This window comes from Phoxinus phoxinus (genome assembly GCF_949152265.1).
Source record: "Phoxinus phoxinus genome assembly, chromosome: 15".
Taxonomy (NCBI): Eukaryota; Metazoa; Chordata; class Actinopteri; order Cypriniformes; family Leuciscidae; genus Phoxinus; species Phoxinus phoxinus.
Window position 1 is genome coordinate 25,923,768 of NC_136890.1, and position 71,603 is coordinate 25,995,370.

The 71,603-nt window shown below is 37.0% G+C and overlaps 5 protein-coding genes across 8 annotated transcripts; 2 read left to right on the top strand and 3 right to left on the bottom strand.

Annotated features, from left to right (window-relative positions):
• Positions 1-22,298: 22,298 nt before the first annotated feature.
• dimt1l (DIM1 dimethyladenosine transferase 1-like) lies at positions 22,299-26,935 on the bottom strand. Its single transcript, XM_079638887.1, has 12 exons — positions 26,641-26,935; positions 26,094-26,167; positions 25,855-25,941; positions 25,669-25,730; positions 25,488-25,581; positions 24,718-24,767; positions 24,294-24,417; positions 24,005-24,097; positions 23,860-23,924; positions 23,696-23,759; positions 23,348-23,454; positions 22,299-23,244 (listed from the first exon to the last, which is right to left on the bottom strand). Exons 1-12 carry the CDS (start codon positions 26,696-26,698, stop codon positions 23,202-23,204), a joined length of 921 nt encoding a protein of 306 aa, XP_079495013.1. The 5' UTR covers positions 26,699-26,935; the 3' UTR covers positions 22,299-23,201.
• Positions 26,799-34,582, top strand: pola2 (polymerase (DNA directed), alpha 2). Of its 2 annotated transcripts, none has more exons than XM_079638883.1 (19): positions 26,799-26,991; positions 27,217-27,346; positions 28,391-28,515; positions 28,652-28,737; positions 28,834-28,891; positions 29,138-29,247; positions 29,471-29,664; positions 30,726-30,814; positions 30,943-31,095; positions 31,221-31,283; positions 31,375-31,429; positions 31,511-31,635; positions 31,783-31,821; positions 31,913-31,986; positions 32,080-32,188; positions 32,943-33,049; positions 33,895-33,951; positions 34,083-34,209; positions 34,309-34,582. In XM_079638883.1, the coding sequence occupies exons 2-19, from the start codon at positions 27,265-27,267 to the stop codon at positions 34,459-34,461; spliced, it is 1,806 nt and encodes a 601-aa protein (XP_079495009.1). In that variant the 5' UTR covers positions 26,799-26,991; positions 27,217-27,264; the 3' UTR covers positions 34,462-34,582. The 2 variants fall into 2 exon arrangements, with proteins under 2 accessions (XP_079495009.1, XP_079495010.1); XM_079638884.1 differs by having other exon boundaries at positions 26,859-26,991; positions 27,251-27,346; positions 34,309-34,581.
• A 203-nt stretch (positions 34,583-34,785) lies between these two features.
• Positions 34,786-37,149, bottom strand: cenph (centromere protein H). Its single transcript, XM_079638888.1, has 10 exons — positions 36,921-37,149; positions 36,715-36,837; positions 36,485-36,540; positions 36,356-36,392; positions 36,198-36,266; positions 36,058-36,114; positions 35,908-35,971; positions 35,729-35,780; positions 35,355-35,512; positions 34,786-35,232 (listed from the first exon to the last, which is right to left on the bottom strand). The coding sequence occupies exons 2-10, from the start codon at positions 36,825-36,827 to the stop codon at positions 35,146-35,148; spliced, it is 693 nt and encodes a 230-aa protein (XP_079495014.1). The 5' UTR covers positions 36,828-36,837; positions 36,921-37,149; the 3' UTR covers positions 34,786-35,145.
• kgd4 (alpha-ketoglutarate dehydrogenase subunit 4) lies at positions 37,029-42,063 on the top strand. Of its 2 annotated transcripts, none has more exons than XM_079638889.1 (5): positions 37,029-37,202; positions 38,055-38,123; positions 40,218-40,281; positions 41,216-41,424; positions 41,657-42,063. In XM_079638889.1, the coding sequence occupies exons 2-5, from the start codon at positions 38,073-38,075 to the stop codon at positions 41,672-41,674; spliced, it is 342 nt and encodes a 113-aa protein (XP_079495015.1). In that variant the 5' UTR covers positions 37,029-37,202; positions 38,055-38,072; the 3' UTR covers positions 41,675-42,063. The 2 variants fall into 2 exon arrangements, with proteins under 2 accessions (XP_079495015.1, XP_079495016.1); XM_079638890.1 differs by having other exon boundaries at positions 37,061-37,202; positions 38,058-38,123.
• A 2,531-nt stretch (positions 42,064-44,594) lies between these two features.
• mier3b (mesoderm induction early response 1, family member 3 b) lies at positions 44,595-59,393 on the bottom strand. Of its 2 annotated transcripts, none has more exons than XM_079638886.1 (13): positions 59,339-59,393; positions 58,602-58,626; positions 58,109-58,254; positions 57,845-57,979; positions 57,641-57,764; positions 57,303-57,376; positions 52,809-52,881; positions 50,291-50,436; positions 50,090-50,171; positions 49,910-50,001; positions 47,869-47,996; positions 47,636-47,787; positions 44,595-45,196 (listed from the first exon to the last, which is right to left on the bottom strand). In XM_079638886.1, exons 1-13 carry the CDS (start codon positions 59,345-59,347, stop codon positions 44,745-44,747), a joined length of 1,638 nt encoding a protein of 545 aa, XP_079495012.1. In that variant the 5' UTR covers positions 59,348-59,393; the 3' UTR covers positions 44,595-44,744. The 2 variants fall into 2 exon arrangements, with proteins under 2 accessions (XP_079495012.1, XP_079495011.1); XM_079638885.1 differs by having other exon boundaries at positions 49,910-50,004.
• Between the last annotated feature and the right edge of the window lie 12,210 nt (positions 59,394-71,603).

The following is a 71,603-nucleotide window of genomic DNA, read 5'->3' on the forward strand; positions in this document are numbered from 1 at the left end:
GCCTAACATCACCTTTTGTGTTATACAAAGAAAAAAGGTCATCCTTGTTTTAAAAGACATGCGGTGAGTAATGATGAAGAAAATGTACACTTTTGGTGAACCATACCTGTAACTGAGTTCTTAGTTCGGCTACATTCCTTCGAGGAACAACTTTACCATAATTTTCCTTAGGATAAATAAAAATAGACATAAATTAGAAAAATGTTGATATACAGTGATTTAATAGATCTATTAAATGAATGTGGATAGCATAGGCAAAATAATTCGGTCTTGGTAGAATGTGAAATGTTGAAAATATATGATTTTTGATTGCAAACTTTGTGGTTAAAGTTGGTATGGTTTATGGTTTAAGGCACTGTTGAAATGTTTTCTGAAACTATGTGACATACAGTACAAGAATACTAGAGTCTTACCAGCATGCTTAAAGCGATAGTTCATCCAAAACTGAAACCTGTCATCATTTAATAACTCTAATCCTGTTACCTATGGCTTTCTTTCTTCTGTGTAACACAAAATATATTTTGACTCTCATTGTATGGACAGAAAAACACAAACATTTTTCAAAACCTCTTCCACAGTGTTCCACAGAGGAAAGAACGTTTTTGAGTGAACTATCACTTTAAGTAAAAGCCAACCGCATTGCTGTCTTGAAATCTCAGAAACAAAAGTAATCTCATTTATGATTTTTCTGTCCTATGGGTATGGTGAGAGAGTGGACAAAAACTCTTCTATTTGGTGTATAAGAACAGTACCAGTTGAATGTCTATGACACCTGATGTGATGCCCCAGAATCAGTCACGCTGTCAAAGCCCATCTACTCCAAGAGGAGCTCTGCCGAAACCTGATATTTATAACGTTTATGGACTGAGGAAAGAAACTTTTCCTCCACACATCTTTACTGCTCTCCAGGCCCTACACCTGCCATCCACACATTGCATAGTTCCTGCTACTTGTCAGCGGTGCAGAGAATCCCTAGAGATAAATTCATAGCTGTCTCGCATAATGTCATACACACGCACACACACAAGCTCTTGCAAATGAAGCCTCTGGAAAGTGTTAAGCCCTGGTAGAATCCCATATGTTATAATGTTTGACTTTAGATAGTACTTTAACCATTACATCATATTTGAAATATGTGAGCTGAGACTCTACATCTCTCCCCTTTCCACCTTCCTGGTCTCCTCATCTCCGTCATTCCTTCTCAGCACACCTGTGGGCACGTATTTCCCTAGCAGTCGATGGGAGAAAGCTTTTCCTTTCAGACTTTTTTAAGGAGGCCTTTTCTCCTGTGTCATTGTGAAAGTGCTCTCCCCCAGAGACGCCGACAGGCAGGGGGTTTTGGGGCCAGATTTACACTGAAGCTATTGTATGTTTACCTATTAAGCTAGTTTATGGGGGGTATATTGTTCTCTCTGATGGATTCCAGAAATGGGCATCGCCAGGAAAAACAAGGCCCGACATAAAAACAGATTTATTAATGAGGACCATGCATATTTCCCCCCTTAAGGAAACAATTTTATATCCCAAGAAAACATTGTGCACCTTTCAAGGTAATTAATGCTGCCTCAACGGTTACAACAGACGGGATATACAAACCTGACTTGTTGAACTTTTTCGTTGTGGAAACCACCCGAAGCAGTTCTGGATATTTACAAATCTTGTCATTGACACTGTGGAACATTAGAAACAGTGTAATTGGAAAAGTGAATCATTGTATTGGAAATAAACATAGTCATCGCCACATGATCTAAATGTTGCTCTGAGACATTTATTCGCTTTCTGGGCTTAGTTTTGTTCATCCCTTGAGCGTATCTGTTTAAAAATAGCACTTATTCATAGGATAGATGATTTGAGAGTGCTCATCCAATATGTTGAATGACGTTTAGTATTTATACAATGAAACTGTTTTAAAAAAAAAGTTGTTCTCATTTTAGCTGTTATATAAAACTAAATTTGTACATGATGTGGGTGTTTGCCAGTGCTTTGCTATACAGTAACCATCAAGCCTGTGCAGGATTCAGAATTGAATTAGGAATGCTTTTTATACTCCAAGGAAGCAGAAATAGTAAAATTTTTATAAAATATAAGCTGTAAAAGTGTAATTTTTAACTAGGAAGATTTGTTAAGACAAAACATCATGGTTTGACAAAAGTAGTTTAAACATTCTTAGAATTTACATATAATTTCTATTTTATATTTATAAAATAAATATTTATAAAAACAACTATGTGTGTATATATGTATATATAGATTATACAGTGCAAAAAGAGAACTGTGGACCAGCTGTAAAAAATCTATCGGATGTGATTCAAAACCAGTAAGAGAATACTCAGCATGTCAATTGCAATGGGTACAAAAAATAAATAAATGTAGTCAAAGCCTACTTTAAAAGGTTCTTAGTAGAACTGCAATGTTTTAACGAAGCAATGAGTCCTTCTCAAAACTGTCTCTCTAACCAGACACACCACTAAGCTGAATACAATCAATAATGTTGTCTTATAATCTCAGCAATTCCATACGTATAGATTGAGCTCCAGTGGGTTGCTTTCAGTAAATCATTACATAAATGTTTAGCAATATTTGTCCCATATTGAGCTGCCTTCTGTTTATGGTCTACTCATAAATCATTAAGTACTTGAGTGCTTTCTGTAATCCATTACATTTAAAATCGTCACTGACAATTAACGTAGCATGATCTCCGTTAGCTAATGCTCTTTTGGGTTGAATTCCCCAGTGTTGCTGCCGAAGAGCAGTGAATTCTAGGTAAATATTCCAGACTCAGACATATACAGGTGGGCATCCGCTGAAAGGCCATTGAGCAGGTTTGCGGGGCGGGTGTAGCGAGGTCGCAAAGCAACGCTAATGAGGTATTTAAACTTCAGCTCTCCCACTGCGGCCAATCTTAATGAACACAGCCTCTAAAGTCCATAAATTTGAACCCTTCAAAAGAGCTACAGCACGTTTAGCTCAAACGTCAATCACCGTACGTACTCAGTATGAAGTCATCGCAATTGTGTGAGCCTTTTCTCTCAATGACCCTTTTGTTTAGCGGAGAGGTTCCCTAAATTAATTGGATCAATGATTAAGAGGTAGGCCTTGCACTCCATTGAGCAGAGACAAAAGTTGCATGCAGACGCCTATGCAAGGATCAGTCACAATCTGACACTTGAATCAGGCAGACAAGAATGGAGGGCATGGACATAGCGGACTGTGTGCGGTCCGTATTGAGCCCTCCGCTCTGTCCGACACAAGTGTTGAGTGTAAGATTCACAGCTCTTAAAAACAATCTGATATTGATTTGTAAAAGTAACAGTATGTGAGGGCTTTTCCAGCACAATGGACTGTTTCTCTTTTCAACCAGGGGAATTCATCAAGAACAGAAAGGTGACTAAAGACTCGACCGCCATCCACTGTGCCTGTGTGTTGAAATAGTTCAGCTGCGCTTTGTGGAAAGATGAATTTGAAGACACAATTCTATTTATTGCATACTGTCTGACATTTTCTGTCTGTCTCTCTTTTCACTTTCACCTGACATTCTACTTTGAATTCCAGTCCTCCTTGTTACCCGTTCTTTGCTAATAAAACTGTTGTCTGTGGGATTCTTTGAAATCAAAACGAAGCTCTTGATATTATAGGTTCTTCAGGTCAACATTAGTTTCTGGGTTCTTTAAAGCTTTAAAATGTTTTAATGCCAAAGAACACCAATGACCATGTGAGGGAGATATCTTAAAATATCCTTGAAAGTAAATAGCTGCCTTTATAAAGACCCATTTATACTAAAAAAACAAATATAGAATATCTCAAAAAATATTATCTGGAAAATATGTATTTATTTATGCTATATTTTTAGGGAGATTTTTTCTTTTGAATGAAATTAATATTTTTATTCAACAACGGACGATTAAATTGATCAAAGGCATCAGTAAAGACATTTATACTGTCACGAAAGATTCCTATTTCAAATAAATGCTGTTCTTTTGAACTTTCTAAAGAAATATTGGTTACACTTTATTTTAAGGTGTCTGTGTTCCAGTGTAATTATACATTTAAGTATTGTGTAACAATAAATATCTGCATGCACTTACTATAGGGTAAGGATTAGGGTGTGGATAAAGTTAGTTGCACAGAGGTGGAAAGAGTTCTGAAAATCTGTACTCAAGTACAAGTACCGTTACATTGCTGAAATAATACTCCATTACAAGTAAAAGTACTGGTGTCAAAAAAGTACTTAAGTAAAAGTACAAATTACTCTTCTCAAAAACTACTCAGAGTACTAGTTACTAGTTACTTTTTAGCCGGCGATAGTTGATGTATTACCAATAAATATTCAATAAAATCATAGATTTATGTAGAAAATAGCTACTTTTAATAGGACATTAATTAGTGGTCATGATACTGGAATTTCTAAGTTCAATAAGTACAATGTAGTAATGCAGTTAGACAGACTAGGTTATTTGTACAAATCATACAAATGCCCCATTCCGAAACATTTCTAACATAGCCTACATTTACATTGTAAAAAAATTAAAGATCCACCTTTGATTGTTGAAAGTTTTCCTGGTGCATTTCAGTTACAGGCAATATGATTTCCTGTAGCATTTTCACAACTTTTGACAACGTTTAATTCAAGAGCATGTAGCTAGAGATTGGAGCTGGGCGTCATTTGAGTCTGCAGTGAGAACTATTTGGCATTTGGCAAGATTCGCGATTACACATGACATGACACAGTCCGAGAGTGCACACTCAATATCTGAGTCCAGTTTATTCGTAGGCCTATATTTGAGAGCTCGCGTCCAGTTTTCTGAGATTACATGAATGTGCCCTCTCGTTGCAATATTGCGCTCGCGACATTTGCCATTAAAATATGCCATAGAAACCTGCAGGTATGAACAAAATAATGCGCAATACCTGCAATCCCGCGCTGAGGGGAGGGTGTCAAACTCGCTGTCGGAGAGATGAGAGAATGAGAACGCGCAGCTGGTATCGGTGTAGCCTATATACTTCAGAAAATGAGTAGCCTATTGGAGTATTGTCAGATATTTCAGTATCGAAATGTATCAAAATATAGATATTTTGACAACACTACTATGTAGTTTGTTGTTTCTCCAAACTTTCAGTCCAGCCATTAATCAATCTGAGCTACTTGCCTCCTTCACTTCTCAGCTCTTAAAAACCTCCGACTGCGGCGGCTTTTTTCAGACCAAATATCAGGGTTTTTATTGGTCCGTTTACGATCAGATATTTTTATTGGCTACCGAAATGCCGGTCAAAGATCTGAATATCAATTCAAATTGTACTCAGTAACGAAATATGATTTTACAAGTAGCGAAGTAGATTACTTAGCTTATCTACTTGAGTAGGCTACAAGTAAAAGTAGCTACAGATTTAAAAATATACTCAAAAAAGTACAAGTAGCTACCTGAAAAAACTACTTAATTACAGTAACGTGAGTAGTTGTAATTCGTTACTTCCACCTCATTATACATCATTTATAGTTACAGTAGCCTATTTCTACAGTAACTACATGTACGTGTAACACGGACACTATAAAATAAAGTGTTACCGAATTGTTTTGCAGCACAGTCGTTTTCCACATTGATAATAATAATAAATATTTATTGAGCACCACATCAGCGTATTAGAATGATTTCTAAAGGATCACAATATTACTGTGTTACGTTTACTGTATTTCTATAGAATAAATGCAGCCTTGGTGAGTATAAGTAACCTGAAAAAACCATACGATTATTAGAAAAAAGTAAGCATCAAGGTCCTACCTTAAACATGCCCGTCACTAGGGCGTAAGCCGATCTTTCGAAAATGTACAAATGAGATTGTATGAATTCAAATGAATTAGCCAAAAATCTTACCATCCCCAAACTAGTGTATTTCTTGGTAACACTTTATTTCAATGGTCCACTTCAGACATTCTTCTATAACTTTGCAACTACCAGTCACTAGAGAGTAATAATAGATTGTCTGCTTAATATCTGCTAACACTTTATTTTAATGGTCATGAACAGACATTCTACTGACTATAACTTTGCAACTACACGTCAACTACTTCTCATTAAACTAGAGTATTAGACTGTTAGGTTAGGGTTAGTTGTTAGGGTTCGGGTTGGTACAATAAGTTGGCATGTAGTTGCAAAGTTACTTATAGTTAGTAGAATGTATAAAGAGGACCATTTGAAAACCTCAGCTTTAAGGTCCCTGTCCATATAGGCGGTTATCTAAGTTTCCAGCACCAATTTCCCTTGCTCCCTCAAAACTGCGCTGATCTACACTACAAACACATAGATACAGAATTATAAAAGTCTAGTGGGTTAAGTTTCAACACTCATGTAATGTCTCAAGTTTGAAGGTTGTAACTAACGGCATAAATAAGGATAACTTTACTTAGATGAATACACTTGTTTAGTTGTTCTTGGTTAACACAATTCAAACCTGAGCTGGCAGCGCATGCTGTGTGAGTGTTGAAGGAGGAAAGATGTAGGAACACGTCGGTGCCTCTGTGTGCCCTAAGGCTGATAAGTCTCTCAGTGATTAATTTGCTCTCCTTTTCCCATGAGCACTCTTAATTATGCACTGCTTTTCCAGTCTGGATGACACGCACTCCAATAGCATCCTTTGATGTGAAACTCCAAAGTGTTTCATGACACAACCCAACTATGGAAAATGACAGTTAAAGATAAAGAATATACAAAACAAAACAACAAACACATAAGCCAAAACACTCAATACTGAAAGCAAAAAGGAAATGCCAAAACCAATCCTGCAAGACAAAAACCATAAACACAATATTCATAATCTAAAACAAAATGAAGAATGTTTTCCAATTTAGTATGGAATGTGATTAAAACATTTCTAGCCATATCATTCATAGCTTAAAATATTGCGTTTGATTTGATTCACTTCATGAGATAAAATACATATAAAAATATTATGTAATTAAATTACAAGCAGTTACTTAGGAATTTAATAAAACCATTATGAATTAGTCATGTTAATGACCGAAGGGTAGAGTCAGTGATTACTGCAATTTGCTGTATTATGTTATGCTATTATGTTAGATTATATATAACAACATTTCATTTATATAATATCAGTGACAAATGGGGAAAGATGATGAGCCTTCGGTTAACTTCAATTTTTCTACCTCCACTTTGACCCATGTTTAAAAAAAAAAGGTGGCTATGGTTAGATGCGAGTTATTTTTAGTCGCTGTGCTGACTCTAGTTTGCGCATTATTCAGGGTGTAGATAGGAGGAGGTGATAATGGTGTCATTTGTGTCAGCGGCTTTATTAGGAGCCATAAAGGGAATCCAGGGGCAGGGTGACTCGGTAGCGTGTTTTTCAGAGAGGTGAGAGTAAAAGCGCAGCAAAATACATTTCCCCAGCTGCCATTTTCTTCACCTGGGCAAAGGACTGAATTGAGTTTGATTGCAGGTGGCTTATTAGGGGGTAAGGGAGCATCAAACCAAAGCAAGGCACACAGGGATGCAGAGAAAAAGATCTATTACAGATACAATCAAATTGCACAAAGTAGTTTTTCAAAAACTAAAAAAAAATATGAAACCCATTATAAAAATCTATAATTAAAGTGGTGAAGATACAGATGAACGGTTTAGTTATTGATTCATGCATTCATTACAAAATCAAAAGTTTATCATCCTACCTTGGACCCCTAAGTGAGTGCAAGTTTGTGTTGTAATTAGAGTGATTATTGGTTGAACTGCCTCTGTGTAATTGGTTAGACTGGACTGGTCTCTGACCTGCGTGCAAACAAGGACAAGAAAAACAGAGAACGAGATAGAGTCCAGGGATTGTGTGCTATTCAATTCCAATTTAAATTCAATAAAAAGACATGTAAGAATGGTATGGAATCTTCTGATACATGTTTGTTTTTAGAACATGTGTGGTTGTAGCTCATTGAATATATTATATAATTAAACATTTAAATAATAAAATAATTATTTTCATAAAATCCTCTCAATGTTAGGGGTGCAACGGATCACAAAATGCATGGTTCTGATCATATTACTGGTTTTAAGTTACGGATCAAGTTATTTTTTTGGATTGGCAAAGAAAAAAAAATGGGGGGGGGGGGGGGGTGAGACAAATTTAACTTTGCTTTCCATTTACTACCTACAGTACTTAAAGAACACATTTCTTCGATACCCCATCAAAAACTACTAGCCTAACTAATTAAGTTAAATTTTATTGACAAGACAAATGAACAGTCAGTAATAAAATAATGCAAGCATAGATAAATACAATATCTAACAGTACTATTCAGGTACAGAAATGTAATAATTAAGTGTAAAATAACACTGCTGTTCACTGTATAAATGAAATATAGATTATTCTTTGCTAAAGCTGGGTTTTGTTGTTTGATTAACATTAATGACAGACGGCAGCAGGTATTTATGGGCTGCTGTCACTTCAAAGTGTTAGTTCACCCAAAAATGTAAATTCTGTCATTAAGTAGTTCACTTTAAAATGAAAATTACCCCATGATTTACTCACCCTCAAGCCGTCCTCCTAGGTGTATATGACATTCTTCTTTCAGATGAATACAATCATATAAGAGAGTCATATTAATACATGTCTTGGCTCTTCCAAGCTTGATAATGGCAGTGGATTGCAACCAACAGATTGACTCAAAAAAGTGCATCCATCCGTCATAAACAAACTCCAAACGGCTCCGGTAGGCTAATAAAGGCCGTCTGAATCAAAACGAGGAGTTTGTGTAAGAAAAATATTCATATTTAACACGTTACAGAGTAAAATCATAGCTTCCGGCCAAACACAGTTTATTTACGCCTAATGCACAATTTATGACGTCGGAAATGGCGTATCGTAAATATCAGCAGTGCGTCGCATTACTCGCATAAACTAAGAGCTTTTTTTGTTCCTTCACGGACAGCTACACTACTACCACTTTCAAGCCACAGAAAGGTAGTAAAGACATAAGTAATCCATGTGACTTCAGTGGTTTAACCTCAATTTTATGAAGTGATGCGAGATGCTTTGTTTGCGAAAAAACAGTTTACCACTTTAGCTTATTTACTAAATATTAATCTCTGATGCAATGTTCACGAGAGCACCACGATGCGTATTTTGAAACGTTTTGTAAATAAAGTGGTAATTTCATTTTTTTTTGCAGAAAAATGTATTCATTTTTAATTAGTTTTTAATTGAATTACTTTTTAAAAAATCCAACTCAAGAATGAAAAGAGAGTTGGTATTTCAGATGTATTATGTCATTGTGTGCCTGTGTGTTTTTCATTTATATTTCTTTTGAGGTTGTGCAACATGAGCACCAAAGGACAGACAATGAGAACAACATGACCAAATCATTACTGATCTTAAGACTAACCAGGAGTCTGTGGTCTTAGTAAGACCACCATAGTGGATGGCTAAATAGTGGCGACATAAACTGTAAATGCTTTCTCTCTCTCCACACACACACACACACACACACACACACACACACACACACACACACACACACACACACACACACACACACACACACACGCTTGAGCATAGTAGTTGAGCAAGAGCTGAAGGCCCAGTGGTTACCTTCATATCTCATTTAAAAGCTATACATCGGCAAACTCTTTAGATTTGACCATATTTTGCTCTGGATCAGTCCCTGCTTAAGGACCATAAATTCACAGCAGGGGCTGAATTTGAGAAGTTTAGCTATGTCTGCCGAAAGCTGACAGTACGAGTCCACTGGTATGGGAGAAATCTGCTCAATTGTGCAAAACATGTCAGAGGTCGGCGGTTTCAGTAAAAATGTAATATAGTGGGAGTGTTGTAAGTTCAGTAAATAAACTGAGAAACTACGAACTATATGCACAATTAGAGTTGAAAAAATGCAAATCTGAATGCCCAAAGTAAACATAATAAGTATTCAATTAAATACATATTTTTTAACCCAACCACTGTAACCATACAAACTGCTTTTGAAATCTGAATTAAATATAATAATATGTAACACTGTAATTTAAGCACTAAATACACTACACATTTTGCTGCCCAAACAAATCTTTCTTCATTGACTTCAATTAATAATTTAATAATAAATCATAAAAAAAAAAAAAAGTGCAAGCCAAAATATATACAGCTAATTTTTCATTGCATTATAGCAGATTTTTACCAGTGCCCACATGTGCGGCTCTTAAAAGCATGAAATAGATTCATATTTTTCACTGCTCTGATTTGGGATTGTACATGTACGATGTCATCAGCCAATCAGCAGTGTCATGCCGTCAGGGGTGAGCAACACTTCAAATTAAATTGGGATTGCTTTTTTAAATTCTGAATCAATGATTAAATTTGAATTGAGGTAGTAAACAGGATGCAGAATTAAAATTCAAAATTAAATGTTAGGACGTAGAAAAAAAATGAATTTCAAAATTAAAATATATTCATAACTTGTTTTATAGTTGTAAAAAAAATTGACAGACAGACAGAAATAATGACTGACAAACACACAGATAGACAGACAGAAAGAATGACAGAAAAAAGGACAGACAGACAGACAGAAAATGACAGATAGACAGATTTCCTAGCAGAGTTCTGAGGGCAATGACCGCGACCATCTGGCAGTACTATTTTATCAACCCGCAAATGAAACATTTTATAAGCTTTAAATTTATGTTATGCTGATGCACGTCGCACCTCATTTACAACAAGGGCATTTCAGCGATGAATCAAACCTGAGCGCTGGCTGCATTACTCCAGCTAAAGCCAGGTAAGGAACAAGCTCGGGCAGGTCAGTGTGATGGGCACAGAGTGTCTTAACTGGCAAGCGGAAAAAACATGGCCCATTAATTTTCATTTTACATATCAGCTTTACTGGAACTGCTTTTGTCCTTAGCGATAAAAGACTTGATGTCAAAGTCATGGCTTCTGTGTGGTCTCAGTTTCTCAAACACACACTCTCTCATTCTTTTTTCACGTTCTGTCTCCCTCTCTCTCCCAACAGATTAAATGCCATTAACACACAGCCAATTATGCTTGGAAAGTTGTGAACGAGACTTCACGCACAGACCGGTATCTGCCTCAACCTGCCTGCCCATCCCCACCAGTTTATCTGAGCAAGGCCAGATGTGTTTGTGCTGAGTCTAAGACTCTTAACAACATCAACCATCCCTCTTTCCATTCACTCAAAAAACACTCAGAACAAATTATCTTGACAATGTAAAGACACATATTTTAACACAGCTGGACAAGAAATCATGCAAGACAGCGATTCAAAACTTTTGCCTATATCAAAAAACCAACCAAGGTTTCCACAAAAAGATGTTTACAGGATCAATTCAGTTTCAAATCCGGGATTTGAGGTTGACAGCAGGTGAGTATCGGAGGAAGGGAAAGGTGGAGTAGAAGATGAGAGAAGAAAGATCTCTACAGATGAGGCGGTGTGACCTTGGCTTGATGTTCTTGGAGGGGATCCTGTCCACACCCACCTCATAAATTCAAGGCTGGGGCCTCCAGATAGTTTTGATGATCAATAAAACATAATTGAATTTCTTCATAGATTTTACTAAATGTGTTATAAAACCCAATGGAAACAGTAAATTCCTGGTTTAAATGCCAGTCACTGCTACATATACTAAATAAATCTTCCAAAGTAGCTGAAAATTCTCACTCTTGATATTTTTGATCATTAAAAGTTGCTGAACCTGGATATTGATTTTTCCTTCAAGATACTATAATCAATTTCACATAAAGTTCTGTAATACCACTAAAACAGGTGATCTGAGAAATCACACAAAGTCTCATGTGACAGCCCTTTAAACAGTAACAATTAGTCTTAGCCAATCAGCAAACTAGGCAATCATACACGTTCTGCCTGTCAATAATTTTGTGCATTAGGGATTGCTGACATGTATTTGGTGTGTAGGATTCCTGTAGCTCAAACGACTCTAGCAACACCGAGGTCATTGGTTCGATTCCCTGGAAACGCTTGAATTGATAAAATGTAGCCTATAGGTCTACCTTGAATGCAATGTATGTGAATGCACTTTGGATGAAAGCTTCTGTAGAATGCATTAATGTTTTTAGGAATGTTTTTAACTGATTTTAGGAAATGTAACTGATTTTTTTGGCTAAGCCCCACATTAAAAACACCTTACTGACTACTTTACCAAATATAGTGCTCAGGGGGCTGATGTCACGCAATCTGTAGCAGCAGTATTGGTAGCATGATCGATAGATCAAATGATAATTTAAAACCAGACTGTTTAAACCTTACTATTTCAACAATCAGACATCCACAATTTATATGTATAATAATGATTCAAGGTAAGTAGGCAGGATCCAGGTGGTACTTTTTCATTCTGCTTGTTATCAGTTGCGATCACTTTAACATTAGGCTTTTCTTGGTTTGTGACAAGTGTTCTTTTTTTCTCAATTCTAATTTGCAGTGTTTGCGATTTTTAATCATGTTACTGCATAATTCCACAATTTCTCTAATGAAAATGCCAGATAAAAATGCTTCACAGTTCATTCCAGCCCACAAAAGAATGTCAAATCCAATTTTACTACTTCATGAACACTAAAATCACTCTGTTCACAGAACTCTCATAAAGCTTGTTTGAGTTACCAACAGTAGCCAAGGTGGGCGGAGCTTAGATAAAGGTCAATCAACTTTTTTCGGGGGGGGAAACGAACTGTCAGTTGCTTTTCCTTTCACTACAATCTGCTGATCCCACGTATTAGGCCTCAATGTTTTTTTTATTTATAAAAATGGTGCTATAAAAACGATCAGACATCCCCCACCCCACCACCGACAGCGAGAAAGAGAAAAAGCAGCTCTGGAAATCACATCTGACAGAGTTTGCTGACGGAACACAGTGATCAGAGACAGTAACGACGTCTGCGTGTGGCGGCATGCTTTGTTTTTGCTTGCATGCTTGAGCGTGGGTTGAGACGCGCCTTAATGAAGCACCCCTGTGGGACAGACATCCTTCAGAAATGGCAGCTGTCTGCGTGTCATTAAAAAAAAAAAAAAGAGTCAGTGGAGGCAAGAGGAAATTAGCCTGAGGTCAACATCCCCCCCCACGCACACACACTCACAGACCAATGACGCGCAGTGATGGCGAGTTAACGAGGCGGCTTAGCATGAGTTTGACCTTCAGTCTTTGAACCTCCAGAGAGAAACTCTGATACGAGGCTTAGCAACCAAACACCTCTGCTTGACGAACGCCTGCCTTTGAACTTCACAGCCTCCCAGACGGCAGGCCTGACTGTAACAGAGTCACCTTGGAGTGATGTTTCTGTAGTTTCTGTATAATTTTACATATTTTATACCTTGCATTAAAACTATGATCGAAAACCACACTTTAAAAGGCACCATGTGGGCATACATTTATGCAACTTGAATGTTAAAACACTTATTTAATTTGAATAAATGCTGTGAAATTATTCTTGATTGTTAGTTACAATACATAATGCATTAACTAATATTACCCATTTGAAGCTTTATGTAAAGTGTTACCCAGGAAGTTTGGGCAGGACATATCGAATGGATTGTATATCTATTTGACATTAATTGCACGACAGCTATGCACTATGATTTTCTACTTATAGGGGGATGGACATTCTCAAAAAGCATTTGATTGGACAACAAACTGTGTAGTGCAGCATGAGTCATAAATATTTTTGGTCCATTTTCCTGGTAGAGAAAGAATTTACATTTGAAATGCATGCACTACGGTTCAAACGTTTGGGGTCAGTAATATTTATAAAAAAATTATTCGAAAATTATATTTGTAAAGAAATTATTTCAACTAAATGCTGTTGAACTTTCTAGTCATCAAAGAATTCTGGAAAAAAAGAATCAAGCTTTACACACAATTTTTTTTATTTTAATTTCACAATATTACAGTTATTACTATATTTTTGATAAAGTAAATGCAGTGGTCATAAGATACTTAATAAATCTCATTCAAAACATAAAAATGTTTACTGACCCCAAACATTTGAACGGTAAGGTTCATCTGTTAAAAGTTAATTGAGTCAACTTTTAGTAATGTGCAAGCATAAATGGCTTCAATGCTAATATAAAACACATGGAGTAATCTGTGCAATTTACCTCGAACTGGCCCGCTCACGATTTTTGGGACGCGGAACATGTCAGATTACAGTAAGCACACACGCCGGAGCTATAGCAGCCTGACAGTCAATTAAATGAGCGAGATTCCCTTCCACTCGCTCTCCTGGAGACATTATTGCTAACTAACAGCCTATAGGCCTTGGCACTCAGCTCTCCCGGAGTGGATTTAATGGTGTTATTCAAGAAGAGAGCTGACATTCCTTCACACCTGGATTTTAAATTATCAAGAAGATATGCCTCTCATAGACAGGGAAAAATGACTGCATTTGTGTTTGCTCAAGTACACTTAAGTCAAGACAGAAGATTAATATCATAATGAGATGCATAGCATGAACCTTTTACAAGTAAAGTACTATTCTGAGAGAGCTTTATATGCAGAGAATGTTGTAACAGGCCTACAATATCTCTTTCTTTATCTAATATGTTTGTGCTTCTTGTTAAAAGAACGTCTGCTAGGGTCAAAGACAAGATTCACAGTGAATAACAACTTAAACATTAGCCTTTTCTTCACACAAAGCTACAGTATCAAATCACTATTATGTGACCACCTACTTTTATATTGCTTAATTGTGATTTTTTGAGCTCAATATCCCCTGGTAGGCATTCACTTTTATTGCAAGGAAAAGAGCAGCGTGAACACATACTGCATAATTGTCTTTATGTTCAATGGGAAAAAAAAAAAAAAAAAAGTCATACAACAACATAAGGGTGAGTAAATGATGACAATTTTCAATCTCATAATCTCAATTCTAGATCTCTCAAATCCAAAGATGTGTCCCAGTTTAGGCCGAGCTGGGAGCATGAATTTCAGAAATCTTAATACAAAATATAAAATCATCTAGTCTTTGCCACAGGGGAGAGTTTATCCCCCTTAGTCAGGCATGAAATGCATAGAATTCTCAAACGAATTCCTCCCCGGTGGCATTCTGCAGCATTCTAGAACATTCAGTTCATTTCAGAAAATTCAGAACATTCTAGACGACAGTTCTAGAACTTGTATCCGGGGCGAGTGGGGTTGTTCCGGCTGGCAGAGCGCGCGGGCTGCTCACCCGCTCCCCAGACGCCTGTCCCATCCCCTCTGGAGGTTCAGAGGCAGCCTGCATTAACCACAGCCGGGGGCAGCTGGGCGTCTAGAGGACAAGCTTTCAAAGCTTCTCGCCATCAAAGAGGGAGCTAATTCATTCAGAACCACAGTGTGAAGAAGAGAAGAGAGAGAGGAATTGAGTTTACATGGCAGGTTAAATTTTATTGCCAATTTTAAAAGCTGAATCCTGATTGACTGGAGGTGGAGATTGTGTAAGTAAAATGAATAGTGAACGGGAAAAAGTGCTATGTTGGAGAAAAGTTGATAGCTGCTATACTGTAAAATCTTAGTAAATTAAAATGGAATCTCCTTTAAACTTCTAAAGAAGCTTTCAGAATGTTTCTTTCCTTTTAGTTGCAGCTTATACCATAGTTTAAGCAATAACTGTAGCATTTATGGTATTTTGACAGAAACTACAAATACTAACAAAAGTCACCATTTTGAGTAAACAGTGGTAAATGTAAATTCGCATTTCCGAAAGCAAAAAAACAAACATGATAGCATGTCTATGACTTCCCAAAAGAGGGGGGAAAAATATTGCGAGTTTGATTACGGTGGTCAGAAGAGAGAAATTTGACAAATTTGGCGTCACTCCCTCAGACGTTCTACAAGAAACACTGACGCTAGTTTTCTGAAATGTAATGCAAAGGTAATGTAACACAAAGTACTGTGTTAGAAATTAACATAAATATAAAAAAAACTTCAAGATAGATTTAAAATGTTAATAACTCTGGAAACACGTCATCAGTCTTTGAAAAGGGTCGATATCCATAACTATTATTTTGATATGCTGGCCAGCAAGACTGACAAGAAGTATGTTGGGAATGGAATCCTAGCAGTAATTTTAGGCTGAACAACTAAACAATAAGCATTATTCGACATTTCAAATGTCACATGGCCTCATCATGTTTGCCATCCAGTTATCATCTTCAAAATAAAAATAAACTATTTTCCATTTTGAATTTCAAACTGATCAAACAATCAAACTCGATACAGAGATTGCAGTTGTAATGAGTTCTGGAAAAGTGAGGTCAAGTTGAGCACAATATACTGTGCAGTGTTAAACATAACACATTGCAATGGTATTCTAAGCATGAGAAATATTTGCACACTCTGCACAATATGCACTGCAGAAGTAGTAGGAGAAGTTTGATAGTATGCTATTCCGAACAAAGCCTGAGTTTCTTCTTGTGCCTAAAGGGTACTGATGTTTAAATCATGAAAATTAAAGTTGCAGGGTTGAGAACGAAAACACTATTTCCATGGAGTGTGTGCTCTAACTGATTGAGCTTCACGGTCTCATAAAAAGCGTGCCTGTTATAGTCGGTGAGGCGAGCGCAGGAAATACGGCTCTCCATTCAATCTATCTCTCTCTCTCTCTCTCCCTCTCCCTCTGAGAGACCGCCATGCCACAGCCTCATGACATCCCTCAAACCTGCTTGAAAGGGGCTGCCCTGACAGGTTGCTGTGGAGAGGCCTGTCACAGCAAGGCTGGCTCTCAAAAACTCCAGATCATCGTCTCCCATGGGGAAAATCTTTCTCTCTCTCGCTCTCTCTCTCTCTCTCACACACACACACACACACACCTGTCAGGATCTCTTAACTGGTGTCTGGCTAACCTTGGGCAGCTGAAAAGGCTGAACAGCATTTTCTCTCTCTCTCTCTCTCATCTCTCCCTGCGGACCATCAATAATGCAGCGTGAATCCCTCCCTTATATGATTTATCAGAAGCAGGAGGGAATGAGGCTGGCCTTTTTTGTACGTGAACATCTGCAGACATCAATATCCGACGGGGGGCCTAGGTCAGCCCCCCAGCCGCGCTCCTGTGCCACGTCCCACTGAGCACGCAGGGAATACCTCAACGTACTGTACATGCGTTAGACTGAGAGAGCGGGAGAGGAAATATATGAAGAGAAGACAGACAGTTGCAGGCTTAATCATCAGTGTGAAAAAGCTCTTAAGAAATGAACTTGTCACAGGGGTATCATTAATTCAAATGTCTAGTGTGGAATCGCATTAAATTAACAAGGGAGTAATGTCAACAGCATTTAATATTAAAAAAGTGAAATATTTAGAAAGAGAAGAAATTCTCACAGTAGTTCAATACATTGCAAAAAGACTTATTGATGAGTTTTTAATTAGTCTTGAGTGAGTGACTTGAGTAAAAATTGTAAAAGTTCTTAAAACAGGATAAATTTACTTGAGAAGATGAGCTGCACAAGATATTGCAAACTTGTTCTCATAGAGTCTCTTTATTATTGGTGTATTTTGTCTTGCTGCGCTGGCAGACTTTAACTTGTTTTTAACTAGATTACAATTAAGCATGAAGACAACATTTAATCATATTAAAGATGCATTCACTGGGAAAAAAAATCTAATTTTAACTTTAAAAAGTGGACAAAAACTTTACTAAATTTAGTACAATGATTTGCAGTGTACAGTTATTTATCTAGAATAATTTGTTATGCACAGGAGGACATTTTTTTTTACTGTTTTCCAGTAAAAATACATAAAACCAAATAAATGTACTTGATAAGCAAAAATGCACCAGATATTAAAGACCCCCTGTGGTGAAAACCAAGTTTTTATTAGGCCTACACTATATAACTTTTTTTGTACAAAATCTACAAAATGTATATAATGAGCAAGTAATCCTTCTTCCAAACCGTGTTTGCATAGTTACATAGTGTACCTTTAATGTTTTTTATGTCTATGTTGTGTTTTTAATATGCTTTAAAACAAACTAAGTGAAAATTAATTAATTGCTGAGTATTTTCTCCTTAAAACTGCAGTGTCCCAAAATACGGTAGGCCTACCAAATACGCAGTTTGCAACCGCTCTAATTCCTACATCACAATCAAGTAACCATTTCCATTAATGTGAGGGTCAATAATTCTGTCACGTTACGTACTCATTTCGTTCCTAACCTGAATTGGCTTTCTCCTGTGGAACACAAAATAACATATTTTGAAAAATGTCTGAGAGTTTTTTTTTTTTTTTTTTTTTGTCCATACAATGAAAGTCAATTTGCTCCAATGTTTTTTGGACCCCCAACATTCTTCAAAGTATCTTCTTTAGTTTTTACTTCACAAGTTTGGAATGACATGATGGCGATCAAAGGAAAAAAGCAACAACAACTAAAAACGCACAATACAGCTTTAGCTTTAATATGTTAACAATTTTGAGAGAAATATGAAGAAACATACTTTTGCCCCCATTTCAACGTATGTGAGCAAAGCGAGTTTTAATCTGATGCATGTCTTCATCATTCTATGCTCTTCTCCATATCATTTCCTTTTCTCTCCTAAAAATAATTAAAAGGCCAAATATGAAAAAAAGAAATTTCTCTCCAGCAGTACTTAAAGGAACACTCCACTTGTTTTGGAAATAGGCTCATTTTCCAACTCCCCTAGAGTTAAACAGTTGAGTTTTATCATTTTCAAATCCATTCAGCCGATCTCCGGGTCTGGCGGTAGCACTTTTAGCATAGCTTAGCATAGATCATTGAATCTGATTAGACCGTTAGCATCTCTCTCAAAAAAATGACCAAAGAGATGCGATTTTCCTATTTAAAACTTGACTCTTCTGTAGTTACATCGTGTACTAAGACCGACGGAAAATGAAAAGTTGTGATTTTCTAGGGCAATATGACTAGGAACTATACTCTCATTCCTGCATATTAATCAAAGAACTGCTGCCGTACCAGCAGCGCAATGATATTACAAACTTAGTGCCAGTCACGTTGGAAGTTACCTAGCTGGGGACTATTTTCAGGTGCTGCGTAATATCATTGCGCCTTCTGCACCCATGTTTTTTTATTTTTATAGTTCCAAGTCATATTGTCCAAGAAAATAGCAACTTTTCATTTTCTGTCGGTCTAAGTCAAGTTTTAAATATGAAAAATATCGAAACTCTTTGGTCATTTTTGTGAGAGAGATGCTAACGGTCTAATCAGATTCAATGATCTATGCTAAGCTATGCTAAAAGTGCTACCGCCAGACCCAGAGATCGGCTGAATGGATTCGAAACCGGTAAAACGGACCTGTTTAACTCTAGGGGAGTTGAAAAATGAGCCTATTTCCCAAAAAAAAGTGGAGTATTTCTTTAAGAGACTATGTCTACCTAAAATGCTGCCTTTACAGAATAATATCAATAGTGGCACAAATTTACAAAGGCACATTTTGACACATCTAAAGCGCAAGATCCATGACGGATCCCAATATGATAGAATAAAATCATCACTGCCAGCCAGAAAACAAATTCAATACTGTGATGGACGTTTCTTAGTGAACCCTATGATGGAGACCCCTGTAAGACAAGCTTATTATGGCATCAGTGTCTGGGGGGTCGTAAGACCGGCCCCGCACCATTGACCCTGACAGGCGCTAAATGCTACAGTGAGTATTTATGGGACACAAGCACACCAGCCAATCAGAAATAGTCACTATCATCTGGCCAACAAAACATGAAGGTCAGCGAAGGCAAGACGAAGAAAAACTTCTACAACTATAATAGTAAGCAAGAGTGAAGTTGAGTCATCAAATGAAACCCTTCAACAACTGACGCTTGACCCGCAGGTCAGATATTTCCCATGGCCTCCAGTCGCTCAGTTCTGCTTTATTCTCTTTTAGAGACCGTGATCAAGAGAATCTAAGCATCTGCCTCAAGTGAACAATTTAACAGGATAAAAGAGACAGATACAGTAGATAGATGGATAAATAAATAATTAAATCTCAAAGTCAAACACGTTTCGCAGGATCAATGTGTAGATACGACTGGCGTGTCCTCCGGGTGTCAGACTCAAAAGCTCTCTCGCTTTACTTCAAAGAAGGAAGACATTTGAATTTCTAATCTCGATCCTATCAGCAGGCCCAAGGCTCAGCGACTGGCAAGAACCTGCGTATACAGGAAAACTAGGACAGTATCTGGGCTACATGAGAGGGATTCACACCTAAAGCCCAATTAATTATCTTCATCAGGACTTTAGCCAAGCAGAAAACAGAGAGTCTGCGCTATGATAATGGAGGGTGTGTGACTCAGCCGGAAAGTTTGTAACACCGCTGAAAGCATTTTGCCGTAAGGCCACATACATTTCTCAGACAATTCAGTCACACCTGCAGACAAGATAAAGCGATACGCTGTGAAACAGTTAGACAGGGATCTGTACAAATGAGCAGGTGTGATGCAAAAAAAAAGAAAAGGCACAGTTGCACAGCAGGACGTCCTGCAATAGGAGATACACCTGTTCATGTGACATTTAGCTCTGGAAATGTCAAACATGACTGTTTGTGCTTCATAATTTCATGTTTTATGCATCACTTTAAAATGTGTGCTTTGTGAAAAGTGTTAAGAGTCAATGTGGGAAGTTTCTAGAGTTTCATAAAACTGAATATTCGTCTGCATCTCCATCTATGGACCACTGATGCAAACATTTAAAATAAGAGATGAAATTAATACTTTAGACATGTCTTATGTTACAAAAGATTTCTAATACAAATATGCTGTTCTTTTCAACTTTTTCTCATCAAAGAATCTCGGATAAAAAGGAAAAAGGTATCACGGTTTCCACAAAAATATTAAGCAGCACATCTGATAATATGATAATAATAAATGTTTCTTGAGCATCAAATCAGCATATTAGAATGATTTCTGAAGATCATGTGACCCTGAAGACTGGGAGTAATGATGCTGAAAATTCAGCTCTGCCATCACAGGAACCCAAAATGTAATGTAGATTAATCAAATTAAATTCTGTCTTATCCATCTATTCTTCCACAGACCCTTACAATGATTGACAGCAGAGCCCATTGTCACTCATATGAGGCTGTACACTTGTGACGCTCCAAATCTTAAATCAATTTCTTCCTGTTCCCTGCAGAGCAAGACACTTCACACAATAATACAAGTCCCTGCCAGCTATAAATCAATAGGATCTGTCAATACTTCTAGTTCTACGGTAAAAAACTTCAGCCCAGACATGCAGTGACATTTTGGTGTTGGTAGGAGTGAAAAGGCCCACTTTTGTGAGCGGGAAACATGCAGAATTTAATTTCATTAAGTTCAACAGCAAGTCATTATCTTCTAATGTTGTGATAGATCTACTTCCCTTTTATCTTTATTTCTTTTCTAAAGACATCACTGTCTTGTTCAAGCAAGAAAGCAAGAAAGATAGGTGCAAGCTGAAACTGAAATTAGCTGTCATGTACAACATACATAAAATATCTGTAAAGGTACACGAGAGCCATCTAGTGGTCAAATAATGTATTGACAATAAATACCACTCATTTAGTCCAACAACTACCACACAAAACAAATTCCACTCATTTCATCGTGGCATGTGAATGACCACCATTAGAATGTTGCAGTAAATCTATTTAGCATTAGCAGTCTGGAGTGTGCTTGACTGAAAGAAATAAAATATGGGTTTAAACAAGACGGACCAACTAAATGTGCCCAAAATCCTTTCAAAACTATCCAAAAGACCAGATAAGACCAGGGCCCAGTTTCATAAACATAGCCACCATGTTAAGACTGTTTTAAGACCTAGATAGCCAAGAGCTAATCTGTCTTACTTTTGAGATTCAAATTAGACCAAACATTTTTTTTTTATGGTTTATGCTGTTCGTTTTTTTTTTTTTTTTGCAGGGTACGCTCAGTACCTGAGGGATGGTCCACATTAGGTGCGCAAAAGGGCCTCATTAAAGTCATTCATTTGTATTCATACACAACATACCAGAGTATGTTTATAGACTCTGTAAAAGGTATTGGTCAGCTTAACGTAATCAAAAGCTTTGAACTTCTTCCTCTGCGAGAACAAATCACTGCACCAGTAGTGTATTCAAGATTTTACTGACAACTCAAGTGTTGCTTATCATCATAGAGCAGCACGAAAAACATTTTTTAATTGTCGCTTCAAAGCTAATTTTTCTGTTCAGATTTCTATCTTTAACTTTCTTCCCGCACCAAATCGGGAGGATCTGAAACTCTGCTTTACAGAAAATTTTAAAGCAGATGAGAAAATCTTTGAACAGTTCAAAGTGATTCATAATAGAAACACACTAATGAAAAGTGTCACATAGGGTGAGCAAAACCGTTTTCTTAAGTTTTATTTAAATTTGAAAGAATAAAAATAAAAATACAATTCTTCGTGGGTTTTATTGAACTTGTACAGCTAAACCTTCCTAAGATACATGCCTTTAATGAATCTGAGAATAGGTCAATAACCCATAATCATAATTAGCTATTCACTTACACATCAAAGTTTACATAATACAGTAACATTAACTGTAGGTAGAATACACCTTGACAATAAGTTTCAACTTATTAACAGTTGATGCAATAGCTATCATTGAATAATACTTTTACACCATTTATTAATTACCATTTTTATACAAACTTGTATTAGCAATTAATAATTATAAATTAACATTAACCTAAAACTGCTGTAAAAATAGCTGCTCTTTGTTAGTTGATAACAATGAGTTCATGATACTTAATACATTATCTAATGTTAACCAACTGAACTTTATTGTGAAGTAGTAATTAGCAGTTTATTTCTCAATTTGACAGTTCAGTATTGAGCAGTAGTGGGCAGGATAGTGTTTTGTGTGTACACTGCTGAGATTGATGGGGATGAAGACTAATATTCTTTACAACAGCATCAGTTATAACACAAGTAAACTGGTGTACTCACAACTGATGAGTGCATATAAATGAAAGCTGTACAAAGCCATTACATATGTCCTCTTCAAAGCTGAGAGGAATAAAACTAGTTTTATCTCAGAAAGAAGTCCGGAAATATTTCTTCATTCAGCAAAGGCACAAAACATTGCCAGCCTGAGAGATTAAGTGTCCCACTGCATGTCCATTGAAAAGAAATGCCATTCATTTCTTCACATGGATGAAAGCATTAACCAGAATACGAGAAGACTGTGACATCACTTCCGGTCAACCTAGTAGCCATTCACTGTTCCTTAAGTCTTAGGAGAAGTGTATCCCGGCAGAGTTGAAGGCATGAAGAAGCCTACCAGAAAATATGGATGCAGAAAAGATGCTTAATGAAACGCCCTCCTAAAAAAACAAACATTTAAAAGCATTTTTCATGGAGTGAAGCATGTCATACTTACACCATGAAATCATCAATATCCATGGAACGTGCCCTCTTTTCATTAAACTTCGACTCTTGGAGGATGCTATCAATTTTCTGAGCTATGTTGAAATCCTGTTGTACTTCCTGTAGTACAATTTGGAAATGTCTTTTAATATTATTGTGTATCAGGTCAAGTATAAAGTGTCTAAAGCCTTGTTCAGACGGTCAGTCCAAATCCGATTTTTGTGCATATCCATTTCAAGCCAGCTACATTTATATGTGGTTTGATCTCATATTCAAATCTCATTTCTGAGAATCCGTTTCTGATACACAAATAATTGGATTTCGACTGACTGTGAACGTAGTCAAAGTAAAGCAGACTCACAATGTTGTTCACAGAACAGTGGATTCTGTAATTCTTCTCTAATAATTGCTCGACCGCAGAAGACCTGCGTTGAAAACACAAAAACATCAATCCATTATTGTCTGGCCAGCTTCTTGAATTTATTACTATTTAACACTCAACAAAAACACAATTTAAAGTCTTACTTGAAGGCAGCACTGAGCGTTTTGTTCTTTCGGACAAATGCAATTCTGACAAGACCATCCCATTCCTTTAAATGTGGAAAAAAACTGTTATATAATTTCCAATAACTGCACTGACACACAGTATACTTTTTAATTATACACTTACCTGGAAGTTGACAGGCGGCGGAGGATTTTTGGGCTCTATCCTCACCACGCTGGACTCTACTTTTGGAGGTGGTCTGAAATTGTTCTTTCCCACCTTTATAAGGATAACATTTCAGTATCTCTACATATAACAGTTACAAACTATGCATTCCACACAAACTTGAGGATTTATCCGTTCTCAAGCAGCAGTCATAACTTGTTTTTACATATTTTCATATGCATAAGAAGAGTAAATGAATGAATACAGGCACCAATAGCGGTCAATGAATGAATGTTGGGACTCTCCAAACCTTCATGAGATGGTCCACACGGGATAGGAGCTGTGTGTTGATGGACAGTCTGCAGTATAGCTTGTCTCCTGGTTTAGCCACCAAACGCATGGCAAATTCCCTCTGAAACATCAGCACGGCACACCTACAGACAGAATAGATACAAAACTCATCACTATTACTAGCATGGCAATAAACTCATCCTCATCTGGCTCTGATCATGTTTTCATCATTTATTTTCCATTGTAATGCAGTGTTTTAACTGGTTTGTAAAGTCATAGAGAGTACAAGGGGAGAAGACAAGCCACTCGCACAAAAACGTAAATTGGCGAAATCATAACACTCAATATGACAGCAGTAGGAATTAAAGTCCCATCGTTTGTTTTCTCTATGCTGCACTTACATTTAATGAATCAGCCAAAAAACAGTTTATCCGATTTCTTACCTAAAAAATGGCCTGTGAAGTAACAGCTTGAACACGAAAGGTGATGATATCTAAAAGATAAAAAAAAATATCTCAGTGTGATTAGCTGTGATTGGGTAACACTTTACAGTAAGGTTCAAATTGTTAACATTAGTTAAAGCTAAACTATGTAACTTTTTTGATCAGAATTGACAAATTTAAATAAGTCAATACAATATCAATCCTCCTTCCAAAATGTGTTTTTGTCTTACCCTGATTCACTGTTAAGCCTTTTATAAGTGTTTATATTTTAGAACTGCCAGGATGGTTTTAAAGGGAAATTGCGTAATGTCTCGTCATAGACGTAAATAGAGAAAAGTTGCTCAGGGTAACATTGACTTGGCTTTTCAGAAATGGTAAAAACTGAGGAATTGGAAAAGCAAAAGCGACATGGAGATGGCGTTTTTATTACTCAACAGGTGAGTAAGGTATTTTGTTGAACAGATTAAATTGCCATATGCATATAGCTCGTTGTCATTGTATGAGCTATTGTCATATATCATGAGTTCATTGTAAAGCATTATCTATTGTGAAGGGTCATTTCATTATGGTTTTTGTAGCGCTGTGCTAGAATTTATCTTTTTTTTTTTAATGCTAGAGGGTCAAAAGTTACATAGTGTACCTTTAACTACATTAACATGAAATAGAAATAAAAATAGAAATTCATTATTAACATCAAAAGTTGTATCTGCTAATATTATTTAATGACCTTAACATGACAGCAACCAAAGAGACAAATCTCTGAGCAATACCTGATAAGGCAAGTTAGCCACACACACGTCAAAAAAGGGGAGCTCCGTCTTTAGGACGTCACCTATGAGGATCTGAAGCTTGTTCTGCATTGGACTGTTCGAGAAAACAGATTTTACAATCAAACAGATGTTGAAGTTGTTGCTGGAGTTTTGACAATGGCAGCAATGAATGTGTATTTACGTGCACTGGACTCTTTTCTGAAGCTCAGCAACAAGCCTGGTATCCAACTCGCATGCAACCACCTTTGAATTATAGTAAATTAAGTAGTTAAGTTTTGTTTGGGGGAAAATAAAAATAATTTCATAATAGTGATTTAATAATCACTACTTAAACACTAGCAATAAACATTCAGTGTAACTTATTTACTTTCTTGGCTTTCTCCAGGAGTTTGACGGTCATGTTACCAGTTCCAGGACCAACTTCCAAAATCACATCTGTTGGTCGTAGTGCTGCCTGGAAAGATATTTTTGTATTAAATCAATACAACGATTATATTGTGCCGTGACAATGTGGTCAAACATTCAGAAAGCTCATTCAGCAGTCACTTTATTTTAAAAGAAAATGACAGAAATTTGCCATAAAAAGTCACATTCCACATTACTGACCTTCTCTATAATGGCATTGACAACCAAAGGGTTTTTCAAAATATGCTGACCAATACCAGTATTGAACATAATTCCTAAAACACATGAAGAAACAGATTTTTAGAGTGTATTATTTATGGGTGGACTCATACAGATACAAATTGTATAGATGTGTGTCAAAACATAATCCCAACAAACTTTTTTTTTTTTTTTTTTATCTTTGAAAAATGAAACAAAAATGTGACATTATTGTCTTTACAATAAAGCACATACATTGTATGTGTGAGATATATAACATCAAAAGTAAAACGTATTTTACGCGTTATAGTGATGAGACTGTGGATGAAAATGTGCTTAACTGTCATGAAAATAATGTCACAATGTTCTATGGTCAGAAAAATAAGATTAATTTCAATTATGTGACCTGGACGTGTTGACATGTTTCTAAAGGTTCTCTCTTAATCCAAATTAGATTTATAACATGTTTAACTTTCACTACAGATCTAAAAGGGCAGACTTTATTAAATCGTCAGACAGCATGAGAACAAAACATCTCAACGAAACCTACCTTGACTCTTCACCTCCTGATGTTTTCGAGATTTTTTCTCGGTTTTAACCTTCGGCATTTTGATAAGTAATGGCTGAGATTCCAAATAATGAAATTTACTGTACAAATATGAGTATACGTTCAGGGTATAATAAACACGTGTAGCACCAACAGGCTTTGGTTCCTTTCAGCTGATCGGATGGAAATTCATGTAACAGTCTCGAGCTCCCTCTAGCGTCCTGGAGGGCTCGTGTGGAAACCGGAAGTGACCTTTCACTGCTGTTTTGCTGGTACTTTTTCGCGGCAATCCAAACGTGATGCAAAGACTGTTGAGAGGAATATGACAGCTGATTTTTGACGTTAATATTGAAGGTAAACTTTCATATTATTGTATTATCCGTGTTGAAGATACATTTCTTAATTCGAGCTCTATCTTCAGCTGAATTAAATTGTATTTAGAAAGCAAAATATGTTAAGTTATTGTATTTATTAGCGCCAGTCCAGTGAGACTCTAAAAGTTCGTTCTGTTACAATTGCGATTCATTAAATGTGTGAATCGGAACGTCTAAATCTTCTTGACGGCGTTTCTGTTTTTAGTTTACAGATTTATTTTATTTTATTTGAACATCAGCGGAAACAACAACAATGGCATCAGTCACTGCAGAGGACATCAAGTCTGAACTGGACACTTTCTTCATAGTCTTCAACGATGACACTGTGGACAAAAGTAAACGTCAAGTTTCTTATTTATATTTTTTTGTATATAAAATGATAACATTGTTAGCATGGCATAATGATCTAAAAATGAGTATATGCCTTATTGTGAAAATATAAATGTTCTTTTATTTATACACTTTACCGGTCAAAAGTTGTACTATTTTTACTGTTTTTGAAAGAAGTCTCTTATTCTCATCATGCCTGCATTAATTTGATCAAAAATACAGAACAAAATTTTTTATTACAATTTAAAATAATGGGTTTCTATAATATACTTCAAAATATAATTTATTTCTGTGATGCAATGTTGAATTCTCATCAGTCAATACTCCAGTCTTCAGTGTCACATGATCCTTCAGAAATCATTCTAATATGCTGATTTATTATCAATGTTGGAAACAATTGTGCTGCTAAATATTTTTTTTTTTTATCTGTGATACTTTTTTCAGGATTCATTAATGAGTAAAAAGTATCAACATAGAAATATTTTCTAACAATATAAATCTTTCACTTTTTATCAATTTAACACATCCTTGCTAAATAAGAGTAATAATTGCTAAAAAAAAAAAAGAAAAAACAGAAAGGACTGACCTAAAACTTCAAACTGTAGTTAACATTTTTACCATTCCATTTAAAATAAATGCTGTTCTTTTTCTTAACTTTTTATTCATCAAAGAATCCTGACGTTATAAAAAAATATTAAGCAGCACAGCTGTTTCCAACATTGATAATAAATCAGCATATTAGAAGGATTTCTGAAGGATCATGTGACACTGAAGACTGGAATAATGGTTGAGTAAAATTCAGCTTTGCAACACAGAAATAAATGGGCTATTTCAAAGTATATTCAAACAGAAAACCATTATTTTAAATTGTAATAACATTTCACAATATTAACTTATTTTCCGTATTTTTGATAAAATAAAAGCAGGCTGGTTTAGCAAGACTTCTTTCAAAAACATAAAAAATGGTAATGTTTCCAAACTTTTGACCAGTACTGTATATACACACATACCTTACAGTGGTCATATGCTGTAATTATTCTTTCTTGTAGTGTTGGAGCAGTGTTTGTGTCACAGACTGAAGGGGGATGAGATTGTATGCGAGTGGTTTGCTTTCAGCACCTCTAAAAACCAGCTGCTGCTCACTCTTGATAACCTGGACCAGTTTGAACATGAAGTTAGTACAAGGCCATTATAAACGCATACTGCTGCATGTCAACCGCAACACCGATATTCTGGAATCTCTTGAGATGCCTAAATAAATAAGATACCCAATGTTTCCCTGTTTGATTTGCATACTGCTGCTCTTTCAGATACTGAACAAGAAGAAAAAGTCAAAAGGCTCATCAAAGGGAAGCCTGCTTAACAAGACTAGAGACATCAACTCTATCCAGGAACTGTATCCTTTTAGCTCAAACCATCACTAGTTTTAATTTGACATAATTTCAATTGGTCCCTAAATGTTCACAGTGGTCTTCTTAACAGAGTCTCTCAGAATCCGAGCAGAAGAGGAAGAGGAGAACTTGTTGGATTCCTATTCAACACCTGCCAAGGTGAGAAAAATGGGAGACCGATTAATGGGGGAGACTTGCTGGAACAGATATAAATGCATTATTGGTTCCCAATGAGAAAGTATTGTATAGCTCAGCTCTTAAAATTAAATAAAATTTTGTCTTAATCCAACTTTTATTTGAACTGCTGTAATTTGCAATACATTGAAATGTGCTTTCATTGTAACTGGATTGGTAAGAAAGTACATCGGTAAATGTATTACTGTCTTCATCTCTGTGTTTCCACAGGGCTCTCAGAAGAGAGCGTTGACCACCCCAGAACATCCTCAGTCCAAGAGAGGTGTGGCCCGACTCGCCAGTCCCAGTCTGATGCTGTCACCTGCCAGCTTCTCACCAAGGTAACCAATTCACCAAACTTTTATTTAGATAGCTTTAAATATATGAGGTTTTTATACGGTAAACAAACCATTAACAAAATCACCAAGGCAACCAAAAGTTTGATCTCCCAGGAAGTACCCTAAAGACAACATAGAATAATTACCATGACATGTCTTTTCTCTTCTCTTCAAGATGATACAATACATTTAATCTAATATAAACATTTTTTATTTGTTTGTGTAGTGCAACGCCTTCTCAAAAATATGGCATGCGTGGGGGACGAGGAGAGGTGGTTTCGTCGTTTGGGACGGTGCAGGGTCCTCGCTGGACGGGAAAAGGACAGACAAGTGTGAGGGTGGAAATGCTGGGAGGAGGAGACAGTTCACTCATCAGCAGCTACAAATACATGTTCCAGAGACTGAGAGACGTGCGGGACGGTGAGTCCATGTTCTCATGCTGCCGTCAGGTAGGGATGGAGCGATTACCAGTTTCACGATAAACCACGATAAAATGTCCTCACGGTTAGTATTATCGTTTAAAATAAAAAAAAGTACTATTCTCTGCTATTGTTAAGCCCCACTAAAGATATAAAAATATTGTAAAGCACCATTAAGTTTTCGTGCACTATATTCTAAGACTTCCGAAGCCATTCGATAGCTTAATGTGAGTTACAAATGAATATTTATTTCTCCCGGGAGTCTGTTATATCACACTGTCAGTAGAGAGTAGGGTTGTCAAAAGTACCGGTACTTCGGTACCAAGTCGGTACTGAAATTTTGAAAATATGATGATACCAGCATTTCTGTAGTACCGGTAGTCAATATGAATCCAGGATGTTCTCCGCATCTCTGTGTGAATGGCGCAGACGCGCGGTTTCAATTACCACACACACAGACACACTGAAGCACGTGTGACGTTCGCTGTGTTATCAGCCTCTTCCACCTCACTATATGAGGACATGCATGCATGCATGAACTAACTTCATCTCCAGAGCCGCTCTGGGTCTGATTCACTTCATGAGCATTTTACTGTTTCATTTGAGAAAAAACTATCATCATATCATTCACCCACAGAAACTTTGGTTTAACTTGAACAAATTGACAGAAATATATTTTGCTACTGTTGTACTGTAGATTTAGCGACATCTTAATGTAATAATAATACTAACACTGATAATAATAATAATTATTATTATTACTATGTGTGCATAGAGGGTTGCTTATGTTTTACTTTATCTTTTAACCGTTTACTTTTAAACAGCATGTGGCCTTCAAATGTTTATTTGTATAATTTACTTATAATGATTATTACCATCATAAATAATAAACTCACTGAATTTAATTTAATATTTTTTTCAAATAGTTAAATTAAATGGTTAAATAGTACCAACAGATTTTAATGGTATTGGAATTAAATTGTAATTGTATGTATATTACATGATACGTACAGACTGTCTCTTTATATATTCTTTTACATTTATTTATGTTCTTGTCTGTAGTTCTGACTGAAAAGATTGAAGAGCTTGGAGAGGAATTGCGGAGTCATTTTAACATAGAGGAATTCTCACCAGTTTCATTGCCAGTTCAGGTACAAGCACAGATATCATCATAATGGCTCAATGATTCAGTTTTATCAAAGTGATAAAAAATGACTTATTTATGGCTGGTGTGCAAAGGTAAATTTTCGAGTGTGCGTATTCATGATCTCACTCTCAGGATAGCATCACAGTACTGGGGCAGGTGTGTTGTGACAGTAACGGGAAGCTCAATGCCCAGTCTGTGCTGCTGGAGGCCGGACAGGAACAGGGAGGCAGACAGGTGCCTGTGGATGTGTCTGAGCTCAAAGAGTTCTCACTCTTCCCCGGACAGGTGAGATATACACCTATTGGATGCACATACTGCTTTTTTCATGTTTGTTTTTAATGTATTGCTAAGTAATATGCTATTACTAATCTTTTTTTTTTTTTGGCATACATTCTACGTTTATTTTGTAGGTTGTTGTCATGGATGGGATTAACTCCTCTGGGGAGAAGTTTGTAGCTACCAAAGTATACGAGGTATCTAACTAATACCCTTTTTAGTTCAGACTTGTTTAGGTTAAGTTTGTTTTATGAATTATATTTATTCAGTGATTTGTTTGTCCACTAGGGTATTCCCTTGCCTTTTTACTGCCCTTCTGAAGTGAAACAGGAAATGGATGAAGGTAAGATTGGGGAAAATGTATTAAGAACATCCCCGATGAGATCATGGCTCACATTAAACCCTTCATAACACACTTTTTCAGTGTCTGAGCCTGTGATGGTTATGATGGCTTGTGGACCGTACACCCCCTCTGAAAGTCTGACCTATGACCCTCTGATTGACCTCATTACTATCATCAATAAAGATCGTCCTGATGTGTGCATTCTGGTGGGTACAGCTTTGTGCCCATTTCTGTGGTGTTTTGGTCCAACAACCAGCTTGTTGTGATCAAACCTAATTTATCTTTGCAGTTTGACCACTTTTCTGGACATTTAAATAATTGGACTTGTAATTAACTGTTTATTTGTCTCATAGTTTGGGCCATTTGTTGATTCCAAGCATGAGCAGATTGAGGTAAACCAGATTTTGTATGCATTTGAAATTCCTGTATTAACAATTTTTCGTCATGGACACACATTTCTTCACTTTCTACCTTTTTTAACAGAAAAACCAGGTAACAGAAACATTTCAGTCCATCTTCAAGAGATGTGTGGACAGCATAGTGGAAGGAACCAAAGGGTGTGTGTCTATTTTTTTTTTTTCCCACAGCTTTATAGAAAGTGCTCACCAATGTATGATTGTGTTTTCAACGCTTGCATTCTTTTACTATAGGTCGGGATGCAGGTTGGTGTTTGTGCCATCTCAGAGGGATGTCAATCATCATTACATTTATCCTCAGCCACCCTTCAACCTGACCAACCTCAGCAAAGATGATACAGCGGTGAGATGATTAGCTAAATTCTCTGTTTATTTGAATGTATATGCCTCTCTTTCTTCAGATAAACACTAACAAAGATTTTTAGGACAATAGTCTGAGCACATATATTGCAAGTGAATGAGTGAATTGAAAAACCACACACTGCGATCGTGACTGATTCATCCACTGCGGTCGTTTGACTTACAATGTCCAGTGTTTCCCCTACCATGGTTTTGGGAGGGCGGCCTGCCCCCACCTAAATTGAGGTTTGCGCATTAAGTACCTCGGAAGCACAGAGGACCGGTGTTCTCGCTTAAATTTCACAATGCACTTAAGTCACGCGTCACAACATCCCTCTCGTGAATGCTTATATGACAGTAGACTGGAAGCATTAATTCTAAGTTAAAAAAAGTGGGGAAAAAATTCTTACACACACCTGTCGTTTTGCTTCTGAAGATATTAATTCATCCACTGGGTTCGAATTGATTAGGGTCACGAGTCGACTCATGATCGCTTTGTGTAGTTTTTCAAGCGTTAAGCGGCACCATTCACACTTGCATTATATGGACTAAAAACTTTGTTTGTGTTATTCTGAAGAAAGAAAGTAATACTTTAGGTATGACAGGAGGGTGAGTAAATGAGAGAATTAAAATTTTACGGTAATTAAAAAGACATAATTTTATTCAGTTATATTATATTATTAAAGTATCTTATACTGAATAAGTTAAACTGTTTTTATTACTTCTCTTGTTGTCCAATATTAATTTTCCACCCTTAGCGAGTGACCTTGGCGAGTGACCCCTGCACGCTCCTCATTGGTAATGTGACTTTTGGCCTGACATCTACAGACATTCTGTTTCATATGGGAGCTGAAGAGATCAGCAGGTAATACCACTGAACCAACTGGTAATTATAGCATGAACAGAGCCTACAACTGACATGTACATTTACACTGTGGCATACTTCATGCCGAGTTTACACTGAACGATTTTAGGCCCGATTTTCACTCACCGACAGGTTTTGGGAGATCGCCGACAAATGCCGAAATCACTGGGAAATCGGTGCTTGTTCACGTGAGTGTCAATCACGCAGTGTGAATTATCAAAGACGTGATCTGAGAGAGTCGCCGACGCCCGTGAAATATTTTTGCATGCTAAATATCTGGAGCTGTCTGCGATTTAAAATCCTCCTGTGGGAATGTGAACCCCCAACTCTCTTTGCAGAACACACAATCCTTGCTCCCCTCGTCTCCCCAACCATTTCCTCCTGTATAATCTGTTTTTTCTCCTTTTTGCTGTAAATGAGCGCACAGAAAATTATAATTTTTAATAACAATTTCAGTCTCGCGTGAGAACTCACGCACGTGTGATCTTGCGTTATTTCCTTATCACTTCTCGCGTGTTTGGTTGGGAAACTTACTTTGAGGACCACACAGAAGTTGTCGGCGATTCTTTCTTTTGTAAAGTCATGCAGTGTGAAACCTCCTGTCGCCGATCCATCGTGCAGTGCACATACACCAGCAACTGAATGTTACCCCAGATATTCGTGCAGTGTGAAAAACAGTGACCCGACTACTTTGAAAATCGTGCAGTGTGAACTCTGCATTAGGAACAAGAGTAAATTAACTTTTGTATAAAGTGTAGTTTTCTGATTCATTATTTCATTGATGTTCATTGAATTTAAAAAATAAATAGCGCAGAAGCACTGATTTGTCATTACTGTTTTTGCAGTGGCACTGGCACAGAGCGTTTCTCACGGATCATGAAACACATGTTGACCCAGAGAAGGTTTGTAGAACATTTCTCATCTTTAAATGAAATGACCTCAGTTTTGAGTAGCAGTAAAATGTTTGTCTGTACTTTTCTTTGCTGCTACATTGATATGCAGTTGTAAATCTTTAGTTTATTTGTTCTTTTAGCTACTATCCTCTATATCCTCCTGCGGAGGAAGTTAACATGGATTATGAGAAGTTTCAACAATTCAGCCAAATGAACCTCACACCTGATATTCTTATCGTTCCTTCTGAACTTCGGTATTTCATCAAGGTAAATCAATCATATTTCAGAAAAGTTTATTTCTATACCATGTCAAAAAAAAAGTTTTATTTCAATTCTGACTGGAACAAATTTGCCATTATTTCCCAGGATGTTATTGGCTGTGTGTGTGTCAATCCTGGCCGCCTCACTAAAGGACAGGTGGGCGGGACTTATGGACGTTTACTCGTTCAGCCGAACCCTGTGCTGGTGGATGGGAAGAGAGTGAGCCCATGTATAGCAGGACAAGTGGTGAAAATATGATACAATATACCTTTTCTACTGCTTGAACTTTATTAAATCATGTCTGTATTTTTTATGTCTGTATTAAGTCTTTTCACTTAAAGTGGATGGGAAATAAAATGCTTTGTAAAAGGCTGTTTGTCCAGTTAATGTCTAGTTACAATATAAAAAAATACTATAAAATCAGTGTCAACATAAAATCAAAACTGATCTTGCACATTCTCTATTGTGAACAATGTATCAGTGCATGTTATTCCAAAAGAAATTATGTCAAATTGTAGGATTTTTTTCCCCATTCGGCTGATGTTACGGCTATTGTGAAGCTATTAAATAATATTAACCAAAAGCCAACTAGCCATTAAGGCCATTGTTCTTATTGAATAACATGTTTCACTCAAATTCATGAAATTACAGAGATAAAACTCATGAACATGGTTTCATGTTACTTTTATTAAGCATCAGTTTGAAGGTCATTTCATCTGTAAATGGAGTTCATTTAATATAATATATATTTCATTCAGGATGTTTCTACAATATTCTCCACAGATTATATATAAAATGAGCTGTTATGAAAATCTTAAATATACATTGTGTATGTTTCAGTCAAACATCCTTGCCATAAATGTACAAGAAACCATTACACTGTACATGGTAACAGGTGAACTATATACATTAATCAGAGAACTGTGTTCAAATAGGTCCTCTTTAGTTAGGTATGTTTTCTAGTCCCATCGCAATGTCTCTTAATTTAGGATCATCCCTCCAGTTGACTTTACTGGCCAGTATAATTCCCTGAAAAACAAGATTTTTTTTATTACAAAGAGGTTCAAAATGCATAGTGATCCTAAAAAAAGCAAGTCAGATTAAATAAAAATGAAGACAAGTACACAAACGAACATTGAGAAGCCACATACCCGGAGCACATTTTGTAAAATGGAGGTGACTTTCTGGTATTTCTGTAGAACCGCTTCAGCTCTTTCCTTGGCTCTCTGCTGAACCTCTCCCTGATTTTCCTTTGCCTGTTTCAACTCATTTATCTCCAGCATTTTTTTCTTAATTCGTCCTTTAAGCTCTAGGAAAACATGAATGAGATATGGTTGTTTTCTACTAACCCACATACTGGAAACATCAGAGTAGCTTTCTTTTTTCAAACAACTTGACCCATCAGATGCTACATCTTGTCAAAATATAACATTAACCAAGGTTAAAGGGCTTTCGTTTGAAAAATCAGAGCAGAAAATACTGTGTCTGAAAGGTCTATATGACTCTATCTGGGCCTTATAAGTACCAAGTCTTTCCTTTTGAACATCTGTGATCTGGTCCTGAAGCTCTCGCGTTTCCTGGAGAGAAAAAAAAGATCAGCAATTAAATATTCCATGGCCATAAAACCGTTTAAAATTTTAATTATTCATATATATATGACAATTTATTTTTCTAAAACCTATAGCAGAACAGAGAATGTCCCACCTTTAAAATTTTCATGGTCTTTTCACAGAGCTCCGTGTTCTGATTGGTCAGTTCCTTTAGTGCCCTGTATGATGAAAGATCGGCTTACTGTTAGGACAACTGAATATCAAACAACATAGATTCGATTTATTTAAATTAAGATTTACTCACTCAGCATCTGCATCATTCTGAATCATCTTTTCAATGATGGCATTCCAAATCTGCATTCTAGAACACACACAAAACATTTTAACATGGACACCATCAGAGATTGTATTGCAAAAATAAGCTTGATACCACAGCATCTTTACCTGTTTAATACCAGTGTTTTGTTGAAGTATGAGAGTCTTGCCTGCTCTATTGCACTTTCATACTTGGATCTACAGATTGGTAAAAAGGTGAATGTTGGATTATTTTATAACATACACTAGAAACATACAGATGTATCAATAAATTCAAACACACTTACAAATCTGCATCAGCTTCACATGACTCTTTGAGTTTTCCTAAGAATTAAACACAATTATCATTTGGATAATTATTAGTGGTTAATTTTTACATAAGTGTGTTGTTTATTCACATATAAATGTAAGCTTACCCATGCTGAGTTTAACGTTCATTTCAAAACACTGATTTTCCATTATTTCTTTCACTCTTAAAAAAAACAAGACATACAAGAAACAGAATGAGCATAGTAACACTGTTATCTATAACATGCTGTAATACATAGTACATTAAGTTGTACACTGTTAATGTGTACTCTACGAATTGGTGCAAAACGATAACAACAAATCATACACATACAACAATAAAATAATGGAAAATCACTTTAGCAAGCGTGTGGGTGTCACTCCATCAGAAGCTGATGATGGATCAGTCAGGCCGTTTATTTCAGCAGGGTCAGTATCTGAAGAGGGTCCATCATGACTACTGGAACTCATCTTTGTATGTCTGTGCAGGGGGGAAAACATAATCCCATTCAGATATCTGTTGAAGAGACCCCAGACCAAAACGTAAAAAAAATTATCACTTACTGTCGCTACCAGTTCTTGCTCTGGATGTTTTTGTTAACTAATATTACTTTTTTTGCTACAAGGTTCCAAGCCGCGAACCTACAATCCTGTCCGAAACTGCCGCCAGGAAGTCTTGGGCGTCACGTGACAGTCATGTGACTGGGTGATTCACAAAACCCCTCCCACCTGCATCAAACTAAGCATGAGCAGTAATAAAGGATTGGCCGTTCACAGGCGACTATCTTGATGGAGGTCAACATGGAAAAATAAGGTTATATTGCTCAACTAGATAGCGTATTGATGGTAAGAATGTATGTTTATTGTGCTTATTATAAAGCGTGGATCTATAGATTCGTAAATGTAACGTTAACGCTATTTATTGTAATGGCAGAACCACTTGTAATGAATATTAGCAGGATGAGCTAGGGTAACGTTAAGGGTACCGTGAATTCATTTTGCGTTTTTTTTCTGCAGTAATGTATTATTGATGTGTGATATCAAAGCTCATGAATTCGCATGTATATGTCAATGAATTGACAGACTGTTTCAAGTTCATTCATTGTGATACTGATGCAGCTAAATTGACAGCTTCTCTGCCACAGACTCGAACGTGACGGTTTTTGTTACTTCTGGATAATTAATACGATATTTAAACATTATTGACAGTATGATATGAAAGTCCTTACATGTATGCCCTCGTTTGGTTGCCAAATGTAAACTCTTCTTTTGGGTCGAATCTTTTCAGTGACTCATTTGAGCCGGTTCGCAAATTTGGTCTAAACCATTCGTTCGCGACTGGCTTGATAGACATTTGGGATTTGGCTGTAGCATTATTAATATAAATATCATCATCATTATCAGAATCATAATTACTACCACTATTATTAATATTAAAACGTTTTTTATCGTTAACACAAGTTTAAGCCAAACGATAACGTAGTAAAACCAAATTGATTTTTGAACCAGCTCTATGATACGAACTGTTCAAAAGAACCGATTCGCGAAAATGACTCGGACTTCCCATCGCTATTTGTCTTCATAGACAGTATATAAACTGTTGTCTGTCTGTTTAAAAAAAATACGACAGTGCCCTCTTCAGGTTGCTGTATTCACTTACGCGTCCTTGTGTCTTTGTCTGTGTGTTTGAACCGGAAGCAGTGATCGGATGTCGTCATGGGAAGCAAAGTGAGTGGCAAGATGGCAGCTGCCAGTCGGGTCGTGCAGGTAAACACTTACTTCAGCCTGTATACCGATCATATTGCTGTGTGATCTCGCTCATTTGTGCTCATTGTTGAAACGGTGATATTTTATCCGCATAGTATTCAGTAATTTTGAGCTTGGGTGTTTTTACTTCACCAAAATGCATTGATTTCACTGGTTTGACAGATGCCCTTGTGGACAGACCCAGTTTCGGCTCCGTTTATCTCTTTACTTCACATCTGTAAAACACTATTGTCTCAGCAACACGTTAAGCATTATGTCCATTAAATGCAATCCCTAAATATTAAAAGTATACTTGTGTCTGTGGTTTTAAATAAGTCACTGCTGAACTGTTTTGTTTAAAGGGCATATTGCAGGTTAGAGTACCCAGTGCGCCAATGTATAGAACAATAATGTAGGAACTAGATTTAAATATAAACATATACTTATAAAACGCTATTTAGGCTTCTGGAGTCGTTTTTGTGAGAGAATTTTACTTCCGCATTTGAAAACCGCCAAACCGGAAGTGACGTAGCATGGGGGAGAGCGGTCAAAGTAAACAATAGGAAAGCAATGGATCGCAATGACAGTTCGGACGCTGAGGAAATTGTAGCCTAAATGTTTACTCGTATGACAGACCTCAGCCATATAATTATGAGCCTTATATGAAGCCAAGAGAGTAGACAGGTCAGGATTAGACAAAACAACGGTCAGAGGAGACACATTGAGCTGTGGTCTGAGGAGAACAGGGCAGGAGTCGGGTCTCGATGAGAGAACAGTGTTAGCTTATAGATGTATTCACGTTAGCCGACGATATGTATAACACTATGCTCAGATCACAATATTGTAATTATGTGTCAGGCAATAGCAAAGCTAGTATTTAGACCAGAGTTCTCAAACCGGTTCCACGGAGGGCCTAGTGTATGGAGGTTTTTGGTCTTTCCCTTCAATTAGTGCCCAATTAAGACCTAGACTACCAGGTGAGGGGAGATCTTAACCAATTAGTGACCTACTCAATCAGTTTGGTTCAAGGTAAAAGAGAAAACCTGCATACACTAGGCCCTCCGTGGAACCGGTTTGAGACAACTGATTTAGACCCTTACCTGCACGTGTATGTCAGCCATTAGGAGACAGTTTCCAGAGAAAGAGGGACATTATAAAGGTTTTGAATGGCCCCACTTGGTGATAATGAATAAAAAAAATAATCACAATCACAACTTTCTTACTGTATAAAATTTTTATATGTAGAAACAGCCAACACAAACATTAAAATTCGGAGTACAGATTGAAAATGAACATTATATTATATAATAATAATAAGTGTCGGCTGCAGACTTGCAAGACATTACAAGTTTATGGAGGATACGTTAAAGAAATAAATTAAGACAAGGCACATTTTGTAAAACAAATGTACAATAAGTGATCTCTGACGGATCCGTGAGCGTCATGTTTCCCACCGGTGGCCGACCCACATGCTGACGGCGGACCGGGCGACCCGATGAAGGAGCCGGGACAGTGTGCACATATTGCCGTCATCATATAGCCTAACGTAACGTTAACTCATCATATCGCCGGGATTATAATCATGCAGTCTATAGTGAACGCTACACACTACCGCGTTTTTCAAAGCAGACGCAGAAGCGAAGTCCCATCTCTTACCCTGCACAAAACGCACACAAACACGGAAGAAAGCACCATCCTTTTTCTTGTTCGGAAACCTGTGGACTCGATGTTCTGACAGGCCATAATTCACAGTCATTTATCACGATAAATATTAATTGAAATACAATAACAACCGAAAACACACTGAATCACGACCGCTTCAACATAATACCAGCCTATTCTGCACTGAGCGAACGCAGCGCCCGGCAAACGACTCCCCATTCTGACGTAATATGACGCGGTGGTGAAAAAAAAGCGCTTTTTCAACACGGTCAAGGAAACTGTCACGTTTTCCACTGAATTTGTGCCCTTAGGTCTGGCAAAACAATTTTTAATCACGCATTTACTCTTCATATGGTATTTTCATACAAGGTTATATATTAATTCTGAAAAAAAAAAAAACCTGCAATATGCCCTTTAATTTTTCTCATTAACGTTACATTTATTCCTTTGCAGGTTGTGCGACCTCATGCACCTTTAATTAAATTTCCAGATCGAAACGGCGTCCCTAGGCCGAATGGTAAGTAATAACCTCATTGCCTTATTTTTGCCATTTATATGTGATGCATCTGTTGTTCTTTGAAATATATATTTTTTTATTTGTGTAATGCACTAGAAGCTGTCAACTGCTCCTCGTACTTAACCGTTTAGCATTAAGCTTTGTATCAGTAGAAACCCTGTAGTAGTTTTTTTTCGAATGACCGTGCTTCCCTCCCTCATGTCCCCCTAAAACGAGAGATTTCAGTATTGTGTGTCTGGAAAAAAACCTCAGATGATGCAAAAAAATCATCATTTAGTGTCGGTCGGAGGCTTTTTTGGCTAGAGACTACAGCCAGCAGTAGGAGCTAGTTCCGCATGTTTTTAACCCGCCCATAGCGCTGTACTGTACGAGCCGCAATACAGCAAGGAACAGTTGCGGATGATGGAGGAACAAGAGGTGGCCGGAGCAGCTACTGCAGCAGAGGAGCAAGACCTGCTTGTATTTAAATTAATTTATCAACTAAATCGTCACGGAGACTCACGATAAAATGACGTCTTTTCAGTTGCGAGTCAAGTAGTAGCCTAGTTGTATAATTTCTTCCGATACTGCCCTCTGTAACCGGTAGCCGTGGCTTGGGAGTGGCCTAGTAGGGGCAGCGAATCAAGTGCATTCTGGGAGTTGTTGTCTTTCATCCACATGAGCCTTTTCTCAGTCTAGAAGGCACCAACTTCTAATATTATTTCACATTTCTACTACATAAATGACCCAATTGAAATACACATTCATCTCTCTAGCGGTGAAATATCCCTTTAAGACACCAAACTTTTTTTTTTTTTAAACAAGTTTCCATTGTGGTACATGTTTAGCCTACATGCATTGGTTTAGTTTTTAAATCATGTTAGCAAACTTTAAAGCTGGCGCTACGAGTTTGTTGGCTATTATTATTCATTTATTTGTCTGCTGTATTTTCCAGTACAAGAGGCACTGAAGGTGCTTGCAGCCAGTCTCCCACAGATCTCCCCATTCGCACCTCCTCTTGCAACATCAATATCACCTCCACCCAGACCACCGGCACCCATCAGCCGACTGCCGGGAACCCCTGACAGCGCCTCTGTAGTTAAAGATTTCCCTCAGAGATACCGCAGAAGAACCCTTGCATTAGATGAAATGGACTACATCCAGGTTAGTGTTCATTTGTTTGTTCAGATCACCATTTGAAAAGGCACAATCAGTACATTTACGTTTGAGGGAATATGAAGAATGCATTGCATTTTACTTTTTAACAATCTTCTATATCTGCACTGTTCTGGAGCTTGGAGAAATATAAACGCATTTATAAATATTGTAATGTTTAGGGCAAAATTATGAATAATATGAATAAACCACTGACCATAGCTTGTTTTATCTTTTGCAGCGAGGCGGACCAGAGTGACTCATCTGGTCCAGTTTATTCAGACTCCTTATTTGTGGAAATCTGTAGACTGGCTTTTTTTCCCCTCATTATAAGAAGAGTTCATAATGTCATATAAATAAATTATAGTTAAATTGTACATACAGATTATCATTTGACATTTGCTCTGTATTTACATTAAAATGCAAAACTCTTTGCTTTCCTATTCTTCAATCCATCGGTGTTGTTTTGGCCACTCTGTCCAGCACTTCTTATCATCATGAACAGAGTTGATGAACTTCCTCTTCCTTTATGTATTCTGGATTCAGAGAAAAGCATTCAGTGCCAACTGTCTATAGATCTCTGAACAAAATGGATTACTGAGTACTGCAAATCGGAACGATTAAAATATGTACTCATTTTTGAAAGTTTTCAGTTGTCTTTTCTTATTTAATCTAATCATAAACACCATCTCTGTATTTTTTTTAAACCGAGTAGGATATTCTCAATCAAATTACCACATTTGTTTCCAGAGCTTTTATTTCTGGAGCTTTTTACACCAAGTAATAAAGTACAACAAAAATACAAAATAATGAAAAACCAGCCACAAAGCAATACAATTATATGTACATATTTTATAAACAATAGAGATATCTGAATAATTCTGTAATGTTATGATTGTCTGTATATATATATGGATATACATTTATAGGATTTGTTGGTTTTATTCACAAGTTTTACCATTGTCCTCCATGGTTGAATGTGTAGACCTCTATTTAATAATTATTTTATATTTCTAAATGAAATACATAAAACACACACATCCACTTTACCAAACTTTTCTCAATGTTTTTAAGATGTAAAACGTTTACTTCGATAGGTCAAAACAACCTGTACATTCTGGTATTTTAGTTCGTCTTTAAAATGAAACAATAGGCAAAACATTTGAGGGTGAAATTACTATCAATGTACTTCAGCAAATCTTGTTTCATTTATAAAAAGTACTAATGCAGAATAGTAGGAGCACAGAGACTTTTTAAGTATGAAAATAAAAAAACTTTTTATATGAGCACCAAGTACTACATTTGTTGTGCATGATAAAGTTCTCTGCTTGATGTACAAGACACTGAAAACATTTTGAACAAAAAAGATTGACAGATAAACTCTTTGTAGTGCTTTCTATCCCGTCAAGGAATAATAGCATCTATGGATCCATTTCAATCAGCTTTTGTAATCGCAGCTCCAAACATGCTACCAACGGGTACTTCCATATGTTTTAACTATGTAGATGCACAATACTCTTTCAACTCAAATTATAATTGGAACTGCAGTGCATTCAATAGAAAATAAACTCTTCACATTACTATTAGCAGCCGGTAAGTATCAAGGGTGTAATAATCACTGTGAACGAATGAAAGCAAAGAGATGAACAAATGGGAGTGTCCAAAAAACATGTGCCACACATATTTCCATTTTTACATTTCTCTCTCTCTCTCAAAAAAAATGGTGTGGTATTTTTGCAAACGCAACCCATGAGCATGCATGTTTTTGACGTCTCACTGCAGTAAAGAAACAAAGGCAAGAATAAGATATGGATACTGTAAGACTTACAGAAGAACAACAATCTTTACATATCTACATATTATTGCCATAAAACAATTTTTTTGTTTTTTTTAGCATTTTTGCATTACCCCAATCAAAGTCAGGGCTTTTAATATACAAATTAATTCTATGGTAAATTGTTTTAAAATGCAAATAACAGGAAGGACTCGAGCTCAGAGGCAGTATCGGTTTTGATACAGTGCGGCAAGCTGATTGCTTTTTGGCATTTAGAATTAATCAGCTTGAAATATGTCAAAGGATCAACAAGAGTCCAATCTGCTTCATGCATGCAATATACAACAATGGTAAAGAACTTAAGATAGCTTAACATAAAAAGAGGTCCAGAGTGATTAACATTTAGCTCAATTAACATTCAGGTGTTCTCATTACCCCAGGCAGCAACAAAATATACAATGCATAGCTGGAAAAAAAAAATATATAACACTGGTTCAACTGGTACTAAAGTGCCTGCAGTTTAGAGCAGCAGACGTTACTGATGATTTGTTAAAAAAAAAAAAGACCTGTGTAGGTAATGCATGTAAATAGCTTAGCATGCTCAAAGAGGAATCATAAATGTCCTGCACACTTCTCACAGTTTAATATTTATACATGATTTATGCTAATACTGTAGAGTGCAGGCAACTACCCCACAGAGCCAAAATGTTATATTATTACTTGAGTGCCAAATCTTGAACCCCCCAAAAAAACTATAGTGGAAACTTTGGGGACTGGAAAATCTACATTTCTGAGAAAAATTCAATTAGTGTTCTTCTCAGTCAATTGTGAAACTTGAGAATAAAGAAGAATGTAAATAAAAGAAAACTTTCCGGCAAAATTTTGGCAATACACAAAATGTAACAATTCTGCAAAAAGATCAAACCGCCCGCCAAAAAAACAAGTTATTAAATGTTCGGATTACCACAATAAATTTAGTTATTAAAGCTTATACTTAAAAACATCCTAACTCGACCACCAACCAATAACGAGATACAAAGTGCTCTGTTTCAACGGAATACTCCTGCTCACTATTTTCACTTACAAAAGCCAGTTTCCTGATATACAAAATGCTACATTTCCCAAGGCTTAGTCTATCTCGGGCGGTGTAAACTCTGGGAAAAAAAAAGTACCCATTTTTGAAACGGACACACATACATGAAAAGCCGCAGTTTTGGCAGAAACCATTTTTTTCGTGAGACAATAAAACAAAGATGCAGGCGTTGGGATGAGTACAGTAAGAGACTTTAGCTCCAGCATTTAGGTTTAACTGTATATCACCAAAGACAAAAAGGATATTAAATATCTGAAGGACCAGAAAAATAAATGGCTATTTAAACTCTTGAGAAATCAAGATTTCTTAGCTCTGTACAATAAAGACATCACTGATGTCATATTCCAAAAACAAAAAAATGACCAAAAGGTATATTCATATATATATATATATATTCTTAATTTAAAAAAAGAACTAATTGTCAGTGAGCAGATGAGTCAGTGTCTGGATGGCAGAAAGGAGTCAGTCAGACTGAAGTGCAGTGTGTTGGTGGTGTCGTGAATGAGAGCTGATGAAACCGTTGGCTTCACCGCTCCCTATGCTGCTGAAGTCTGTGACCGACACTGCCATTGTGGTGCCCGTAATGCGATGTGCGCGTCTGCCCTCGAAGTCCACGCCCAGGTTAGAAACAGACACATCGTTCATGAAGGACTCCGAAAGGCCCATCTTGAGCCTTTTGGAGGGCCGTTCACAGTCTTTGGTGCTGCACACGCTGATCTGACCCAGATCTGACCGGTAGAAGCCAGAATCCAGCATGTTGAGGCAGCCGCTGTCTCCGTTTGTGGCGTAGCTCAGCTGATCATCGTGGTTCATGGCTCCTCTGTGTAAACTCTCCAGAGGAGGGAAATAAGGGGAGTCCATACAGCTCATGTCTCCTGGACCGTTGCACACAGTTGCTACGCTGTTACTAAGGGCTGCAAGAAAAAGAACAAAAAAGCATTTTTATTAGGGGTGTAACGATACACGTATTCGTATTGAACCGTTCGGTACGAGGCTTTCGGTTCGGTTAGCATTACAAACCGAACGATTCGGAACGAACAAAATTTTGTTAGCAGTTGCGCAGTTGCTCTGACACCACAACATTGCCCAACAAGTGGAACGAAACTGCGCTACTCATTATTCCGTGCTTCACAGACCGTTTATCAGTTTGGACCAATGTCAGTGCAGAGCGTCAGCGCGAGCCAATCTTGATCAAGTGACACTGTTACTACACAGTGCTAAGAGATCCAGTAAAGAAAGCATTTGAATTCGCCACTGAAGTAACATCGCTGCGAGATCTAAAAGCATTACAATTTCTCCATTATTAACCGTAGATCTATATTAGATCAAACAGCGCTGACGTGGAAACCAGGAGAAACATTGTGCCGTGAATGAACTAGTTAAGTCCACAAATCAGCAACATTCACCATGGATTTAATTAGGGCTGCACGATATGAGGAAAAGCTGCGATGTGCGATAACATGTTTAATATTGCGATGACGATATGACTTACGATAAATGTGATTGTTAACTATACTGTTCCCATGTCTTAGTGCTTTAATAGGTTCTTTGCGTGATAGGTCAAAGGTTTATTACCTGCCTGGTTCAGAATACACGATTTTAGCGCGATTTTGGCACGATCCGTTTGACATATGGGTGTCGTGGAGATTCGTAATAACGACAACGGCCGTCGGGACGCAAGATTCGATCGTTTCATCTCGTATAGTGTGTCATAGTGGGCGACAACCTACGTCGCGTCTGCGATGCTTCACGACAGAAAGACTATAGCATGTTTAATTCTTTAACGGTCCTCGACGACGGGTTGAATATGTGAGCGAGGCGAGATGTGAGTGAGTGCAACACACGTGAGTGTGTGTGTGCGCCAGTGAGCGTGTGAGCGTATGTGTGTGTGTGTGCGTGAGTGAGTGAGTGAGGGACAGTGAGTGTGTGTGTTTGTGTGTCTGTGCGTGCGAGTGAATGTTTGCGAGTGAATGTGTGTGTGTGACGGCACGCGATGACTGGTCGGAAAGCAACCATGTTTTTTGTCCACGACAAGATTTTAGGAGTCAAAAACGTGTCAGTTAGTGCTAATCTGAACCAGGCATTATTCATCATGTCAGGCTGTCTGTTGCGATGTGTTCATCGCGGGAGTTCATATCGCGATGACGATGAAAATTCGATGTATCGTTCAGCCCTAGATTTAATGTAGTAACACTAATGCAACCATGGAAGTTTGGTATACTTGGAAGTACTTCACTTCAGTACATCTTTTTCCAGCACTTCAAAACTCCAATATAATGTTATTTTTAATGTGATGACCAAACATTATTTGTTCATTGTTTAAAGATTACCCCCATTTATAAAACTAAAAGTTTCAAGATGTAGGAAAACTCACCCTTATTTAAAAATAATATATATTTTTTAATAATTTAAAAATCAAGGAAATTTCTCTGGCATTTAATTTCTTTCTTTTTACTGTATTGAAAACATACCGAACCGTGACACCACTGTGTCGTATCGAACCGAACAGTGAATTTTGTGAACCGTTACACCCCTAATTTTTATACACCAGACTATTTATAATTTTGTATCTTGTCAAAATGCATGACTGTATATGTTAGAATTTTACAAATATACACTGGCGGTCAAAAGTTTGGAATAATAAAATCTCATGTTTTTGAAAGGTAATTTATGCTTGCCAAGGCTGCATTTATTTGATAAAAAATACAGTAAAAACAAATATTGTGAAATATTAACATTTTCTATTAGAATATATATACACACACTGAAGACTGGAGTAATGATGCTGAAAATTCAGAATTTTTATAATTTTGAATTTTCAGCATCATTATTCCAGTCTTCAGTGTCACATAATCGTTCAGAAACCATGCTAATATGCTGACATATTGCTCAACAAACATTTCTTCTTATTAGCAAGGTTGAAAACAGTTTTCATATTTAGTGGAAACGTGATACACTACCATTTAAAAGTAATAATTGAGCACCAACAATAATTGATAACAACTGAGCACTAAATAAGCATATTAGAATGATTTCTTAAGTATCATGACACTGAAGACTGGAGTAATACAGCTTTGCCATCACAATAATCAATTACACATAAAATATGTAAAAATAGACCGTTTTTTAAAATGCAATAATATTTCACAATATTACTGTTTTTGTTGTATTGGTTAGCATAAGACTTTTCATCTGTCTTCAATCTGTCAGTAAATTAGTCATGATTTAGTAGCTGCTAACAATCATTTTATCACCTTTTTGAGTGATTCATTAAAATAACCAGAATAAATAACTAATACATTCCTAAGAATAAATCATTTGTGAATCATGACTACTGTGGCAGCTGAGCTCACCTGTGAGGTCGCTGGCAGTGATGGAGTTGAGCAGTCCGAGCTGTTGCTCTGCTGACGCCTCCATCCTTCCCCCTGCTCCCGCTGAACACACGGATAAAGAGCTGTCCACCGCCAGACCCTCCGCCTCATCCACCAGCCTGTCCATCAGGTCTCTGAGGACACAACCAACACTTACTTTCTTTGAAACATTACTCAACAAGCAAAAAGCACCAATTTCGCATCCCAGCACTTACGTCACACCCGGGTAACAACTGTACTTCTTCTTGCCGAATCGGTTCTGTTGAGCAAAGTAGTCAAAACGTTCCGACTTTTTCCACATGTAATAAAAAGCCACACATTCTGCTACAGTCCGTGTCTGAACCTGAAAAAAAAAAGAAAAAAGCTATGAGAATATAGCCATGGACAACAAAAAAAAAAATAGTGCATATGGTCTGCATAACTAACCAAACAGAGTTACTTTTACAATGTACAGTTATTACTGCATATTCATTTATGCATATATATTGCATATGCATTAAATACATAAAAAACATAACACTTTTTATGCGTTTTGGCTGTTCATTTACACACACAAAAACAAACTACACGAATTTGTGAAAACGGTCACGTCATGCGCATTCAGGCTATAGGCATATTGTGTTACTTTACAAAGTGACCTCACCAACTACTGGTCTGGCATGCATAATACAGCGTTTTTTAGTCTTATTTGCTGATCCGTGTGAACGGGATCTTTTGACAACATTGTTGTCTGTACGCGAAAAACTCAAAGGAAAAAAAATCTGTTTTTAGTAAATCGCTGTCTTTTATTCAGCAATTAACAAATGAAAGGTTGTGTAGGTAAGAATTGTCTAAAGAACTTTTTTTCAAATTGGCTTAAACTGTCTTTATATACCAATACATAATTAAAATGTAAGTACTTTGAAAAAGAGAGTATAAAAATTGAGTGACTATAATGCATTTAATCTTCAAAAAACACAGCTCATTAATTCCATTCGGGACGAAACAAGTGATTGGCTTGCGCGACTGTCACTCTCCGTCGCCATGACTACCGCCACTATAGAGCTGGTAAGTCCCGCCCCCTCCGTAAAACCCTGCTGGACCTCAAAGTTGAAAAACCGTCAATGCAAGTGAATGGGAGAAAATAATTATTTTCTGGTCCCGTTCGAATTGTGCCATGAATGTGAACATATGTTGTCTGTGAATTTTTTATATAATCTTTCGTGTGAAGAATGCTACAATTTAGCGGGTAGAAGTTTGATACGGGTAGACTTTGTGTGAGAGCACTTTGTGGACTACAACTCTTCGCTGCTTTCGACGCGTTTGAAACGTCAACACCACTAGCTCACGGCTCTAGCTCACGGATCCCGCTAGACATGGCTGTGTCTTTGGTGCACTTCACCGCCTTCTTTCAGGGAGAGAACAAAACCGTTGAGGTTGGCGAAAACCACGGGTAAGTCAACTTTATGCGGTGACGTCACATAGGCGACATGTAGTCTTTCTCGTTATGTCTTTTCCACAACTGCTAGCCGACGAATCATACCATATACTGTCAAACTTGTAACATGAAAGATTATATAAAAAATCCACAGACAACATGTTCACATTCATGGCACAATTCAAACGGGACCAGAAAATAATTATTTTCCCCCATTCACTTGCATTGACGGTTTTTTAACTTTGAGGTCCAGCGGGGTTTTACGGAGGGGGCGGGACTTACCAGCTCTATTATTGGCTCTGCCCACGTGCGCGCAGTCGCGCACCCGTTTTTAGGTGGGAGTGAATGGAATTAATGAGCTGTGTTTATTGAAGATTAAATACACTCAGTCACTCAGTTTTTTATACTCTCTATTTCAGAGTACTTGCATTTTAATTATGTATTGGTATATAAAGACAGTTTAAACAAATTTGAATAAAAGTTTTTTTAGACAATTCTGACCTACCCTACCTTTAAATAGATCTATATAAATAGATACTTTTAAAATTTTCAAGTCAGCATATTAGAATGATTTCTGAAGGACCATGTTCATGTGACACTAAGGTCTGGAGTAATGGGTGCTGAAAATTCAGCTTTAAGATAAAAAAAATATATATATATTAATATAGAAATCTGCTTTTACTGTATTTTTTTATCAAATGCAGCCTTGGTGAGCATAAGAGACTTTTCAAAAACTTAACCAACCCTTTTCTCTTAACTAAACTTTTGAACTGTAGTGTAGATAGAAAAAACAACAACAGTTGATGAGGCCAGTGAAAAAGACAACATTAATCACTTGCCTTGTGTTTCTGAATAAGATGGAAGTTTTTCTCATAAATCTGCAGCGCATGTTCAAAGTTCCTACATTCATCCTCTGACCATGGTGGGGATTCTTCTATCAAAACAACAAAGAAAAGTGAACATTTATGCCACCACAGGTACAAAAGCTTTAAAAGCTGGTCCTGTACTGAACAGCCTACCCTTCAAGGTCTTCACATTACTGCAGTATCGCGTCAGTGCCTCACAGGTGTTGTAATTACATTTTAAAAGCTCAAACAAGGCCTAGAAATGAGATCATTGAAAAAAGAAATGGAATTAAAACCATAACAGCAGCTCTCACATGGGCGGAAGATTTTTACATGAATTATTTTAATTAATGGGAGCTTTTAGAGGGCACATACCTGTTCGTTATCTCCTATGTGTTCAGATGTGGAGTCTTTTGTGCCGTCATCTGTAGACTGTGACAGCGCTTCTCTGAGGTAGTCTCTCACTTTACACTCTGACAGCACGTCAGGACACCACAGCAGCTGATCGTCCTCCTCGTACGCTTTAAACAACAATACACATTCAAATTTGTCTCATTCAGTGATTTATTTGTGATTCCATCATTCATCTAGCTAACTAACAAGTTTATGGAAATTGAATGGCTTTTCTGAGGTAAATGTAACAATATGTGACATTTGTTAGAGCTGTTTAATTTATGTCTTTTCACGGTTAAAACACAGTGATTTCATGAGACGGGATACATTTCGGTATGTACGCAGTACTGTATCTTTCAGCATACCTTCTGATGTTCATTCATGTTTATTTTGTGCTATATCTAGAAGTATAGCAGAAGAGATGATCCTTTCACATACACTCAGCAATGCCGCTTTGCCTAAACTCTGGGTTAAACAGCGCCATGCCACATTAAAGAGCGCCAAAACTATTTATTGTTTGAATTTCCTGATAAATTTGACAGAATTTGAAAGCTATGACTTTGTGTCGTATCAAAAGTAAAAAGCATAAAACCTATTGCGAGTTGTTCACGCATCAACTGAAAACAGCATAGATTTTGGGGATTTAAAGCTCCAGTCAAAATTATCCAAAATAAATTTGAGCAAGTACATAACCAGCCAGTGTTCAAAACTATCTGCTTGCCTTAGCTCGATTCAAAACGGTAAGCTTGTAATCATTTTAATTCCAGTGGTACTGGTGGATTTCCGTGGGAAACTCGAGCATGTCTTTGCGTCATTACGTCACATCTGTAAGAAGGTGTCTCGGCTAGTAGGCTATATTGCGTGTGAGGATGTTTGGAGGTGGAGATTTATAGCCTTTTCTCACAGCACTTGATATAATTAAACTTATCAATTTGATGGCGGATTCAGAAAGGTTCAAACGACAATCACCAGTGACAACTGGAGATTCAACCATTGTAAAATGGAAAAGACTTTGGACTTGGGAGTGGCTACAGAAAAAAAAGAAACTGAAACCAGGCCCATGCGAAAACAAGGATAAATACCTGAAGGGCATGTAGTCACGCAATGCTGATGTTATTAACATTAAAAATTTGAGAACAAAGTATAATTTGCACGGTTTGACGCAATATGATGACAGGCGATTGTTAGATTTAATCAGCTCGATTTACTGGAATGCTTTTTTCCCTTAGTTGGTCAGAACAGTGGATGTTACTTACTTGTTCAGATGACATTTTCCAGTGAAAATACTTAAGTTGGTCATACTTCCAAAAAGTAGAATCTATTATTCCGAATGACAGTATCCACACCAGCGCGGTGACTGACAGCCGCACATTCCCCTCAAAACATTGGATTCATCCGCGCTGTGCCGTGTCGAGGCACAACTCATGTAAAGTTGATAATTCCGCGAATAACTGCAATTGCAGATTTCGAACAGAGATGGCGACAAAGAGGGAAAACTGCGGACTGCATCTTTAAGAGTCAGTATCGGTTCATCAAAATGAGGATCGATTAATATCGAGACATCAATATTTACAAACCAGCCCTGATGATTCATAGTGTTTACTAGGGATGAGCGAGTACAGCATTATCTGTATCTGTATCTGTATCTGTTAACCATATGAATTATCTGTATCTGTATCTGTACTCGGACTGGGCGGGGCCTAACCAGGAAGTGGGTCGGGTTGTCTTGAAATGTCTGTGTTTGTGTGTTTAGCTTAATTTGTAATATTATTTATACCACAACTACCTTTATTTTTTTTATAAAATACAGCAAGAAAGTGTCAGACACTCAGTGCGTGAAGTCAAAAAACTGGTTAGAGCCAGCAGACGGTTAAAACAAAAGTGTGTGTGTGTAGCTAGCTAATTAATTTGTAATATAGTTTTATACCACTACTTACTTTATTTTTTTATGAAAAACAGCAAGAAAGTGTAAGACACTTGTAAAGCCAGCTGACAGTAAAAAAAAAAAAAAAAATCTCCGACAGGCAGAGACGCAAGTCGCATTCTACCAAGCACCACGTCTGAACAAACCCCACGTTTACCAGAACTCTACTGGTTAATAAGTAAGTACTACAAACCGAAGTAAAAAAAACAAACCTGAAGCTGAAGAAACCCTAAACGTTAACGGAAAAGACCCACGAACCTGAGTGACTGAGGGAGAGACAGAGAGAGAGAGAGAGAGCTGTTCTGTGTGTGAGTGAGCAGAGCGGGACACAGAAACACAATTAAAATCTGTATGTGTAGGGGAGGGGAACGCAGACACAGTCAGCTACCCAATGAGGATTTTTATTTATTTAATCCGAGCACAGATATTGACTCGTATTACTCGTGTAATACTTGTACTCGGCAAAAGTGCTTTATCCGTACCGGATACTCGTTTCAGCCGAGTATCCGGCTCAACTCTAGTGTTTACTATGGTTTATTTCAGTTAAAAGTCACACTAAGCAATTTAAACACTCACCCTTTTCATCCTCATGATAGTGGCTTAGCCCCATGGGAACTTCTGCTTGATACTGAGACCCAACCATTATTTCCTGAAATAAAAATATTTAAAAAATATTAAAAAAATTAAGACTAACTATCAAACTTTTTTTACTTACATGCACTATGGCTCAAAAGTTTGGGGTCAGCATGATTTATAATACTATTATTCAACTAGGACACATTATATTGTTCAAAAGTGAGATTTCATTTTCAAAATTATTTTTGACTGAAATTTAGCTTTGCCATGATGACAGGAATAAATTGCATTTTAAAATATATTAAAATTGACAGTTATTTAAAAATTGCAATAATATTTCACATAGGGCTGCACAATATTGGAAAAAAATTACATTGCGATATTTTTTCCCCAACGATATATATTGCGATATTGAGAGTCATAACTCCAGGCTAAAGACAATAATTACCATTCCATGATATTAATAATTTCACTAATATGCAAGCTTCATTACAAGTGACAAAAAAGGTCACTTAATATTTCATTCCAAAATTAGAACATTTCTGTAAACACAAAAGCAGAACACATTTTAAATAAAACAGCAGCTTTACACCAACCCCCTGATTGGTTTACAACAATATAACTTAAAATAAATATATTTTTTATAAAACAACTTAAGCATTTTGGTTCACAATCTTTTAAGTCAACTTTTCTTAGCTAAAGTGCCAAAGTAAAACAGTGTTGATGTTGGTCATCATAATCATATGAAATAAACAAAATGATATAAAACTTTAATATATTTTGTATTAAATCTTCTAAACAGATTAGAGAACATGTTTCTGTAAACAGAAAAGCCGAACACATTTAAACAGCAGCACCTGTCAGCGTCGCCGCTCCCACCACGCGCATCAAGAGCTGAGGGAGCACCAAAAAAATAGCCTAATGAAAAATCAATAATTCTAATGCCGATATTATTTCAGTATAGCAATACAGACATCCCAAGTCTCCCGGAAGTTCCGGGAGTCTCCCGCATATTGATAGCGGCTGATGCCCGCGAATTAGTTAAAATCTCCGGAATCTAGAGCGAGCGCGCCCACGAGACAGAGACTGAGCTCCAAACCGCGCAGCGTGTGCACGGCAGAGAGAGCAAGAGACCGCGCGCGTGCCTCATGAAGCGCGTAATATCTACCGCTGGTGCTACTGTGCTACTACCCTTAACATCGCATGTTCCGGCGATGTGACTATCGCTCACTCGCACATCGCGATGTCGATGTTAAAATCGAATATCGTTCAGCCCTAATTTCACAAGATTACCATCTTTTTGTATTTTTTATCAAATAAATTGAGCTATGGTAGATTTCTTTCAAAGAGATTTGAAAGAGATTTCTTTCAAAAACATTTTGAAAGAACAAATTAACCTAGCACACCTGCAAGTACTTGATAGTTGCGTAGGACAAAGGCAATTATCAAAACCCAATTCAATAAACTAAAAAAAGAAACCTCACACCCCAACAAACATTTCAATCCTATGACATTTACATTTACACTCCAACAAGTTCAGCTAATTTAAATACAACATAGCCAATCCTCACATCCGACTATTATTAAAAGGTACACTATGTAACTTTCATCCGTCTAGCAGTTAAAAAACTACATTTTTTTGGTTGTTTCATGTTTTGGTTGTGCTTTGGCTCTACAGGTGAAACAAAAAAAATTAGAATATGGTGCAAAAAGTTCATTTATTTCTAGGGGTGCGCCGATCCGATATTCGGTATCGGTATTAGTCCGATACTGGCCAAAATCACTGGATCGGATATTGCATGAATCGCGGGAGTATAACCCGATCCGATACGATCACGTCCCTTAGTCCTAAATTGTCATACAAATGCTTAACAACACCTGAGAGACATGCCGTAAAGAGAGATGAGCAACATGCGTCACGCAGGGTTGCCAGATTTTCACATACAAATCCCGCCCAATTGCTTCTTAAAACTAACTAATCGCGTTTCGGGGTGGGAGAGACCGCGGACTTGGCAACACTGGCATCACGTGAACGGTAGCTAGAGGTGAGTGAGGTAAGCGAGCCCTCTCAGCAATTAAGTTATCATGTCAGCTGAATAGAATAGTGTTGTCAAAAGACCCGGTACTTCGGTACCATTTCGGTACTAAAAAAATTACATGGTTACGGTACCAGCTTTTCTTAAGTAGGCTACCGGTGGTACCGAAGTATTGGATTAATCCGGTTCTTGATGCGCTGTCCGAAAGGTGCACAGTTGCGTCCTCTTCATAAACACATGGCGACCGGCGGTGGCTCTGAATCCACTTGTTGACAAGAAAGGAGGAATGAATCGTTCACACAGCGCGTTTTTTGCGCGTGCAAATTAGTTTTCCAGGCGCGCTGTTCATGGTTGCATAGCAACGGCTGACGCAACGGGAAAGCACGCGCTTGTGGAAAGGAGAAAGCGGTGCAAACTGCGCTCTCCATGATGACGAGGAAGTATCATCAAATAATTAATTGATTTCTAGCTCTTGCATTAGCTTTACTACTAGATATATTAATTGAGATGAGAAATAAAAAGCCGCCCTGTACAGCTATGAGCAGCTGTTCCAGCCGAGCTTTCTATGTTGTTACGGAAAGGCCGCTGGTTTTTGTCACATGACCTGTTGAGATGCTTCTATTATAGCCTAAGCCGCGCGCCTACATTTGAAATAACGAATTTGCACGCGCATAAAACGCGATATGTGAACGTCCCCTAAAGTGGTATCGTGTGCGGTTGTATCTAGTTTAAAAGGCCTTTTAAATATGAACGCAGTTTTGGATTAAATAAAAGGACAGTCAAGTCAAACAAAACACGTTTTATCTCCTGTTTAGTTGGTAACACTGCAATAAGATACCATTCATTAACATTACTTAATGCCTTATCTAACATCAACACATTGAGTAAACAATATATTTTTACAACATTTAATGTATGTTTGTGAATGTTATTTAATACAAACACTTGATTGTTCATGAACAGATACAACTTTTGATTTAAAAAATGTATTAGTAGGCTAGGCCTACATTTTTAAATTACCCCAAGGAGAATAATTGCTTCAGTGTATATAACTATTGTTAGGTCATTTTATCTAATGTTATCTAACAAATGGATATACACTTTAATATATGCAAATTTAATCTAAATTAGCTTTGGTACCGAAATTGGTACTGAGAACCGTGCATTTTCACAGGTATCAGTAGGCCTACCGAATACTGAAATTTTGGTACCGTGACAACACTGGAATATATGGTATTGTATCGGTATCTATTGGTATCGACAGATACTCAAGTGTGTGGTATCGGTATCGGTATCGGACATGAAAAAGTGGTATCGAGCCACCCCTATTTATTTCAGTAATTCAACTTAAAAGGTGAAACTAATATATTATATAGACATTACATGCAAAGTGAGATATTTCAAGCCTTTATTTGTTATAATTTTGATGATTATAGCTTACAGCTATGAAAACCCCAAATTCAAAATTAAAATATTGTGAAAAAGTTTTCATAAGCTGTACGCCAGCTGTATGACAACTAACCTATGCCACTCCCGCACCATACATGCTGCAAAGTAGCCGGAGCATTTTTTCTCTATTTAAAGATATGACAATATACGCACAGGCCAGTGACGTATGTTTTAATTTCCAATGAAAACCATCATGACAGGTCTCAAATTGAAACACTTATAATACGCTTACCATAGCGAATCAGGGTAAGACTAAACACATTTTGGAAGAAAGATTAGCTGCGTTTCCACCGCAGGAACTTTCCCCAGGACCTAGGGAGTTTGGGGTGGTACTCTGTGTGTTTCCACCTCAGGAACCAGGGTCTAAATGAAGTTCCGGGTAAATATTTCCCCCTGCGACAGTCCCTGCTTGCAAGGAAGTACTTTTTCAAAGTTCAGAAACTTTCAAGGGTGGGACATGGGCGCTGAACATGCCACATTCTGATTGGTTGACTCCACATAGCATAAGAGTTGTTTGCTATTCGAATCAACAATGGAGTTTAAAAAATGCGACCGATGGACAGACAACGAGGTTCAGACTTTTTTAAGCTTAAATTCAGAGAATGAAATCCAGCAGGAACTGTAAAGTAGCACGCAGTCCTACGTCACAGGACTACATTTGCCTAATCTTCACAGACTGTGGTGAAAACGCAGACAGCAACAGGTCTGGGGGAAAAAATGTTCCTGGGACAAATTGTGCTGGGTAACTTCGGTGGAAACGCGGCTATGGATGATGTATTGACTCGTTATTTAAATTAACTTTTACTTCATAATATTCGGATATGGGGATTAGCTATATTATATTTTAAATTTGTTGATCTTGCATTTGAAATAAAGTTTTTTTTTTTATCGTACTGACCACAAACTTTTTTAACATTAGAATATAAAAAAAAAAAGAAATATCATATTCAAGGATGTATCTATATATATTAAGAGAATGTGTACAACATTTGAATAATATAATACTAACCTTTCTAGAATCTTCACTGCTCACACAGTCCTCCTCCCCTTCAGATTCTTTATCACCATCATATGTTGCGTTGGCTGGAGCAAAAATCACAAATTTAGTACATTAAATATATTTGCATATACCTTTAAAAAGCAAATAATAAGCTTGAAGGGGTCTATACAAGTTTAAGAAATGAAAATATAATTATTATGACCCCTTACCACTTTCTAAACGGTCTTAAAAGTTATAATGAATTAAATGATTAAACTATAAAACACATACAGCATTCAGAAAAAGAAAAAAAAGCACATGTATAAACCCAAACTGTTCTAGTAGAAGATAGTAATGATTCTTCTCACATCTGAGTGTTCTAGGGAAGAAGTCTGTGGCATCGTGGGAGGTAACAGAAGGGGTCAGATCATCCGCAGAGGACTGGGTCTCCTCCTCATAGTCTCCTGACAAGAGATCTTTCGCTATCTCCTCCTGCAGCAAAAGACATTTAGTGATTTCATCTTGTTGAAAATTTCCCCTGGCTGGCCCTGAAGCAAAATCATGTAAATTACCTTATCCAGGGTCATGTCAGGCAGATCATCAGCTAGTTCAACAGAAGAACTGTCCATGCTAGATCCTGCCCCTGTACTGACTGACGCCTCATAACGATACATAGCCAACAACTCCTCGATCGGCATGTTCCCCTCCTGTTTGTGTTAGAAAATAAATGTATCACAGCAGGAATATGACCCTTATCATCCACTGATTGTAACAGTTAACACAATACATACACTTTAAAATTAGTTAAAAAGTGGATTGTTATGAATGCACATTACCCTCTCCAAGTCTGACAATTCTGCACTGAAATTCTTCTCTCCATCCAACTGCTCTTCCTCCTCCAAAGTTCTCTCATCGTCATACTCATGAATTAACATCTCAGCTGTTGGATCAAAATCGTGATCCTCTGAGGACAAAGAGCCAACTGGGAAAATAAATGAAACACTGTTACTGATTTTAGCATTTAGTGGAACTTGGTAGAAAAAATAATGTATATATTCCAATATCTACCAAAAACTGTCAATTGATAATGCAAATTTTCTGATTTTAAGTATTTCTTAGTATATATTGTGCAAATATTCGCAGAATGCTCACTTAATTTCAACATTTAAGTTTATACGAACACATTTAATATTATTACATGAACTCTCCTGCCCTCTGAATAGCAGTGTTGGTAACAGAAAACCCCATATTGGTCAACTATTACTCTTATTAATACTAACAATACTATAATAAGAATAAAAATACACTAAAACAATGAACCTAACTTACCAGGGCTCGAACTCCCAAAGGAAGCCTGTACAGACAGATATAAAGAAAAAGAAAGCAGATTCACAGGAATATTACATGATGCAAAATAAATTATAGCACATTGACCAGCACAAACATTGAACACCGAATTAATTTTCAATTTTACACCCGTCTGCGTGCAAAAAAAATAATAATTAAAAACCCATGACAGCAAATGTACATCAATGTAAATTCAAGACGATGTCCCCTCTTATAAAACATCATAACACTATCTATTTATTAATGCAACAAAATGACTGACACAAACCAAAAAGCTATCATCTAATAACGGATGCTGTCATCCTCTCCGAACACTGCAAAATCGAATTTTGCTCACACCATAAACAAACCTTTCCTGCACGTTAACAGCCCATATGCATACCCACAATATATTAAAACACGATTAAACCTTAAAAAACATTCCAATGCGTCATGAAAACGATGTTTCGAGCAATGTATCAATTACAGGCGACGATTTCTTGTTTGTTTGTTTTTTTCCTGTGAGCTAACGGGGATGAAATTCAGAGGCCTCTCCGATCCTGATAGATCACTCTTCAATTAAACCGGTTAACCATCGTCAGTTTTACACAATTATTACTAAAACCCCAGCCGTATACACAAGAGGCTCTAATATTTATTAATGAAAGCCATAGCTATCATACCGAATCGTAAAAGAGATGAATTTAAAATCGAATACTTTTTCCAGCTATCCAGCTTACCTCCGCCATATTGGTGTCTTCGGCCTCATAGGTTGGCTATGTGCTGCAGTACCCGGATGCGCACAGGGAGCCAATGATGCACGCAGAACTTTTGGCACACTTTTCAAACAGATTTACAGCAACCAGGGTTTTAGATTTGGCCTGTTCATGGACCCCCATTAGTCTGCATGGGTTATAGCCTATTTAATAATTGGCATAGATATTCACACATTCATACGTTTGTCACTTACACATTCTTACAAAGGTGTTTTCTGCAAGACCCCAGACTAAACAATGCAAAATATAAGGTAAGCAGGGTGGGAAATTAGCACCCGCCACCCGCCGAGGGCGGGTACTTTTTCAAAGTGGCGGGTCACTTTACCGTGTATACCAGCCACAGTGGCGGGTGGATTATAATAATGCTGCGTTCGCACCAAAAGCGAATACAGTTCGCAAAAATTCGCATCCACCGAGGGACCAGGACAGGACCACCAGAAGCGCGTAAAACGCGTCTTTACATTGACTTAACATTGAATGTATTAAGTAGTAACCAATAAACACATGCTGCGAGTGATTTCATTGTACGGATTGGACAGCCTTTGTCAAATAATGCGGTTGCTAAGTAACAATAATACACTTTTGTCGAGTAACTCTTTTGATTGGTTTTCAGCGCTGTGTGTCACGGCGCTGAAGAGACCGTTATACTGTATAACTTATACACATAGCATAGCCTAAGCTGAGAATAAAAAAAAAAGTGTATATAGCTGAGCTGAGAAGAAAAGGAAATTATTTTTAAAAATGTGGCGACATATCCCTGGAGTTAGGAGGCCCGCAGCGGAGTCAGCAGTTATAAATGAACAACTACAAACTGAGGGTGAAGTAAAGAAAACGAAAAGGTTATTTTCTAACAAGTGGCGCATTGATGACCAAGGGAAACCGAGGGAATGGTTATCCTACCTTCCCGACGAGTCTATGCACTGCACTTAGGTTCGTCTGAAATGGGAAAGTGTCGGTTTAATCCGCTGTGGCCATAAATGCCAGAATTCAATCATTTAAACCCCAAATCAGAGCTTTTCTGTTAAAAGAACATGTTTTCTACACTGTCTTTTCAATAGTATCTGGCAACCATGCGCGCGCGCGCTCTCTAACGTAACGTACACTGCTGAAGCACGGATGATCTGAAAATACAGACAAGCTGGAGTTCAGCGATCTTTATTTGAGATTTTCTACTTAAATTAAAGTGTCATTCAGTCGGTCTGTGTTCTGTCACGAGCCGCTTGCGCTGTTTGTGCGACTAAATCTGCGATCAAAATGCAGGCTGATATCCAGCAGTGTTTTTAATGTTGATCATATATGAGCAAGAATGCAATGTTTCCCGAATATCCACACGATTTCAAATGTGACATTGATTTTATAGTCAGGCAGGCTTATTGCTCTATTTTGCAACGAAATCTGTGGCTTTGAACGAATCATGAGATTCAATGAATGAATGACTCGATGACCGCCACCTACTGGCTATTTTAATATAATATTTGTATTAATATTAAACGTTTTTTAACATTGCATATTTATTGAACATTGTTTTATTTAAAGCATTATTTATTTTTAAAAGGTATTATAAAGGTTAAAAATTAAATGGAAAAATGTATTAAAGGGTGCGAATATTGTCCCTTAATGGAAAAGGTGTGACTGCAGTCTAAGTGGAAGAGAGGGGGTACCAGGGGGTACGGCACTCAAAAAAATTGGAGAACCACGGAACTTAGGAAAAGGGATATGTAGAATTGCACAAGTGCTACTGCTAAAGAGTGCAATGTAAATAATTTATCATAAGCTTAATTGAATGGCCCAGAGAGAATAATTATGACATTTTCTGTCTAAAGACTACATATAAAATAGCTACCTAAAGTAACTGCAGTTTACTAAAAGTAATGACTAAAAGTTTGCATTCAGAAGCATTTTCGTCTGAAGATGAAGACTAAATCAAAAATGGTTGCCAAAATGAACACTGGCCTACACACACCAAGCGCGCTACAACGCTGTTGCGTATGTATTAAATATGACTGATCATTTAAATAAAACTTTTTATTGAATTCAATTAGCCTACATAGTAGCCTACATAATTATTTTTCCAGGGTTTAAAATGTATACAGATTTGATATTTTCCCCTCATACTTATGTTGGAATGGGTACGAAGTTGGCATTGAATTTCATTTGAAATGGTATTAAAAAGGTCTTAAAAAGCCTTGAATTTAAGCTGGAGGATCCTGGAATCTGGATCCCAGATTATTCTGAAATAAAGAAAAAACGTATTGAAGCAATTTCTTTCTTGCAATTTGAATTCCGGAAAAAGTGGCTGGTAAAAAATATAAGTGGCTGGTAAAATTGGGCATCCACCAGCCACTGTGGCTGGTGGACAAAAAAGTTAATTTCCCACCCTGAAGGTAAGGTAAATGAGAATAAAATTAATAGTTAGGTCTATATAGTTCTAAATAAAAACAAGCTTTATCATACTATTAAAATATTGAAATGACCTAATACAACCAGAGTACATACAAGTTATATTAAAAACTAAGCAAGTCTGTATGTGTGTATTAAGCTATATACAGTATGCCATTATACATTTACTTATGTATTGCAATAGTATGTACACAATAATAGCATGTAAGTTTATTATTTGTACTGACAATTAATATTCGTAGATTTTACTTTTCAACATGTTTACAGTAATATAGTTAACTAAACCCTATGCCATAAATACATTTCATTAGCCTAAATAAATGTTTACTTAAAAACATTAACTTATTTTTTATTTTTTATTTTATTTTTCATTTATTATGTAATGCTCTAAAATAACAAACACGAATAAAATAAAAAGTAATAAAAATGTATAGGCATATTATAAAGAGAATAAAACAAAAAAAGGAAATAAAAACTTTAATCAAAATAAAAATGAAAACGTAAAATATAAAATAAAAACTAATACATAATGTTATTAAAAACTAGTTTACAGTAATATAACTCAATTGATAACAAAAAATAAAACTGCTTTACAGTGGTAATTCATGTAAGTGTCACAGCAGAATTATTCCATGGGGTGGCAGTAGTAGCAAACACTCAGAGGCCGTTTTTCATGTTTTCATCTTATATTTCACATGTTCTTCAAGAAGAGAAGCACTTAATGCATTTATTCGTTTGACAGTTGTCCTTTACCAGTTTCTTCATCCACCTCTGAACTTTTGTCATCTTGTTGAGAAAGGGCACAGCGTCACTTCTTGAACTATTGTACTGTTTTAAAATCATATCCCTATAATTAATCTCTACCAGGACTGTTGTCTGTGATTACTCTGACCCTCAGTGCACAGGAACTGGCTTGATATGGTATTTTGTTCTGCAATGACGTCAGTCCCAGATTGTATAGTACAAGGTCATGCATACTTAATACAGGTTTATTGTTCCGTCGAGCATAACATTTATTGCTGAAATCACATTCTTATAACTGTATTATTACATGTACAGTAGTTAGACACCGTAGTGTGTTTCAAAGAGAGTGCATCTAATGAAAACATCCTGGCCAATTCCTCCATTTTGACAGATTTGTATTTCAACCCCAACAAGATGATTATTGATCATTCATTCATGCATGCATTCATTCATTCATTCATTCATTCATTCATTCATTCATTCATTCATTCATTCATTCATTCATTCATTCATTCATATTGAAATGCAAGAAATATTCTAATGTTTTAATTTCCGATTTTTGTCGAAACATTCACTGGATCAATTCAGGTTATCCATGGAACTTAAAATGACCAAATCATCTGTATCAATGATGCCAACCAAGTGTCCCGTATGCAAAAACAATTGACAAGGACAGAAAAAATTATAATCAAGCCCCGGGTATATGCTTATCAGTTTGTGATTTGCTTCAGACATGCTAAATATAGACCATGCCCTCCCTTATCCGTGAGAAACAGGAGGTCTTTATTTTAGCAACACGTTCCTCTCACCGGGTTTAGACACTAATTGCTACTTTTTGTGCACATTTCCTCTCTCAGTATTTGTTTATATAAGCACCACTATAATTTTAAGCTGAAAATATAAAAGAAATACCCTGTTGAAAAGACCAGTATAAACTGCCATGTCAGTCAAGGCTACTTTAGGTTGGTTAGTGCTGTTTTGGTACTGGTATAGCATGGTGAACCAACATAGCCAAGCTTGTCGTTCTCTGGTTAACCAGTGTGGTTGACCAAAGGAAGTCTTGCTGGTTTATCCTAAAAAGCCTGGTGAGGGCACCTGCACATTCAGCATCCCAAACACAACATGGTATTGGAGTTTGAAAATCTTTTATGATTTTCCCCAAAGGTTCCATATATATATATATATATATTTAAAATGTAATTTATTCATTTTATGGCAACGCTGAATTTTCAGCATCATTACTCCAGTCTTCAGTGTCACATGATCCTTCAGAAATCATGCTGATTTGGTGTTCAAGAAACATTTCTTTTTATTATCAATGTTGACAACAGTTGTGTTGCTTACTGTAATATAATAAGAAAAATTATTATACTGGTATACCACCAATATGTCACAAAGGATGTATTATTTATGCATATATGTAAAAGCGGCAACTATAACGATTAAACCCCAACAAACAATAAAGTTTCCTTCTGAATTAGAACAATTATTAAACTTATAGTTATAAGCTGTTATCATCCTTGGCCTTTATGGCCTTTACTCATCCCACATTTGTTGTGAATCGCATCTTAGATGTTCTATTACTATTCTACGTGATCAAACTTATGTTTTTCACATGACAATCGATAAAACAGGCAATACATCCCGTATACTTTCACTGAAAGATCTACATAAAGTACCAGAATATCATAATAGGCCTTGTGAGCTCTTTGACTTCACCCAGTTCGAAAAATTACCCAGAAATCTATAAATAAACTAGTTTGATAGTTTTTCAGTCATGTATTTCCATTCCTGTGGTATAACAGCATATTACAGTAGTAGCAGATGAAAGGAAGTGAGGTACAATTTTACCGCACTTTCTAGTGACAAGATGACACAATGATGATTTGTGGCCTTAACACTCAGCGGTGTGAGCTTAAAATAGGGTCTGCCTCACAGCAAGACAACATCAACAGATTGTCACTTGCTTCCTTGACAGTTTCCCATCCCTTATCTTCCCAACGCTGTCTAAATTCATTGTGTTGATAAATGCAACTGTGGCCTAGATCAAGCTTTTGTGTGACCATTTTGCCCCAGTAATGCTTATAAACAACAGAAGTCCCAATTAAGCCTAAAAATATATCAAAAACAATATGAAAAATACATGCATAATTTAGTCACAGAACAAAGATAGATAGATAGATAGATAGATAGATAGATAGATAGATAGATAGATAGATAGATAGATAGATAGATAGATAGATAGATAGATAGATAGATAGATAGATAGATAGATAGATAGATAGATAGATAGATAGATAGATTTTCATGTCTGTTTAGCTTTGTTTAGCTGTTTGCAATTGACGTCCTCTCTTTGGATTCATCACATGGGAAACTTCCTCCAGGTTTCCGTTCGTCTGTTTCCCGGACAACTGAGGAAGGATGCCACACATATCCTCTGCAGATGCTTCCAGCTTCCTTTCCTCCGTGTGTGTGTGTGTCTGTGTGTGTCTGTGTGTGTGTGTGTGCGTGTGTGTGTGTGTGTGTCTGTGTGTGTGTGTGTGTGTGTGTGTGTGTGTGTGTGTGTGTGTGTGTGTGTGTGTGTGTGTGTGTGTGTGTGTGTGTGTGTGTATAAACAATGTCTAGAACACAAGAGGAGCCTTGTGCATTTCCCATATCTGTGTGTTCTTTATTATAGCCCTGTGTTCATTCATGTAATCAAATTACATAGCTAGTCTTGATGTCAGTTTGTAGCACCGGAAAGGGTAATTCAACACGGCTTCTCCAGAATTTCTAATGGGTTTATAGAACAGGGAAATAAATGGGGTCTGAGGATATATAGCATATAGTCTGAGGTTCTATAGCATATAGAAGATAATTTTGTGCGCCAATATTTCCTCAGTTTTTTTATTTTTGAATCATGCTCACCAAGGCTGCATTTATTTACAGTAAAATACAGTAATATTGTAAAATATTATTGTAATAAAAAACTATATTTTAAAATGTAATTTATTCATTCCGGTTATTCAGCATCATTACTACAGTCTTCGGTGTCACATGATCCTTCTGAAATCAGTCTAATATGCTGAATTGGTGCTCAAGAAACATTTCTTATTATTATCAACGTTGTTATCAACTTTATCAACGTTATTAATTATTATCAACTTATTATCAATGTTGAAAAGAGCTGCTTAATATTTTTTGTGGAAATTGTGATGCATTGTTTGATTCTTTGATAAAGCATTAAAAATAACAGCATTTATTTGAAAGAGAAATATTTTGTAACATTACAAATGTCTATACAGTCACTTATGATACATTTAATGTATCCTTGTTGAGCAATAGTATTAATTTCTTTAAAAAATTCTTAGTGACACCAAACTTTTGAACTATAGTTAGTTGTTACTGTATTACCGTAACAAAACTGCTAATTGCTCTCTGGGTTTAGGGTGGCCCTCTCACAAATCTCGTCCCGTACCCTGTGAATTTTAGCGACAGCTGTGATGAAGCAAAAATAGTTGAGACTGCATAAAGAAGTGAGCAGAGAAAGAATAAAAAACAGGGTTTCTCATCTGTTTCACTGGAACATCAGAGAGAATGTGGGCTGGTGAATCTCCCTGTTGTATCCATAGAGATCAGTTCCCTGATAAAGCCCAAGTTTACAAAGATGGCCCGCAGTCTCCAGTGTCCGCGCTGCTACTCTCAGCCAGTCCTTTATGAATCACACCACTGCAGGCTATAGAGCTGGGAAATTCATATCTGGATGAACTGTGATACTATGTACTCGACCAGTGTAGGTGTAGGAATGCCTATTTGTACATGTCGTGCCAGTTTAAATCATTTTAATGCTGTGCGAGTTGGAAATGTATCCAGGTATCTCAATCAAGGCAAGGTTAATGTCTGTTTAAAGAAGTAGTTCACTCCAAACCTGTATTTAGAACACACACAAATATAGTTTGAAGAATGTTTAAACCGTGTTTGTCCATAAATGAAACATGGGGGTCCATTTTTGTAAGTATTTAATACATTAAAACACATTGCAGGTACACAGTCATTAAAAATAGCGTTATATGTAAGACAGACAGACAATTTGGAAGAAATACCCATTTAATACTCTTTGAGATATAAGTTCAAATGAAGAAAAATGTACATGAACTCGCAGCTGAAGTTTAAAACCATTTCTAAAGATCAGCCATCTGTGTTCCTGGTGTGACCTCACATAAGTGGGAATGTCTTGAGAAAGCACCATGGAGGAACGTGTGACTTACACATGAAACTGTGCGCACACTGGTTAGTCATCAACACTTTCCGAGCGCAAACGGGGAAGCCATTATTGCGCTGATGTCATCTTTTCATACAAGCTTGTTGTCTTGCATATATTTTGAAAAGAGAAGACAACATGTCTAGCTGACACATTTATGATGAAAGTTTAATAACTGAAGTTTTTCAGTGAATTGACTGAAGATCATAGAGCAGTTGTTCTTCTCTTTGATCAGCAGTTCAGCTCTAAACCCAAAATGGGAAATGAAAAATGACTGTTTCACTCATGCCACAATCTATGCCATCACATGTATATGTTCTCACGGGCAAAGTACTAATGGAATGTAACTTAACTTGATTAAGAGTAGTTTGCAATCTATCCGATGAGTTTACAGTAACCTTTAACAACGCATTGGTTTTGTTGATTTACAAGTAAGCTACCAACTATATGTGGACAGAAACTATCATTTTTCAGATAATTGTGATTCCATACATTTTCTATCTGACAGAGGAATCCGGTAAACTCTTTCTGCTCTGTCCGCTTCTGTTTCAGCTAAAATAAACAATACCTGCAAGTCTGACTTGTACAGTATTAATGTAGATGTTAAATACGAGTATATTTTATAATGCTAAGTATATTGAGTCATTGTGATTACATAAGTATTTTGTAGGCTACTGTAGTAGACTTTAGCACTGTGCACATCTGTTTTAATATATTACTGTTATAAATTAATCTTGCAATATTGGTTTGTTTGTTTATTTATTTTTACAATTGTAGCTACAGTTTACATTGGCTGGTATGAAAGGAAACATGTTCAATTATTTGCACATCATGTCTCAGCGTTCAATGTATTTCAATGTGAGGTCGAACAATAGGTGAGGTCATCCCTTCGAGGCAATGTTTTGAGTGTGCTGGGAAAAGAAGGACAGGCCGTGGTGAGACCTCCTGACCATCCAGCATGACTGGCTGCTTCAGCAAACAATGATGTGAAATGAAAAAGGGAAAACAGGATCCCGAGTTTGGGAACTCCCTTAGCCTGCAATTAAAACACGGTTATCTGGGTTAGATGCTTCTGGTGGGAAAAAACAATGACACCAGATCACAGCAGGTCATAGTCAGTGTTTATCACAGGTTTATCTTCTGCATAAACCCTTTCCAGCAGTGACTGTATGATTTTGAGCTCCATATTTTCACACTATAAGAAAAACGAGGGACTTATACACAACTATTACAAAAGCTGGAAACATTCACTGATGCACAGGGTGACAAAACGATGCGTTGAGAGCCAGGGGTGTAAATATATATATATATATTTTTTTAAAGACCTTTTTTTCCCTCTCATTTAGTAATGCACTTCAGAAGCTACATAAGTTATATATTTCCCAGAACATAAAAAAGTAACATTTATCCAAAAGTTTATATCAATTCAAAAGGAATGTTAATAAAGACTCATTTCAGAATTTAAAGTTGCCATGAAACAGAAGTTGCGATAGCCTTTTCTTCCTTATTTTGTCCCGAGTGAAACAGCTTCTCAAATGCAAAAAAAAAAAAAAAAAATGGACAGGTCTTTATTTTGTCCATCAGGAATTGATTGGATCGTTGGATAGTTGTGGTTTGCTATTGCTGTGATGTCATGTGACAGGTTGTCCCGCCCTCATGCCAAAATGTCAATCTTAAATTCATGGTGACTTTAATTATGGTTCAAGATACAAAGCATAACTCTCCATTCATGCAAATATTTCTAGATCATAAAACAGAGATTTCTAGAGACAGAAAACTATAAAACTCGCTTGATAGTTTCCACTACATTAACCATCAAGTTAGAGTGCTGAACGATGCATGACGATGTGTAGTTCACACATGTTCCTCATTGGCACCTCTTTCTCACACTGGCATTTCTCTCTCACACACAAAGATCTATGTGCAATTCAGCTCTGACTCAGTGGCACTGAGCTAAACTTTTTCTCCCTCTGTTTGTTTTGGCCTGCACACTATGGTGAAGAACACCATCAAGCAAGTTATACTTGAGGTTAATCTCACAAAGACGTACTGTTTTGGTACTTTGGTACATGATGCTGTGAGACGTTGATATATACCATGATGCTGAAGGATTACTGATTGATAAATACCAGAATTTACTTGCAATATCCAAAGGTAATTCAAAGAATGTCAAAGTATTTCCATGGTACATATTATGAAATATATCATGGTGGTACAAAATATAGTTTTTGCCATTTAGTTGGCATGCATAAATTGCATAAAATTCTATGTAATTACTGTATATAAATGTATATGTTGTTGTTTTTTGTTTGTTGTTGTTGTTGTTTTGCTTCTCTCTGGTATTCAAACAAGTGATGAATAACAATATAGTGAAAGTGAACTTGAACTTAAAGCTGTTTAAATAGCAGTTGGGCAAAACAGGAACCAGCTGCAGAAATGCATAAGAGAGGAAGACAATGTTATTGTTGAAAAAAATCTGTCCGTCATCTATACAACAAGGCAAAAAGACACGTAAGACTTTTTATGAAAGATTTCAGCAAGGCTTTGTTTACATAAAAGCTTGTATCTATGAAGTAATTACCAGCACACTATGAACCAATCACCAGCATCAGGTAATCTGCAACAGTTGTCCTCAAACTCTCTGAAAAATGCATGGCCAATTAAAAAACAAAGCATAATACAAAACACAATAATGCTATCCAGAAACTGATGCATCAAGTACTATGCTGCTTGAACACAGATATCCTCAGAACATTGTGTTCCCTGGACTTGTTAATCAATACTTGAGTTGAGACACAGCAGCTGGTTGGTTCTGAAGAACATTAAGGATACAGACAGTCTCTCTCTTGCATCCCTGGGCTCAGGTTTTCATCTACTTGTGAAAACATCACATTTGTATTCAAGTGGATTATTATTTGGAAGAACACAAAATAAAGGAGTCATTTTCGTTTTAGATTAGTGACTAAAGAAATATATTTCCAAGAGCTGGGATTTGACCTCCTTCTGTAAGAAACACGGGGGGAACAGAATCTGACGGCAAAAAAAAAAAAAAACAGCTGTCGGAATCCGTTCCCCCACTCCCAGTGGCGGAACTGGAGTTTTATACATGGGGCGGCCATGGGGTGGCTACTGCTACTTTCGGGGGCACACACACGCACACACACACACACACAAGCATGCATATGCACGCACGCACCCACGCAAGCAACGCACGCATGCACGCAAGCAACGCACGCACGCAAGCAACGTACGCACGCACACACACACACACACACACACACACACACACACACACACACACACACACACACACACACACACACACACACACACACAGAGTTATCAGAGCTATCTGTGTCCTCTCTTGATACATCTATTTACAGTATAATACAAGAACCGTTAGTGTATAATCACAATATAAATGCCACACCCATCAACAGAACACACATGAACCAACATTTTAAAGGTCCAAACCTGTATGAACTTCTTCTGCGGAACACAAAAGAAGATATTTTAAAGCATGCTGGTAAGCACTTGGTTTAATTTGACAAAATCATCTCAACTTAAATTCCTGAATTGGGTGTGTGATTGACTGCCTGTGTCTGGCAGATGCTCTGAGCTGTTGGTGGTCCTGAAGTATGACAGCACTGACTCTGACTAGCCTCAGTATAGGGAGCTGCTCTGGGGTCCAGTGGTGATGCAAGGGCTGGGGTCTTTTAGAAGATATTAGAAGATCTATTAGAAGATCCTCCTTGTGTAAAAAATACAGGGTGAAAGGATTCCGACGGCTGTCTTTTTGCCGTCGGATTCTGTTCCCCCTGTAAAAAAAACATCTGACGGAATCCATTCCCCCACTCCCATTATGAGAGGTGTTGATGAAGTGGCTTAAAAAAATGCATGTTTTATTTTGTGTGGGGATGGACCTTACCTGGCATCAGTGTAAAAGAAATATATTTAGGAGTTTTTTACTTTTATTATGATAGGAAAATATGGGATTAAACAAAGTCCACGAGCCAGGACTTGAACTTGTTTCACCGAAAAATCACCAGCTCTATATGTCAGTGAATTGACCACTAGGCTATGGGGGCCTCAGAATTTGCAGCTTTTTTATAGATATTAGTAGATCCTCCTTGTGTATAAAATACAGGGGGAACGGATTCCGACGGCTATTTTTTTGCGGTCGGATTCTGTTCCCCCTGTAAAAAAAACAGCTGTCGGAATCCGTTCCCCAACTCCCATTATGAGCGTTGTTGATGTAGTGGCATAAATAATGCTTATTTTATTTTGTGTGGGGATGGAGCTTACTTGGGACCAGTCTAAAGAAATTTATTTAGAAGTTTTTGCCTTTTATTATGATAGGAAAATATGGGATTAAAAAAGGCCACTAGCCGTGACTTGAACTTGTGTCATCTAAAAATCACCAGCTCTAAATGTCAGTGAATTGACCACTAGGCTGTGGGGCCTTATAATTACCAGGACTTTGATAGATATTAGAAGATCCTCCTTGTGTAAAAAATACATGGGGAACGGATTCCGACGGCTGTTTTTTTTGCCGTCGGATTCTGTTCCCCCTGTAAAAAAAACAGCTGTCGGAATCCGTTCCCCCACTCCCATTTTGAGAGATGTTGATGAAGTGGCTTAAAAAAATGCATATTTTATTTTGTGTGGGGATGGACCTTACCTGGCATCAGTGTAAAATACATATATTTAGGAGTTTTTGTCTTTTATTATGATAGGAAAATACGGGATTAAAAAAAGTTCACAAGCCGGGACTTGAACTTGTGCCATTTAAAAATCACCAGATCTATATGTCAGTGATTTGACCACTAGGCTATGGGGGCCTTA

Excerpts from the sequence above, each read along its gene's own strand:
- cenph (XM_079638888.1), bottom strand. The coding sequence starts at position 36,827 with ATGAGTTCCAGTAGTCATGATGGACCCTCTTCAGATACTGACCCTGCT. Across the intron at positions 36,115-36,197 it reads AAAACACTGGTATTAAACAG|AATGCAGATTTGGAATGCCA; the intron begins GTAAAGATGCTG and ends TGTGTGTTCTAG. Across the intron at positions 35,513-35,728 it reads TGTTCAAAAGGAAAGACTTG|AGCTTAAAGGACGAATTAAG; the intron begins GTACTTATAAGG and ends ATGTTTTCCTAG.
- kgd4 (XM_079638889.1), top strand. The coding sequence starts at position 38,073 with ATGGGAAGCAAAGTGAGTGGCAAGATGGCAGCTGCCAGTCGGGTCGTG. Across the intron at positions 38,124-40,217 it reads CTGCCAGTCGGGTCGTGCAG|GTTGTGCGACCTCATGCACC; the intron begins GTAAACACTTAC and ends ATTCCTTTGCAG. Across the intron at positions 40,282-41,215 it reads CGGCGTCCCTAGGCCGAATG|TACAAGAGGCACTGAAGGTG; the intron begins GTAAGTAATAAC and ends TGTATTTTCCAG.
- pola2 (XM_079638883.1), top strand. The coding sequence starts at position 27,265 with ATGGCATCAGTCACTGCAGAGGACATCAAGTCTGAACTGGACACTTTC. Across the intron at positions 27,347-28,390 it reads CGATGACACTGTGGACAAAA|TGTTGGAGCAGTGTTTGTGT; the intron begins GTAAACGTCAAG and ends TCTTTCTTGTAG. Across the intron at positions 34,210-34,308 it reads AACTTCGGTATTTCATCAAG|GATGTTATTGGCTGTGTGTG; the intron begins GTAAATCAATCA and ends ATTATTTCCCAG.
- mier3b (XM_079638885.1), bottom strand. Across the intron at positions 57,377-57,640 it reads CTTCCCTAGAACACTCAGAT|CCAACGCAACATATGATGGT; the intron begins GTGAGAAGAATC and ends TTTTTGCTCCAG. Across the intron at positions 52,882-57,302 it reads GCAGTGAAGATTCTAGAAAG|GAAATAATGGTTGGGTCTCA; the intron begins GTTAGTATTATA and ends TTTTTATTTCAG.
- dimt1l (XM_079638887.1), bottom strand. The coding sequence starts at position 26,698 with ATGCCGAAGGTTAAAACCGAGAAAAAATCTCGAAAACATCAGGAGGTG. Across the intron at positions 23,925-24,004 it reads CGCCGCCTGTCAACTTCCAG|GAATGGGATGGTCTTGTCAG; the intron begins GTAAGTGTATAA and ends CCACATTTAAAG. Across the intron at positions 23,760-23,859 it reads ACGCTCAGTGCTGCCTTCAA|GTCTTCTGCGGTCGAGCAAT; the intron begins GTAAGACTTTAA and ends TTTTCAACGCAG.